Source organism: Myotis nattereri (assembly GCF_964212035.1).
Source record: "Myotis nattereri genome assembly, chromosome: 5".
Classification (NCBI taxonomy): Eukaryota; Metazoa; Chordata; class Mammalia; order Chiroptera; family Vespertilionidae; genus Myotis; species Myotis nattereri.
In genome coordinates this window covers 80,279,277-80,351,004 of record NC_138080.1, presented here as the reverse complement: position 1 = coordinate 80,351,004, position 71,728 = coordinate 80,279,277, and the positions used below count along the sequence as shown (strand labels likewise).

Sequence of the window (71,728 nt, the reverse complement as noted above, 5' to 3'; positions counted from 1 at the left end):
ATAGGATAAGAAAACCCCAAAAAGTGAGGGCTTTGTTTTATTTTGTTTTTAAGTGCAACAAACTAAAAGAGGAGATTTCCAAAATGAGAGAGCTCCTGGCTCGAAAAGATAGTGAAACTGGAGAAAACATAAGGCAGGCAGCATCTTCCCTTCAGCAAGCATCATTGAAGCTCTTCGAAATGGCATACAAAAAGGTACAAGGACTGAAGGGTGTTTTACTCAATGACTTATTTTCCTTCTCATCTGATCTTGATGTAACTGCTCTTGATGACTCACTGATGGCTCCCTACATCGCCATTTTATAGAACTGGGCATGTTGAAAATATCCTTCCTTCTTGACTCTACTTTGTGAGGGAGGTCAAAGGGAAGGAGTCACAGAAACCACCAATAGTGTACTGGGAGGATGGGGGTGAAATAGGTGGGATATGGCTCCAGAAAGCAAGCTGTCAGCCTTAACATTAAATGAGTGACTATCAAATGTTTTCTTAACAGATGGCCTCTGAGCGAGAAGGCTCTGGAAGTTCTAGTGCTGGGGAACAAAAGGAAGATCAAAAAGAAGAGAAACAGTAATAACAGTAAACTTTGGAGCCAAAAGGACAACATATGATGCTTGGGAGTGAAGGGACTTCCTGAGCAGAAATGGGCAGACTTCAGTCTTTTACTGTGTTTTTGCAGTATTCTATATATAATTCCCTTAATATGTAAATTTAGTGACTTAGCTAATGATCATTTAATGAGTGGTAATTCCAACAGTAACAAAGCTCACAATGTTCTGTCTGTCCCTAGCCTATCATTTTTTAGCTGCACGAAAAGGGAAGGTGATGATTTATTGATTGTAAAGACTTATTAACATTGTTTTGTGCTGAAATACCTGTATTTCCAAGGGGTGAAACCATCCCACACACAACAACGAAGGTAGTCAGACCTGGAATAAAACCAACGGGATATAAGACAAGTACTGCCATACTAGCCTGTGTGTATACATGGGATCCTTCAACTGAGGCCTTGCAAGACAAGCCTGTTGTCCCACATTCAGAGGTAGAGCAGGGGAAGCTAAGCTATTTATGTTAGGTACAGCTTTTAAACAAGGTAATAAGGCTCCCTAATTTTCCTATGGCACACTTTTATAGCTACCTTCTGGCCTTTGGCACATGTACCCTGGAATATTCTTTTTGATCCATTCTGGATTTTTTAAAAAAATAAATATGAAAAGCATCTTGATCTCTTGTTTGTGAGGGGTGAGGCTAAGTACAACTCTGGGTTTGAGGGTTTTTTCTTGATTTCTTTTTAGCTCCATCTTTCATTTGGAATGTTAAAAGTCTAGATCTCTATCTAGCATGAAAACAGGCTACTATTTTCAGGTTGCTTTCAGTTCTGAGTAGCTGTATATAAATCTAGTAGTAAACCCTAAGTTACAAATTTAATGGCTCAATAATGTTAGTTACTGGTAATTACCATATTTGCTTTCACCCTCAGCACATGGCTAGTCTTATCTTAAATTATGATGTAGTTCTAATTACCACGTGCTGACTACTTCAGAAGCAGAAAGGTGACTGCATCTTTCTTATATTTAAGTGTTAAGAATTTTTCCCCAAAAGTCTCCCAAGAGAAGATTTATTGTATGTCATGCCTGCAGGATTCTTAAGAACATAGGGCTTAGATCCCATCAGAGGTCATGCTTTTTATTTTGTGGTGATATTTAGAAATGTAACTCATAAATATTTAAAACTCAATACAATGAGGCTCTGGCGGGGTAGGCTCAGTTGGTTAAAGTGTCTTTCCAGTAGGCCAAGGTTGTGGGTTCAAATTACAGTTGGGGTCTATATAAGAAGTATCCAATGAATGCATGAATAAGTGGAACAAATTGATGTTTCTCTCTTCCTTTCTCAAATCATTTTTTAAAAATTAATACAGTACTGTAACGTGAAGGACATTGTTTACATGATAATTACATTCCTGGAAAATTGGTCATTGACAGCCATGTAAATACTTTGAGATTCTTGTAAAAAATAAATTCTAGGTTCAAGTTCTCAGCCAGATGGACACTTGGTGGGAAACTAGTGGCCCTGTGCAATAATTAATGAAGGATTGTTTTGTGGCTTGTTATTGTTAGACTAGGGCAGTGATGGCAAACCTATGACACGCATGTCAGAGGTGACACGCAAACTCATTTTTTGGTTGATTTTTCTTTGTTAAATGGCATTTAAATATATAAAATAAATATCAAAAATATAAGTCTTTGTTTTACTATGGTTGCAAATATCAAAAAAATTTTCTATATGTGACACGGCACCAGAGTTAAGTTAGGGTTTTTCAAAATGCTGACACGCCAAGCTCAAAAGGTTCGCCATCACTGGACTAGGGGCCCAGTGCACGAATCCGTGCACCTTAAAAGGAACTTTGGGCCACAAGGCTGCAGTGGGCACAGGGGTAGGTCTCTGCCCATCCTCCATACCCCCACCCAGCCCATCCCACTGTGGCTCCCACCATGTTCAGCATGTGCCCCCGGTGGTCAGTGTACATCATAGTGACCAGTTGTTTAGCCGTTCGGTCTATTTGCATATTAGGGTTTTATGTATATAGATAGATGTTTAGCACCTGTGGTTGGCCCTTGGCCACTAAACACCTCTAGAACCTCCTAATCATTGTTAACTAAGCCTTTCAAGGATTTCAAAAGCACCCCAATTGAGAACTATCTTATATGATTCAAGATCCATCCTTGGTATCGGAGAGCAGCCAAACATCCCCCTGAAACAATATGGGTTATATTAGGAAGGAGGGAGAAGAGCTGCCTGGATAGATACCCACAACTGTCTCAAGCTTCCCCATGTGTAGTGAACATACAGCAATATTCCCGATACAGACCAATAAAACTGATACTAGTGCAAACAGTCTTGAAAGGCCAAAAGATTTTTATTCTTCAAATAGTCTCCCTTTTGTGACAAGTGCTTGATAGGTCCCAAAAGGAACTTCTGATTTTCCTAAGTGGTCTTTCCAGTAAATGTGCTGCTTTATGGTTGCCCAAACCTGGAATGAACAAATCTTAGCAAACTTCAAAGCGCATCCAGAATCACCATCTCCACTCTACCACTTAGTATTAGTTACTACTTGGATTATTACAAGTAGTCTTCCCCCGTTAAAATTACACACCTTGCCCTAACCAGTTTGGCTCAGTGGATAGAGCCTCGGCCTGCGGACTGAAAGGTCCCAGGTTCGATTCCGGCTAAGGGCTTGTACCTTGGTTGCGGGCACATCCCCAGTAGGTGTGCAAGAGGCAGCTTATCGATGTTCCTAACTTTCTATCCCCTCTCCCCTCCTCTCAGTAAAAAAACAATAAAATATATAAAAATAAAATAATCTAAAATTTAAAAAAAGTTGGATATTTGGGAAACAATCCAAATTTCTATTTAAAAAAATTACACACCTTGCTATTTCCCCACAGCAGTGATGAGGCCCTTCATTACTTTTGCCCTACCTTCCTATTTTGTGGTTTTTGTCCTCCCTTGCAGGAATTCTAGCTTTCCACTTGACTCACTTTATTCCTAAGGTTTTGAAATTTCATAAAATAGCAGCTCCCAGCCCAGCTGGCTTGGCACAGTGGTTGAGCGTCAACTTATTAACTAGGAGGTCACAGTTCAATTCCCAGTCGGGACACATGCCCAGGTTGTGGGCTTGACCATAGGGCATGCAGGAGGCAGCTAATCAATGATTCCCGTCAATATTTCTGTCTCTGTCTCTCCCTTACTCTGAAATCAATAAAAATATATTTAAAAAAAAATAGTTCCCTCTCAAGTCCTTATCATTTCCCATCTTCTATCCCAGTGGTCAGCAAACTCATTAATCAAGAGAGCCAAATATCAACTGTACAATGATTGAGAGCCAAATTTTTTAAACTTAAACTATATAGGTGGGTACATTATTAACTTAATTGGGGTACTCCTAAAGCTTAGGAAGAGCCATATTCAAGGGGTCAAAGCCGCATGTGGCTCGCGAGCCGCAGTTTGGCGACCACGGCTCTATCCTATTCTTAGCAGTTATTACCACCCAATGTTTTCCCTCCCCCCCCACTATGATATCTGAGTATCTGTGTTATTCCTCCGACCTCCCATATCCATGTGTTGAAATCTTAACCTCAAGGCAATGGTGTTAGGAGATGGAGCCTTTGGGGCCTTTGGGGAGTGATAGGCCTTGAGGGTGGAATGGGAGTAGTGCCTTTATATAAAAAGGGCTCCAGAGATCCCTTGTCCCCTTCCACTTGTGAGGATACAATCAGAATGTGACCTAGAAGAGGATCCTTACCTGACCATGCTGGCACCCTGATGTCAGACTCCCAGCCTCCAAAACTGCCAGAAACATGTTTGCTTTACAAGCTACCCAAGTCTATTTTGTTAAATCCCAGGACTGACAGTTACCACACAAGCTCCACAGGTCAGAAACTTTTGCTCACTGCTATTTTCCAACACCTAGAACAATGCTGACACAAAAGCAGTCAAATCTTTTGTCAAATTAGTGGATCTCTCCCATTGTCCAAAACGGGGTGGATTAAGGTCCCTTTGTTTTTTAAGTTTATGTCTTATCTGTCAAGAATACTAGAGGCAATTTATACCAAATCCAGAATCAAACTTAATTGGCAAAAGATAAAAAATTTTAATCAGAAAAAGCCAAGGAGAAGTTGATAGGCCTGAAGTTTTCCTAGGCCAGCAAGGGAGTGGGGGGTAAGGTAAAAGGAGTGAGCAGAATAAATTTGCAACCTTTCATACTTCCTAGATGAAGAGTCCAGTTTTGTTGCACTTATTCTATGTGATCTTGAAGGAACTTACGTTACTACTAGAGGCCCAATGCACGAAATTCATGCAAGAGCAGGCCTTCCTTCCCCTGGCTGCCAGAACCAGCTTCCCTCTGGCACCCAGGACCTGAGCTTCCCTCGAAGCCCCAGCTTCATCGGAAGGACATCCCACCTAATTAGCATATTATGCTTTTATTATAGATTTGCCCAGGTAAAATGAACTTTTTCCTCAACTTTTCTTTTTAACTTATTTAAATTTTTTTTATTTATTGAGTTTTTAGAGAAACTGATTTATTTCACTTATTTATGCATTCCTTGATTCTTGTATGTGCCCTGACCAGGGACCGAACCCACAACCTTGGAGTATCAAGACGATGCTCTAATCAACTGAACTATCTGGCCAGGGCTCACATGATCTTGTGCGTGCTTTTTCTGTTTGTTTTCTGAACATGACACTTCGACCAAAATATTTCAGCACACATAAAAACAGAAGCTTCTCCCCACACCTATTAACATCAGGAAACTTGACACTGATATAATACTATTACCTAATATGTAACCCATATTTTTATTTCCCTAATTGTCTCAATACTATCCTCTAACATTTTTCATATAAGGTTAAATCAAAGAGCACACATGGGATTTAGTTATGTTTTCTTTTATCTAAGAATAGCTCCTTTGCCTTTTTATTTTACATTGACATTTTTGAAGGTTACAGGCCATTTGTTTTGCAGATGGCCCTTTGTTTGGATTCACATGATAATTGCCTTGCATTCAGAGTCAGGTATACATTAGTAGGAATACCACATAGGTGTTGTGCCTTTTTTTTATTAAGAGAGAGAGGGACAGAGAAATATTAATATGAAAGAAGAAACAGCAATTGGTTGCCTCCATACTTGCCCTGACGGGACTGAACCCGCAATCTAGGTATGTGCCCTGATTGGAAATCAAACCTGCAACCTTTTGGTGCAAGGGATGATCAACTGAGCCACCCAGCCAAGGCTAGGCATGTGTCTTTATCAATGCATGAGTTACCAGGGAAAATAAGATGTCAGTTCTATGCTTTGCTCCACACTTCTTCATTACAAAGAATCCTTTAAGTAATATGTGAGAGTGGCTTAATTTTAACACTTATACTAGTGATTCTATCTATAGCAACAAGGAGCAGTAAAGACAAAAGCAAGTTCTTATAGATGGCACATGACAAGATTGGCAATTAAGAGACAACTCAAATTTTGGAAATAAACTGCTGCAAGTAAAGACCCTTCAGTATTTCAGATACCACTGCAACTGCATTCTCCAGTCCTAAGGCTGCTTTGTAAGGGCAATGTACTTCCTTTCTTGCCCTCTAATACCAGAACAACGAAATAAGTGAAAGCTGCCCTAGCTGGTTTGGTTCAGTGGATAGAGCGTTGGCCTGTGGACTGAAGGGTCCTGGGTTCGATTCCTGGTCAAGGGCACATGCCCAAGTTGTGGGCTCAATCCCCAGTAGGGGGCATGCAGGAGGCAGCTGATCAATGATTCTCCTCGTTGATGTTTCTATCTTTCCCTCTCCCTTCCTCTCTGAAATCAATTTATATTAAAATAAGTGAAAGCCCTAGAGAGAGGTGTTACAGGGTGACCTACATTACTCAACCTGTGAACCTGTGAACAGCATGAAAGAGATAATTGAGCAATTATACAGAAAACCACTGAAACAGCCATTTCAATAAGTCAAAAACAACTAAATATCAGCAATTCCACATGGTTAAGCCATATACAGTGCATCATCAAATCCACTTGCAGGAGCAAGTCAGGAAGCAAAGGTATCTACACTAAAAAGAATGCTGCAGCCAAACCAGCCTTTAATAATTACAAGCTTCAACTTTGGTCTGAGTGAGATCAGGAAACAAGGAAATAAAATGTTCCACCTAATCACAGGTTCTTGTAGCACTTAACCCAGAATGTGGAGATTTAAGGCAATGGGGATGAGGGACGGGCAGTCTACATGAGTGACTTCAGGAGGCCCATAAACCACTAACTTATTATAAAATGTAAAATGGTCAATATTATTTTTTCTGGGAAAATGGGCCACTGATTTCTTGAAGGGATCTATGACAAACAAACAAAACAAAAAACAGGTTAAAAACCATAGATTGCCTAAAAGGGAAATCTATCTACCTTACTGGTCTGACTTAAATTCAAGTCATAGCCTCCTGGTCCCCATCCCATTGCCATCTCCTCAATCTTGCTTCTGCATTTCTTAAGAATTCTTGGTCTGCCGAAACCGGTTTGGCTCAGTGGATAGAGCGTCGGCCTGCGGACTGAGGGGTCCCAGGTTCGATTCCGGTCAAGGGCATGTACCTTGGTTGCGGGCACATCCCCAGTGGGAGATGTGCAGGAGGCGGCTGATCGATGTTTCTCTCTCATCGATGTTTCTAACTCTCTATCTCTCTCCCTTCCTCTCTGTAAAAAATCAATAAAAATATTTAAAAAAAAAAAAGAGAATTCTTGGTCTACCCTTTTCCATGAAGCCTTCCTCCCTCAGTCCACACTGGCTGTTTCACTCAAATTCTTACACTTGTATTTTTCAAATTTTTAATGTTCAATTCAGCAACTTCTTGTAGGTCTTATTTTCCCCGCCTTCCCTTGGATTATTTTGAAGCAAATTACAGAAATCATAATTTTACTCTAACATTTCATTAGGTACTTCTAAAAGGATTTTTCTATAAAATATAATAACTGATCACATCTAAAAAAAATATAATAACTCCTTAATAGCAAACACTTGAATGTTCAAATTTTACAAATTGTTTCATAACTTTTTCAACTGTTAAAGACTCAGGAACCAAATAAAGGCCGTACCCTGTACTGGTTGGTATGTCCCCTAAGCTTCTCAAAGTATAGGTTTCCTCGCCTCTTTTCCCCAGCTTTGCAATTTATTTGTTGAAGAAAATGGGCCACTGGGTCCATAAGTTCCTACATTCTATATTGCACAGACTACACTCCTGTAAATGTCATTTAACATGTTCTTCCATCCCTGTTTGATCTGATTCAAGTTCAGATGTTTTGTTCTTTTTGTTGTTAATCCTCACCTGAGGATATTTTTCCCATTGATTATTTTAGAGAGAGAGGAAGGGGTGGGTGGGGAGCGAGAAAGAAAAACATCAATGTGAGAGACACACTGATTAGTTGTCTCCGCACACATCCCAACCAGGGCTAGAGACTGAACCTGCAACCCCAACCCAGGTATGTGCCCTTGACTGGGAATCAAACCTGAGACCCTTCAGTCCTCAGGCTGACGCTCTCCAGGGGTCCTCAAACTTTTTAAACATGGGGTCAGTTCACTGTCCCTCAGACCGCTGGAGGGCCGGACTATAGTTTAAAAAAAAACTATGAACAAATTCCTATGCACACAACGGTGACAAAAACACCCAGCGGGCCGGATAAATGTTTTTGGCGGGCCACATGTGGCCCGTGCGCCATAGTTTGAGGACCCCTGCAACCACTGGACACACCAGACAAGTCTCAAGTTCTGTTTTACAAGAACAGGTGGCCTGTATCAGCAGGTATGTAATTCTGGTTGGCTCTATTATAATGTTAGCAGATCATTACCTAGATCTCCAACTTCATTGAAGATATACTAGCCTAGCCCAGCCCATGTGGATCAGTGGTTGAGCGTCAATCTATGAATCAGGTCACGGTCAAATTCCCTGTCCGTGCACATGCCCGGGTTGCAGGCTTGATCGGTGTGTCGAAAACAGCCAATCAATGATTCTCTCTCATCACTGATGTTTCTATTTCCCTCTCCCTTCCTCTCTGAAATAAATATATATTTTGAAAAGGGCCTGGCCAGCGTGGCTCAGTGGTTGAGCACTGACCTATGAACTAGGTCGCTGGTTCGATTCCTGGTCAGGGCATATGCCCAGGTTGTGGGCTCAATCCCCAGCGTGGGACGTGCAGGAGGCAGCCAATCAGTGATTTTCTCTCATCATGGATGTTTTTCTCTCTCTCTCCCTCTCCTTTCCTTTCTGAAATCAATACAAATATATTTAATAAAAAAATAAAAAGGTATACTGTATAGCCTGGCTGGTGTGGCTGTGGTTGAATGTCAACCCATGCACCAAGAGGTCACTGGTTCGATTACCAGTCAGGGCACATGCCCGGGTTGCCGGCTCAATGCCCAGTAGGGGGCATGCAGGAGGGAGCCTATGGATGTTTCTCTCTCATCGATGTTTCTATATCTTCCTCTCCCTTGCTAAAATCAATAAAAATTGATTTTTTTTAAAGGTACAGTAGTCTACTATCATTTCTTCATTTTTTAGTTGAAATTTATAGTGAAAAACGTCCCCTCATAAGTATATAGTTATCCTAAGGTACAGTTCATATGGGGAAGGCTTCTTTATATACTTGTCTTTAGAATGAGCTACTCTTGGCAATAAATTTTCTAGACTTGACATCTAAAGCAAAGACAACAAAAGCAAAAATAAACAAATGGGATTACCTCAAACTAAAAAGCTGCATAGCAAAGGAAATCAACAAAATAAAAAGGCAACCTATGAAATGGAAGAAAACATTTGCAAATCATATATCTGATGGGGTTAATATCCAAAATATATAAAGAACTCATACAACTCAATAAACAAACAATCTAATAAAAAAAAATGGGCAGAGGATATGAATAGACATTTTTCCAAAGAAGACATACAGATTAGTCAACAGGTACATGAAAAGGTGCTCATAATGGCTATTGTAAGGGAAATGCAAAGCAAAACCACAATGGGAGCCCTGACCGGTTTGGCTCAGTGGATAGAGCGTCGGCCTAGGGACTGAAGGGTACCGGGTTCGATTCCGGTCAAGGGCATGTACCTTGGTTGCGGGCATATCCCCAGTGGGGGGTGTGCAGGAGGCACCTGATCGATGTTTCTCTCTCATCGATGTTTCTAACTCTCTGTCCCTCTCCCTTCCTCTCTGTAAAAAAAAAATCAATAAAATATATTTTTTTTAAAAAAACCACAATGGGATATTACCTCACACTGGCTAGAATGGCCATTATAAAAAGACAAGAAATAACAAGTGCTGCCAAGAATGTGGAGAAAGCCCTAGCTGGTTTGCCTCAGTGGATAGAGCGTTGGCCTGCGGACTGAAGGGTCCCAGGTTCGATTCCGGTCAAGGACACGTGCCTGGGTTGTGAGCTCGATCCCCAGTGGGGGACCTGCTGGAGGCAGCCGATCAATGATTCTTATCATTGATGCTTCTCTCTCTCCCCCCCTCTCCCTTTCTCTCTGAAATCAATAAAGAAATACATTTAAAAAAAAATGAATGTGGAGAAAATGGAACTTTAGCACTATTGGTGGGAATGTTCATTGCAGCATTATTTACAAGAGCCCAGATATGGAAACAATTGAAGTACCCATGGATGAATGCTTGGATAAAGAAAATGTGATACACACACATACTAATGGAATATTATTCAGCCATAAAAAAGAATGAAATCTTGCCATCCATGATAACATGGATGGACTTTTGAGGGCATAATGCTAAGTGAAATAAATCAGACAGAGAAAGATAAATACCTTACTATCTCACTCATGTGCAATTTTAAAAAATAAAAAAATAAAGCTCATTGATTCAGAGACTTGGTTGCCAGAAGTGGGTGTGTGTGGGGGGGGGGGGGGGAGATGGGGAGTGGGGGTGGCAAAATAAGTGAAGGGGGTCAAAAGGTACAAGCTTAGTTATAAACTGAAGTCCTCGGGATGTAATGTACAGCACAATAACCTATCCTATATAATAAAGAGCTAATATGCAAATGGTCATCACGCCCTCATGCCATAACGGCTCAGACACTCAAAACTGGGGTGGGGAGAGAGGGATGGGGATCAGCCAGGCACAAATGAGCTCACAACAGAGGAATGGGGACCAGCCAGGCTGTGACCCAGGAGAGGGACAAGCCGCCCGCCCCTCAGTCCTGGGCGCCAGCGGCTGCGCCTGTGGCCTGGGAGAGGGATAAGCCGCCCGCCCCGCAGTCCCGAGCACCAGTGGCTGGGGCTGCGGCATGGGAGAAGGATAAGCAGCCCGCCCTGCGGTCCCGGGTGCCAGCAGCTGCGCCTGCTCCCGGGAGAGGGACAAGCTGCATGCCCCGCGGTCCCAGGCGCCAGCAGCTGGGGCTGCAGCCCGGGAGAGGAATAAGCTGCCTGCTCTGTGGTCCTGGGGAACCAATGGCTGCGCCTGCACCTGCGGCCTGGAAGAGGGATAAGCCACCTGCCCCGGGGTCCTGGTCATCTGCAGCTGCAGCCAGGCAAAGCCACCCACCCATGGTCCCCTGCAGCTGCGGCCAGCCCGGGCGAAGGCGGCCCGGGTCCTGGGTGCCTGCGGCCAGCCAGAGGGAAGGAAGCTCAGGTCCCGGGTGCCTGCGACCAGCTAGAGGAGGGAATCCTGGGTCCCGGGTGCAGGGCGAGGCAGAGGCGGTTAGGGGCGATCAGGCAGGCAGACAGAGGCGGTTAGGGGTGATCAGGCAGGCAGAGAGAGGTGGTTAGGGGCGATCAGGCAGGCAGAGAGAGGTGGTTAGGGGCGATCACGCAGGCAGGCAGAGGGCTTAGGGGCAATCAGGCAGACAGGCAGGCAAGTGGTTAGGAGCTAGTGGTCCCGGATTGCAAGAGGCAGTCGGACATCCCCCAAGGAGTTTCGGATTGGAGAGGGTGCAGGCTGGGCTGAGGGACCCCCTCCCCATGCACAAATTTCATGCACCGGGCCTCCAGCAGTCAATAATACTGTATTGCATATTTGAAAGTTACTGAGAGTAGACCTGAAAAGTTCTCATCACAAGAAAAAAATTTTAGAGCTATATGATGACTGATGTTAACTAGACTTATTGTGATCATTTCACTATATACAAATATCAAATCATTATGTTGTACATCTGAAATTAATATATATTTTTTTAAAGTTATACCTCAATAAAAAAATGTCTATCAGGGTAATAAAAGTACAGTAAAAAAAATACTTCATGCCGAAACCGGTTTGGCTCAGTGGATAGAGCGTCAGCCTGTGGACTGAAAGGTCCCAGGTTCGATTCCGGTCAAGGGCATGTACCTTGGTTGGGGGCACATCCCCAGTAGGAGATGTGCAGGAGGCAGCTGATCGATGTTTCTCTCTCATCGATGTTTCTAACTCTCTATCTCGCTCCCTTCCTCTCTGTAAAAACTCAATAAAATATATTTAAAAAAAAAAATACTTCATCTATTTGTTAATTTCCTTTCTTACTGATATAACAAGGTGTTTCAGGCTCATCTTAATTTCTACCTCAATCTTGTAAACAGCTACTTCTTTTATATTGTCATCTATTTATTTAACTTTCCTACATCCTTTTTTCCTCTAAAAAAAGACTATAAATTTAAGGACTGTACTACTTCTAAACCTTTTCAGCATTTTTATTCCAGTGCTAGGCAGAAGAATGGTACACAATAAATATTTATGGAATTGAACTAAAAGATTAGCATCTGTCTAGGAATTCTGTGACTATCGCTAGAGTCAAAAAGGTACCACTGAAAACATTAAGCATTCACTTTCTCCCCAGATATTGCAAGGGCCTGGCTCAGTCTCACCCGGCTAATTATTCTAAAAGATGTTTGATCATAGAGAGAGGAAACTGCAGTCATTCCTTAATTGTAGTTCCCATTCCACTGAAGGGTTAGATTTCACCATTGGGTGTCCACAGGGGAGTAAATGCTAACTAACACTTGCCTATTTCAAATCACTTTCACACACATTGCCCTCCAAAGTTAAGCAACTGTGTTTTATACAAAACTTACACAAAAATTTGCTCAAAGACTTTTCATTGATTTCTTAGGGAGAAAGGAAAGAGAGGAGAAACATCCATGTGAGAGCAAAACATAGATCGGCTGCCTCCTTGCATGCCCTCCACCAGTGACTGAGCCCACAACCCAGGCATATGTCCCCTGACCAGGAAGCAAACCAGCAACCTTTCAGTGCACGGGGGTGATGCTCAACCAACTGAGCCACACCAACTGAGCACATGCCTGATCCCCAGTCAGGTGTGTAAGTGAGGCAACCAATCAATGTTTCCCTTTCACTTTGATGTTTCTCCCCCCTCCCCTTCCTCTTTCTAAAATCAATAAAACCACTTTTTTTTTAAAGAATAAAATTTTAAAAAAATAGAATTTTTAAAAAAGAACTACATTCCTCACATTCATATGCTTAAGAACAGCAGGAACTTCAGGGCAGACTGCCCATTCCTTTAGTGATCGTAATTTACTTTGTGAAATTGTAAGCACTTCAGATTTTTCAAATTATTTCTTTTTCTAGGCACAGAAACATTTTTTCTTTCTTAAATATTATATGAAATTCTTTGATTAATGGATCAGGGGCAGGGAAAACCCACACATCACTATTATTCATTTTACTAACATAGTTTGGGTATAAAAACACCCAATATTTTAATTCCAACTCTGAAAAATTCCAAATTTCTAACACACCAGCCATTGAAGCAGGGCAAAAGATCCCAAAGACCTATTTTACTGGCTCCCTCTGCTCTGCTCTCTCAACTTTATTTTCTGCAGGAGAATGATGAGGTAAGTAGCACAGGTCCTAGAGGACAGAACAAACTAGGAGAAACTATAAAGAAAACATTCATTGATGACATATGCTTGCTGTAAATGATACTAGGCACTACACAAGTTATTTATCCAACAATAGTTCCACAAAATAGGCAGCATTCCCATTTTACAGATAAGAAAATTCAGATTCTGAGAGATTTAAGATGTGACTTAGCTGTAGTTCCAGAGGTCTTTCCTAAACAACCCCACCAAATTACAGAAGAGCCAAAGGGTATAGCCTTTGACTCTACCTTGGAGGTGGGATAGTTTGGGAACCATGTCACCTCCCATCTCTAAACCCTTTGTTCAGCTGTGCATTGTTCTTAAGAGGCCAACCTCAGCCTCTTAAATCTAGCTTTCAAGGCCTTATACAATCTGTCCTCCTGCCTCCTTCTCAAGCCACTTTCCCCATTCCTGTCTTTGCTCCAGCACACTGGCTTTTTTGAAGTTCCCACAACCATCCCTTCCCTGTCTTTTTCATCTTGGCTACTCAAACTGGCCTTCACATTAGCAATTAAATATCTCTGTACCTAACAGCACTGTATTCTCAAGCTGCTATTGATTGGTGTTTTCAACATCAAAATAATCCATCCCTGTCCTTTCTTCCCACCCGCACCGAATAGGAATGTCATCTATACCCAAAACAGTATTTAGGTTTATTACCTAACATTAGAGCTAGGGAAGAAATTCTGAGGTCATCAAGTACAAAACCTTCATTTTTCAGAGGTCTGTGCCTTGAGAGGTTATATATTCTATTCTCACCATATGGCATTTAAAAAATTACCCTTATATCATAGGAGTTTCCTCCTGGACACTGAATGGTCATAGTCCCATTTAAAAAGGCTACTCTTCACCAACTTACATCATACACAGAAATCAACTCAAAATGGACATAAGACAGGAAACCATAAAAATCTTAGAAGAACCCAGAGGAAGCAAAATATCAGACATATCTCGTAGCAATATCTTTACCGATACATCTCCTAGGATAGTGGAAACTAAGGAGAAAATAAACAAATGGGACTACTTCAAAATAAAAAGCTTCTGCACAGCAAAAAAAACCAGCAACAAAACAAGAGAGCCCACTGCATGGAAGAACATATTTGCCAATGTTACAATAAGGGTTTAATCTCCAAAAGTTATAGGGAACTTATACAACTTAAAAGGAAGCTAAACAATCCAATAAAAAAATGGGCAAAGGACCTAAATCAGTGATGGCGAACCTTTTGAGCTCGGCGTGTCAGCATTTTGAAAAACCCTAACTTAACTCTGGTGCCGTGTCACATATAGAAATTTTTTGATATTTGAAACCATAGTAAAACAAAGACTTATATTTTTGATATTTATTTTATATATTTAAATGCCATTTAACAAAGAAAAATCAACCAAACAAATGAGTTCGCGTGTCACTTCTGACACGCGTGTCATAGGTTCGCCATCACTGACCTAAATAGACACTTCAAAAGTGGACATACAGAAGGCCAAGAGACATATGAAAAAAATGCTCAAAGTCGCTAACATTCGAGAGATGCAAATCAAAGCGACAGTGAGGGCTCTCGCTGGTTTGGCTCAGTGGACAGGTTTGGCGTGGGGATTGAGGGGTCTCAGGCTTGTGGGCTGGATACCCAGTAGGGGGTGTGCAGGAGGCAGCCGATCAATGATTCTCTCTCATCATTGATGTCTCCCCCAACCCTTCTGAAATCAATAAATATATATATTTTTTAAATATATTTTTATTGATTTTAGAGAGGAAGGGAGAGGGACAGATAGAAACATCAATGATGAGAGAGAATCATTGATCGGCTGCCTCCTGCATGCCCTCTATTGGGGATCGAGCCCGCAACCCAGGCATGTGCCCTTCGCCAGAATCGAACCTGGGACCCTTGAGTCCACAGGCCGACGCTCTATCCACTAAGCCAAACTGGCTAGGGCAATAAAAATATATTTTTAAAAAAAACAAAAACGACAATGAGGTACCATCTCACACCTGTCAGAATGGCTATCATCAACAAATCAACACACAAGTGCTGGCGAGGATGTGGAGAAAAAGGAATCCTCGTATACTATGGGTGGGAATACAGACTGGTGCAGCCACTGTGGAAAACAGTATGGAGTTTTCCTCAAAAAATTAAAAATGGAACTCCCATTTGACCCAGTAATCCCACTTCTAGGACTATCCCAAGAAATCAGAAATACCAATCAGAAAGAATATATGCACCTCTATGTTTATAGCAGCACAATTACAATAGCTAAGATTTGGAAGCAGCCTAAGTGCCCATTAGATGGTGAGTGGATTAAAACTGTGGGACATCTACACAATGGAATACTACGCTGCTGTAAAAAAGCAGAAATTCTTACCATTTGCAACAGCATGGATGGACCTGGAGAGCATTATGCTAAGTGAAATAAACCAGTCTGAGAAAGATAAATATCACATATCTCACCCATTTGTGGAATGTAATGAACAACATAAAATGATGAACAAAAATAGATCCAGGGACACAAAAGCATTGGAACAAGCCATTAAACCTCTGAGGGAAGGCAGGGGAGGATGGGGGGGCGGGGGTGGAGATGTTAAGAGATTAACCAAAGGACAAGTTATGCATGCCTATAAGCATAACCAATGGACACTGACAGTAGGGAGGTGAGGGCATATGCTGGAGGGCAGGAGCAGCCGGGAAGAGATCAATGGGGGAAAAAGGAGACATATGCCATACTTTCAACAAAAAATTTAAGTTAAAAAAAAAGAATTAAAAAAAAACAGGCTTGTCTTTGCTGAAGGAAATAGCATCCCTGTTCTATCCTTCCCAAATCTTTTCCACTAGGGATCCATGCCAGCTTTTGCCTCTAACACACTGATTTCCAACACTAAATGAGGAGATGGTAAATTTGCATCAACTGGGCAAGTAAGCTTGGGGGCTACAGTTAAACTGCCTGAATCTAGACTATTCTAAAAAACAAGTTGTACCTTTCTTTGCCTCAGTTTCCCAATCTGTGAAATGGGGATAATGCTCCCACCTTCAAGGTGTGGACAGAGTTACAGTAACATGCAAAAAAGACTCAAAGCCCACACAAATACAACTGCCTATTGACATCACCACTTGCACGTCTCATCAGCAATCTCAAATAAGCCCAAGATGAAATTTTCAATCATCTTCCAAAACCTGCTCATCTTTCCCAGCTCAGCATATGTAATTATATCAGTATCTTTCTCCACATCCAACCCGTTAGCCAGTCCCATCCATGCGAAGCCCACATATCATTCACTTCTGTTTGCACTGTCATCACCCTACTCTAAGGTACAATCATCTCTCACACGAATTACTACTGCAGCAGCCAAAATGACCTGTAGGCTTCCAACTTTTGCTCTTTCCAATGCAAGCAAATCCACCTCCTTAAAAATACAACCATATCTTCTTGTCACCTCCCCATCTCTAAACCCTTTCTTAGGCTGTGCGTTGTTCTTAAGAGGCCAACCTCTTAAATCTAGCTTTCCAGGCCTTACACGATCGGTCCCCTGCCTCCTTCCCAAGCCACTCTCCCTATTCCTGACTCTGCTCCAGCACACCGGCTTTTCTGAAGTTCCTCAAATGTGTTCGGCTCCCTCCTGACAAACTCCTACTCATCCTTTGGGTCTCAGGGCAAAGTTGGACCCTCTCTCATTACTCTCACGGGGGTCTGAAGTACTTATTTGTACTTCTTTAATTGACTACATAAAGTATAAAAGCACAAACGGTTATAAACCCAACTAAACTGAAAGCTCCACGAAGGTAGGCACTGTTATCTGGTTTCCCTCAGGATCCGCAGGAAAGCCGAGTTTGCACAGTTTGGGGCCAAATATTTGAATAAACCCAACTAAGGTGAAGCGAGACAAAGTAGCTAATTAAAAGTTCTTACTTGAAAACATCAGGTTCTAACTGACATAACTACCCATTTTGCTTCAACACTCTGCCCACCTCCACTCTGAACAGATCAGACCAAACTACTCATGAATTCAGATACTCAAGTCTCAAACCCCAGGCAGCCACCCCCCGGCAAGTGAACACATCCTAGCACTCAGGCGAGAAGGAACGTGCCTCTTTTGCCCCTGCAGGTGGCGGGGTCCCGGTCCGGGGGTATTTCCTAATCCAGACACCCCGGCCGGGTCTGAAACTAGCCCAGCCAGCCGAGAGGCGCGCGGGCAGGAGCACTTCGTCAGCTGTCGAGCCGCGGGGCGCCCCACTGAGGCTTCTCAGGCGCAGTTCAAACCGTGCGTCCCGGCCCGAGCGCCTACCCTCGGAAGTCCATTCGATTCAAGAAGGGGGGGACGGAAATACAACGACCCACGTGCCTCGCCCTTTAAGAAGCACCCCCATTCGAGCCTGGCGGGGCGCCGAGTAAATCCTCGCGAGAGCCACCGGATTCCGCCCGCTTCTTCCTCTCCGCTTACCGGGACGGAAGGAAGACGGTACTTCCCCGCCCCCCGGTCTGACCTCACAAGGCAGCGCGGTCTCAGCTGTGGCCAATCCGCAGGCTTATTGTAGGCCGCGGCGCAGAGAGCCAATGGAAAGTCGCGGCGCGCGCAGAGCGTGCCCTTTTCCGCTCAGGCCCCGCCCTTCCGTCCGCCGACTTCCACTCAGCCCTTGGCGGAGGAAGTGATGTCACAGGCCCCATGTGAGCGGATTGCAACACATGCAGCTGCCTGGAGAGAGGGAGCCGGTGTCCTACGTCAGAGCCGCCGCCGCGGAGTCGCCGCCGGGGAGGACCAGCCGCTGCCGCCCAGGACTGGGCCCTTAGGTGAGCCAGGGGGAGGGAGAGGCCAGCGACCCCCCACGGCGGGTCGCGCGGGGCGGGAAGAGGAGGGCCTCTCGGGGGTGGCAAGGAAGGGGGCCGCTCTGCCCAGTGGCGGCGCTAACTCTGTGGTCTTGATGTCTCCGGGCCCCGCCGGGCCGCTCTAGGGAGGAGGAGGCGAGAAGATGGCGGACGACCCCACTGCTGCGGATAGGAACGTGGAGATCTGGAAGATCAAGAAGCTGATTAAGAGCTTGGAGGCGGCCCGCGGGTGAGCGCTGCGTCCGGCCCCCAAGTGCCCTCTTGGTACCCGGACCCCTCAGGATGGCCGCCCCCGCGCCGCATGGCCGGATGAGGAGAACCAGGCACTACTCCCGCCTTCTGGACTTTTGGGGAGTTGTCCCCGACCCAGGGGCTAGCCTAGCCGCTAGGGTCTGTGCGACTGGCCCGGGAAGGAGTCCTTCCCCCGCTTGGGGGTAAAGAGCCCGGTCCTGGGGCTCGGCCCACTCGACCCCCCTCGTGGCAGACTCCTGCTACTTTTGTACCCCTCCTAGGCCCTTGAACCCAGCTCCTCCCTCTTCAGGCTCCAGGTGCTGCCACCCAACTCGGGTGCTGTTGGGGGAAAGGGCTCGGCCTTCCTTTCCAAACTACCTTCCCTGTGATTTCCTCCCTTCACGTTCCTCAGTCAGGCCTCTTTAAAATGGCCTCTCCTTCTCGAGCTTCTGGGACTCGGTTGGGTGAAGTTTGGATGGGGCAGAAGGGAGAGGTGGTCGGGGACAACCTCTGACATCTCCTGGTTTCTCCCACGATGACTTCCCCCAGATCCTCTAATTATTCCGGAGCTTCCTGGTTTAGCTATTCCAGGACCTGTCTATAAACTGCAAATGCCAACGTGTACGGCGAGGGGGGAGTAGGGGAGGTTTTGGTTGACGATCTCTATCTAAAAATGCAGAATACGGGGCTGTTGATATGAATTGCAGCATCAGGGTCCCTTTTGGCCTCTCTGGAACTTCAGGGGATAGAGGTGCCAGATGCTTGCGTAAATTCAGAATTGAATTAGGTGGGCTTGAGTCTCCTTTTGTAAATTTTGATAAGAAACGATAGGTGAGTCCACTGTGGGAAGGGTAAACTAGTTTAAAACTAGCTCTATTTTAAAAAATGTTTTTAAATTACTCGTTTGGGGAAGCTGTGTCAGGTATTCCTATTTTTTCACCTAGTTACTTGATTTTGTTTCTCACTCGTGGAAACTTTTTATTTATAGGAAGTAGGGGGCCGGGGGAAGAAAGTGTTTGGGACATTACTTATTTGTGTGTTTGAGTATTCTTAGAAGAGTGACGTGCCCCAGGCCATTATGAAAGTTTTCAGCTTAAGAATTGAACATTTTGGTTTCCAGCCCAGGTTTGTCCTTGATTGGTAGATTTGCAATGATAACATTGATTAAGTTCTTAATTGAAGTGTGCTTGGTTCCATGGAAGGCCCAAGGTTAAGACAGGTTTTACCGTTGTCTTTCGTTCTTAATAAATTAGTGACAGCTCTGCTTGGGATGAAGCTTCTGAAAGTTTGGTGACTTGGGCTTTTGCTCACGCTAATATGAGCTGAAGTAGCAGCTTATTTTTTGTTCTTTAAGTTTGTTTTTCTTTGGACTTAATAGAATATTCAGACTTAATTAATAATCTTACAGGAATTTGAACACAGGTAGTTCTGTGCCACATGATAGAATGAATAGTTTTTCCCCATGTGTAAGAATACTGTACAGGAGGGGGTAATATGGGTCATGACGCATTGTGATGCACTACCAGGAATGAGCCAGGTTCTTTTGTTTCATTAGGATATTTTGTTGTGTTAACTTGAATTCCTCAATTGAGTCTATCTTTTATAAATTTCTGTTGTTGCAGTGTTGTTTAAAATTGTCTCTGACCTGTAGATTTGTTCTCTTATTTAATTTGGAAGCAGGCTCACACATTAGAGTTTATATACATTTTATTCTTTGAAGAAGTCTAGATTATGAATTCACAACTATAATTTGCCTGATGTCCAAGTGAAGTAACATAGACGGAATAACTCAGCTTAATAAGTAACAGCATTCCTTTCTACTGCTTCAGGAAGCTTTTTTTTTTTTTTTAATATATTTTATTGATTTTTTACAGAGAGGAAGGGAGAGGGACAGAGAGTCAGAAACATCAATGAGAGAGAAACATCGATCAGCTGCCTCCTGCACACCCCCCACTGGGGATGTGCCTGCAACCAAGGTACATGCCTTTGACCGGAATCGAACCTGGGACCTTTCAGTCCCCAGGCCGATGCTCTATCCACTGAGCCAAACCCGGTTACGGCAGGAAGCTTACTCTTAAATTTGTTCCTAGTCACTTGAAACTTTTAAGCTCCCCTTTAAAACTTTTAAAGGCTTTATTCCTTTGATTAGCAAGGTTTATTAAAGTTTAATTTTTTCTTACTGATTTTAGAGAGAGAAGAACATAGATTTGTTGTCCCACACATTCATGTATTCATTGTTCTATTGTGTGTGCCCTGATCAGGAATCGAATCCCCATCCCTGGCACATTGCGATAACAACACTGTAACCAAGTGAGCTATCTGGCCATTAAAGTTTAAATGAAGTTCTTACACTCAACTTTTCTTCCACGTGATGGAGTTAGTTTGGAGTTTTAAACGGGAATAAGCTGTTTAAAATATCTAGGGAATAGTCTTCCTATAAATAAACGATGTAGTTGATAATCATGTCCTACTTTGCCTACTTAGATTTTATTCAGGATTTGGTTGGGCCCATGAAAATTTAAAATCTTGGCCATCTCTAGCTATCAGTAAAGGAGTCACAAGTTTATTCTGTCTGGCTCAGAGGTTTTCCAGTACATACCAATTTCTTTTGGGGAATAGCAAAATTGTATTTTCATAGCTGAGTTGTGTTACAGTCAGACAGATTATCATAGTGTACAGTGAGAATGCTTTTTCTTCTTTACCCAATACTAAAATATTTAAGGGAAAATGTAATGGACTTTTAAGGACAAACTGAATGGAAAAATGAATCTGTGTGCTGGTGTTTGGGGGGTCAATCTGGGTTTCAGGAGAAAACAGGTTATGTGGTTATTAGCACTAGATAGTGGTGGATTGAGAGAATTGAGTTGAAAGGGGTATTACAGTATAACTTGATTTAAATTGGGTGAGACATAAGTCACACTTAAAGTTAGTGGTAGTTTCTTCTTGATTTATGATTGCTCCTGGTATATTCTCCACAGTTGGTGTAATGAGGACAAATATGTGCATAAGCCAAAACTGGAACTAGGGCCATGAGAATAGAAGGTGGTTGCAGATATTCTGAGTAAGAAACTAAAGCAGGTGAATGGTAGGTGGGAAATTTTGGTTGCTGTTTTTTCCTTGTTTTCTGAACCAGCAAGAAATAGTATTGGAAGCTTTATAGTTTTCAGGTAGTAAAATCATAACCAGAGCTTATTCCATCCAAGGACAATGGTGTAAGTGACACAGGAACAGACAAGGTTAATTTGAACTAAGTTGTGTCTGTATGTGTTAGAAATATTGTTCATTTATCTTCAGCAGGGAACCTTGAATATTTCAGACATAATGAGCCCTCCAACAGATAATCCATGTTTGAAGATCTGTGCAGTTTGTAAACTTCATTTGGGTGTCATCGGTTGTTTTGGGGCATTTTTAAAGCTTACTATTTAGTTAAAAATAACTTGTAGATACCTAGACTTTGAAGGAAGTAGAAATTACCTGGCTGTATATAGCTGTCTTTCCTGCCCCCAAATATGATTCGGGGGCCAGGGAGGCTGGATGCGAGACTATTCTCTATTCTCAATAATGCTGATAAGCAAATATGTGGGGGGTTTCCCCACACCAAGCAGTACTCCGATTCTTAGTGATCACCAGCTGAGTGTCCTACAATTCAGTTCACTTCTGACATTGAAATTAAGATCAGATCCCACAAGGTAAAGGGCTCAGTCCCACAAGACTACCCTACTTGAAAACCTGGTCCTACTTCTGATCCACAGGCTATAAATTGGGGGTTCAATAATTTGCTGCAATGGCCCACAGAACTCAGGGAAACACTTTATTTGTGTTTATTGGTTTATTACAGAGGATAATACAAAGGATACAAATGTACAGCCAGATGAGGAGGTACATAGAGCAAGGTCCAGAAGGGTCTGAGTATGGGCACTTATGCCCCTGGGGACCTAGAGTGCACTACCTGAATTTCAAGTTCAGTACATCTTGTTCAGGAATTTTATAGAACATAATCTGCAGCATGCCACTTTCTTTTCCCCTTCCTTGAGGTCCATGTATGGAACTGAAAGTTCCAATCCTGAATTCATTTGGTCTTTCTGATAACCAACCTCATTCTGAAGCTATCTAGGAGCCCTACCCTAAGTCACTTAATTAGCATAAACCCAGGTGTTCCCGGAAGGGATTCCTTATGAATAACAGAAGCAATCCCATCAAGGAATTCTAAGACCAAATTGATTTCTTTCTTTTTTTAATCCTCATGAGGATATTTTCCTTTTTTTTTTTTTTTTTTTTTTTTTTAGAGAGAGAGAGAGTGGGAGAGGGAAAGACAGAGAAACATTAATGTGAAAGAAACAAATCGATTGTTTTCCTTCTGCATGAGCCCGGATCAGGGCCCAGGCTAGGGAGAAGCCTGCAACCGAGGTACATGCCGTTGACCAGAATCGAACCTGGAACCCTTTGGACCCTAGGCTGAGGCTCTATCCACTGAGCCAAACCGGCTAGAACCAAATTTATTTTCTTATACCACATGATTTTTTTAAATCTCCACAAAATTTCTTACATTGTGTTTAATTAAAGGTAATTTTGAGAGCTCATTGAACAGGTTTTGTAAAAATTTATAGACAATAAAATATATACAAATTGTTAATATAATTTGAATAAGTTAAATGTGTTTGAATACCTTCCTCAAGTGGAAATTGTTGATTAAGAACATTAGCTTAAATAATACTTGGAATGTTCTCAAGGCAATGAATTTGAGAGGTAGTAAAAGGAAGAGAGGCAGATAAGAGTATATTTGATAGAGTGTGGTGGTGTTCCTCCGTCCACTTCAAGTGTCACAGGCTGCCTGCCTCAACTCTGAACTTGTCCTAACAGCCCTTGTATTCTGGCATGGTGTTCTATGCACTGTGAACCTAATGAACAATTACTCTCTTTGAATTTCAACTCTTGACAGACTTCTCATTGTAGTAGCAGATATACTTATCCTTCCAGGAAAGGAAGGCCTACTCTGGACACACTCCTAGGTAAGCAAGAGTACCTAATTAGAATACCATTTAAGGCCTATTGCAATGTGGGTTACAGGTGGCTATCCCCCATTCCCACCTTCTTCCCCCACACACATACCAGTTGGACCCTTTTTAGCAAAGGGCCCATTTTCTTTGAGCTTGGGGTTGAGTATGTGCCCAGTGCAGCCTCTGGTGCTGGGAACGTGTTCAGTTGTGAGAAAATGTAAAATGTCAGTTTTATAGCAGGACTAAATCGTCTTTAATCCTATTGAAGAGTCAGAAGGAGAAATTTGCCTCTTTTTCCCTAGATCTGTTAGAACTGTCCAACTGAGAATTTGGGACAACAGAAATTTCTTCTGAGTCCAACTTACTCTCCAGGTATCTCAGAATAGAACCTTCTGGGATACATTCTGTAGGTGGCTCTTAATTCTTCAGCAGTCTGCTCTCTTAGTGAGGGGGAGAAGGGATAAGGGAGTTTCAAGGCTCTTCTTTGCATCAGGTTAGAAATTATGAGGTTTCTCATTTGGGGACACTGTCCTCAGAGAGTATAATGAAGTTCCCTCTGATAACAACTTGATCTTATTGCCACTGGACACACTTTGAACTTTGCCTACTATCTGTTAGAAAAGGAAATTCCCTTTTTTTTTATTTTTGTCACTTTTCCTGAACAGGTGTATTTTTCTTCCTTGAATCTAAATGCATAGAAACCAAGAAAAAGAATGGTTTTGCTTTTATTCCCAACCCAAATATAATGGAGTTTAATTAAGAGCCATAATTTTATTATTCTCTTATAGATACAAAGATGGAAACATTAAAATAGACATTAAAGCTGTCTGTTTTAATCCAGTCCTTTCTCTTTCATCTACTTAATTTGTATGTAATAAGTGCCTTATAACTCTTTATATGTTTGCTTTGTCCTTTTTTTAACCCTCCAACTTACTTTAGACCTTTATTTTTTTAATTTTTTTTTTTTTATTGATTTGAGAGAGAGAGGGAAACATTGATTGGTTGCCTCCCACATGTGCCCTGACTGGAGTCAAATCAGCAACCTTTCAGTGTAGGGGACATTGCTCAAGCAGCTGAGCCACACCCACCAGGGCTATATCTTCATTTTAACACCAGTTTTCAGATGTGTGGCTTCTCGTCCTATGTATGCTTTGTCTTTTATCTTGTCACCATCCTTCCTACACAGTTCAGAAGAGTTGACATTTTGAAATGCCTGACACTGTTTCTTGTCATGCAGATACTGGTTCTGTAATCTTCTGTTTTCACATTTTCATTTGAATCTCTGAGGTCACTTTGATCCTAGTCAAAACAAAAGTTTGTCTTTTCAGCCCTGCCGGTGTGACTCAGTGGTTGAGCATTGACCTGTGAACCAGGAGGTCACACAGGGCACATGCCGGGGTTGCAGGCTTGATCCCCAGTAGGGGGCATGCAGGAGGCAGCACGTCAGTGATTCTCATCATTGATGTTTCCATCTATCCCTCTCCTTTCCTCTCTGAAATCAGTTAAAAAAAATTTTTAAATTTGTCTTTTTATGCTCTGTCTGTGGCCTTTTAAATTATATTGTTTTCCCCAAACTAACATCTAGGTATATGAAAAATGAAGCCCACAAATGAATTTTTACTAGCAACCAGTCAGCTTACAAACTTCATCAAGCATCTGTTGTGAGATGGGCAATAGACATTTGTAAGAAATGTGTAATACAGTGAGAATGTGGTCTGACACATAACCCTAGTGTGATGATATGAACCATTTCCAGCCCCATATTAGTAGTAAGTACATAATAACACAGTACACATTGAAGGAGGTATAGTATAAGCAGATAATTCAGGTCTCGAATAAATATGTTGGACATTGTCAGATACCAAAAGATAGATAGATAGATAGATATGTGTGTGTATATATATATATATATATATATATATATACATATATATATATATATATATATTAATTTCTGAGAGGAAGGGAGAGGGAGAAATAGAAACATCAGTGATGAGAGAAAATCATTGATCAGCTGCCTCCTGCATACCCCACACTGGGGATTGAGCCTGCAACCCAGGCAAGTGCCCCAGCCGGGAATCAAACCCTGACCTCCTGGTTCATAGGTCAACACTCAACCACTGAGCCATGCTGGCCAGGTGAGATGTAAGAAATTGAAGTACAGTAAGGGACAGTGCTAGATTCTGTTTGTACTTTTCTGACTTTGAAGCCTGTGATCCTAACATTCCATACTGCCTTGCTCTTTGATTAGTATTTCTGAATACAAAGATCTCCCATTCTTTTCTGAAAGAAAGACTCTTGTCCAAGGAGATTGGAGTTTACTAGAAGGAGCAGGTGTGCTGAGACCCAGGAGCAAAGATAAAAGGGAAACAGGCATGCTGTTTGCAAGTCTGTCCTAGAAAAAACTTGGGTACCGAACATACTCGTTTCTAATGAGAATCCATAAAGCAAGTGAGGGGGATAACTTGCTTTAAACCCCTCCCCAAAAGCTAATTTGTGTATTAGAAAGATTAACAGGAAGTTTATGGCTTCGTTTTATTTGAATAGTATTTACATAGTGGTCAAAAAAGATAGGAGCCGAAGCCGGTTTGGCTCAGTGGATGGAGCGTCAGCCTGCGGACTGAGGGGTCCCAGGTTCGATTCCGGTCAAGGGCATGTACCTGGGTTGCGGGCATATCCCCAGTAGGAGATGTGCAGGAGGCAGCTGATCAATGTTTCTCTCTCATCGATGTTTTTAACTCTATCTCTCTCCCTTCCTCTCTGTAAAAAATCAATAAAATATATTTAAAAAAAAAAAAAAAAGATAGGAGCTGGATTTTCATTTATAGAGTCCTGTGTAGAACACTGGTAATGAGTCTCTACTGCTGGTTGTGATTGGTATCTCCTGACTTTGCACTGATGTGAGAACACTAGAGAAATTTTCCAGCTTCTGTTGCTTCCCTGGTGGAATATTCCACTAGGTTAATTTTGTGAAGTTGTTATAATTCTTTTAAGATGAAGTAAATGTCTGTACTTGTAGAAAAAGTAATGCCCATCAGATGTATACATTTTGGTTTTAGATAACTGAGTAATCCTGCTGAGGATGATACTAAAATAAGCTTTATAAACTTTTTACTGAAAAATTTTGGGACAACTGATTTATTCTGTCCTCTAGCATAGAGGTTGTTTTATGTTAGGAATTAAACATTTATTCGTTCATCAAATGTTTGAGTGCTCACTGCGTGCTAAAATGATTTCTGCCCTCAAGAGGCTTATATGGACCTAGTGTAAGCAATGTGTTGTTTTATTGATCCTTGGAGAAAAAACAGGTCACACCTTTGAAGTGACTGATTCTGGGTTTATCAAAATACGGAACCCATTCCATAACTGTAAGCTAAAGCCACTTAAGCTTTTGTATAATATAACTAAAGTTTTAGAGGAGAATGAATTTCACTCCCTTATGACATATTTAAAAATAGTTTCTGGTGTTTTGGCCATATTGTTTTCTTTTTTATTGCTTTCAGAGAGGAAGGGAGAAGGAGAGAGAGAGAAAAACATCAATGATGAGAGAGAATCATTGATTGGCTGCCTCCCACTGGAGATCAAGTTCGAAACCAGGGCAAGTGCCCTTGACCAGAATCAAACCCGAGACCCTTCAGGCCGCAGGCTGATGCTCTATCCACTGAGCCAAACCAGCTAGGGCTGGCCATATTATTTTGAACTATATTTTTGGCTTGGTACTCTTGTTCTATTGGAAGATTTGGCAAGTCCTCTGATCCAGTAAAGGTGATCACCTGCCACAAGGTCAACATTTCTCTCTCTCTCTCTCTCTCTCTCTCTCTCTCTCTCTCTCCCTCCCTCCCTCCCTCCCTCCCTCCCTCCCTCCCTCCCTCCGTCCCTCCCTCCCTCCCTCTCTCCTTAGATTGACTTCAGCACCACCTAACTGCCTTTTTTCTGTGCTTTGATGATAATTCTTTCTGACCGATACCATTAAAGGTCAGGGGGCTAGGGCACAAGGAGCTAGAGTTCCATCTAGTTACCATTTAGTGAACACTATCTACTATTCATGCTAGGCATTTGATATATATTATCTTTTTTTTTTAATATATTTTATTGATTTTTTACAGAGAGGATGGGAGAGAGAGAGAGAGTTAGAAACATCGATGAGAGAGAAACATCGATCAGCTGCCTCCTGCACATCTCCCACTGGGGATGTGCCCGCAACCCAGGCACATGCCCTTGACCGGAATCGAACCCGGGACCCTTCAGTCTGCAGGCCGACGCTCTATCCACTGAGCCAAACCAGTTTCGGCTGATATATATTATCTTAACAGAATCCTCATGACCTTGTAAACTAAGTAGAAACTGAGGCCCAAAGAGATTTGTGTAATTTGCTGTAGGTCACACAGATAGGACATAACATGAACCCAAATCTGTCTGATTCTAAAACCTTTGCTAACTCATAACCACCTTTCTGTTCCCATATTCAACCCATATAAAAAAGATTGCTTTAGTCTCATTTTTGTTTTTTGTTTTTAATACTCAACCAAGGGTATGTTTTTATTGATTTTATAGAGGAAGGGAAACACTGATGTGAGAGGAAAACATTGATCAGTTGCCTCCCATACGGGCCGACCAGGAATCAAACCCTGATCAAACCTTTTTGGTGTATGGGACGATGCCCAACCAACTGAGCTGGCCAGGGCAACTGAGGTTTAAGTTAAGCTTTGTGGGCCTGAAAAGGGTATAGGATGGCAAGCTTAGCCATCCATATCCTCAGACTAGTCATCAGACATTGAGATGAAAAGCTTCTTGGAGAGCATATACTTTATTTTTTAAAAAAATATATTTATTGATTTTTTGCAGAGAGGAAAGGAAAGGGATAGAGAGTTAGAAACATTGATGAGAGAAAAACATCGTTCAGCTGCCTCCTGCACACTCCCTACTGGGTATGTGCCTGCAACCAAGGTACATGCCCTTGACTGGAAACGAACCTGGGACCCTTGAGTCTGCAGGCCGATGCTCTATCCACTGAGCCAAACCGGTTAGGGTGGAGAGCATATACTTTAAATCCCAACCAGAGACTATAGTAGGCCAGGGGTGGGCAACCTTTTTGTGAGTGCATGCCAAAACCAAAATCTCTGACTCAAAATTCTTCTGCGTGCCAACCCTAATTTTTTGAGAACATGGTACGCCTGCTTGATATCTCTTAAGGTGTATGTATGTGAAGAACCTTGAAGAAATAATAAAATTCATTCGAGCGACAAAAACACAGTATATGATGATGAAAAATACATTTATTTTTTAATGTATACATGTACACTGATAGGCAGACAGAAAACTTTGTGACTCCGTTTGATATTATCAGTGGGACTTTTGCTGCTGCATCACTATGACAGATTTTACATCAGGTTTATATTTCGTGACCTTCAGAGATATGCACGAGCTACTTTCATCCGTCAGGCTACTCCTATTACGAGACTTAACAAAATACATCACTGAGAACAAAGATTCACAGGCGTATGTGGATGAAACCAAAACACTGGTTGGATCTAGGAAGGCAGGGAGAGTTAAGGCAGAGGCATAGAAATTGCTCTTCCCCTCTCTCGTCAATCCATGTCTATGGTCTTTAAGATAACTTGTTATGTAAAATTATTTATTTATCTAAGATGCACCTACACTGAATTTATCTGAAAAATAAAAAAGTCGATATTAAGAAAAAAATTGTAAATGGAAGATTATAAGAGAGGGTTTCGCGTGCCAGCAAAAGTTACTGGCATGCCATATTTGGCACGCGTGCCAGGGGTTGCCCACCCCTGTAGTAGGCAGTCTGGCCCAAACCTAAAAGTAATTCTATTATGTGGGGATGATGAGATGGATGGCAGGGCATTTCATGGGGAATGAATGTTCTACCTGGAAAAATAAGGACATCTCTGAGCCTTGACAATTCACTGGTTGTTAGTGCTGTGGTAAATGACAGCAGCTCACCTCCAATCAAGTGGGCTCTGTGAATTTCTTCTTAGGAGGGAAGGAGAAGTCATAGAATCTCTCTAGCTTCAGCAGGCCAAGACTTCTTGCTTAAAGGTGTAGGAAGCAAGTCCAACACATTGATTCTCAATCCTAGTTATGCATTAGAATTTTTCTGATTCTACTTGAATCAATCTATTTGAAAATTGAGATTCCCTCTTACCCACAGTTACCAACCTCATGTTCCCTATTTAAGAGCTATTGAATTAGACCTGGCTCAGGGTCTGAGCATCGACCTATGAACCAGGAGGTCACAGTTCAATTCCTGGTCAGGGCACATGTCTGGGTTTCGGGCTCAATCCCCAGTAAGGGGGTGTGTAGGAGGCAGCTGATCAATGATTCTCTCTCATTATTGATGTTTGTATCTTTCTCTCCCTTCCTCTCTGAAATCTTTTTTCTTTTTTTTTTCTCTTTTTTTTTTCTTTTTTTTTTTTTACAAAAGAGCTATTGAGTTAGAATACAGGAAAAGGGGATCTTTTGATTTTTTTGTTTTGTGGTTATTTGTGGGGTTTTTTTGGTATTTACTTTTAGAAAGCTTTTCAAGGATTCAGAGTTCTCATGCAAATTAGTCAGTGGACAAGCTGGTGGGAAGCACATTTTTTTACACCTATTCTAAAGTGTCCTTCAGCATTGTTGATGATGAGCTTTCATAAGATATTTACAGGTCACCTCTGGCCAGGTGATTAGAGTGTTGTCCCAACATCCCAAGATTGTGGGTTCGCTCCTCAGTGAGCACATACAAGAAGCATCCAATGAATACATAAATAAATGGAACAACAAATCGGTGTTTCTTCTTCTCTTTCTCTTTCTAAAATTAATAATTATTTTTTAAAAGATACTTACAGGTCAGTGCCTATTACATTTCCTTGTTATGACTCACCAGAAGCCACCTTGTATTCAAAGGCTAGAACTCCCTAAAGTTACACAAACACACAAAAAGACACCACAGCGCCCTAGCCCTAGGCTTTGCTCTAATTACCTTGAGTTTTCTTCCTTAGAGACCTTTCAGTAATGGCAGTTCAGTGACAAATATTTCCATGTTCATAGTGCTCAGGGGCCATGAAACATTGGATTGGATGAGTAACTGGTAGGACTACCCTAACCTCCCTCCCATCCTAGAGAGAGAGACTTTTCCTTCAACAGTCTATTTGAGAGTGAGGGAAAGAAAAACTATAGCTATATGGTTTTTAGTTTTTGGTTTTAATTCCCTTCCTGAGTGTTGTCTAGTTTTATTTACTCTCCATATTTAGTCTATTTACAACTCTTTCCTCCTGTCTCTCAGCTGTTTTATTTCTCAGAAGTTAGTTCTCTGGGTAGAAGCATTGATGAACCCTTCTTTGATAGGGAAAGGGTTGAGAGCAGAGGTCCCTGGAAGCCTTACATTAGCACATTGTTATATGTTGTGTCTTCCTTTGCCAAATTTTTACAACCTGCATGTTGATCATTGCTGTCCCTGACGATTCACTAGCTCTGGAATGAGTGTCTTTGATTTTGGAAAAGGGATATAGTGACAAAGCAGAAGAGTGGATGAAAACTATTAAAACTTAAAAAGGGTGTAGTTTGCATACGTAGCCAGCAGTTCCTTGGCTTTATGTCTTATGCTTTCCTGGGGTTGTTCACTGTACTTTAAAATGAAATTTGTATTCGGCACCCTTGGTTTTATTTTGGTGTTTACACAAACTGGTTTAACAACTTTGATTTGATTGGCTTGCCTGTAGAGTAAGTGAGTATTTATTGTGTTTGGAAACTTTCCTGGAAAAACTTTAATCTGCTTGTATTAAACCCAAGATACAAAACATCAGAAATTATAAAGTAGCCTTTAAACTTCTAAAGTGGAAGCTATTTAGTAATACTTACTTCCTCTTTACCAGTCAGGTGTCTTATAATAAAGATGAATTCAGTAAAGGTTACCCCCAGACGGTGTTTCCCTCGGATGAGCTAGGGAAAGTCACAAAGGAAAACTAGTGAAAGGTAATTTTTTGAACATTAGTCAAAATTCAGGAGTAAGAGGCCAAGACTAACTTGGAGTAGTGTTTCATATTAAGCAACTTGGTAGAGATTTATCAAACAAGTTTTTGGCAAGCTACACTTCTGAACCTTTATTTTTTTTTTCAGAGAGAGAGAAACTTCAATCTGAGAGAGATACTTCCATCAGTTGCCTCCCATATGCACCCTCAACCTGCAACCTTTCAGTACACAGGACAACACTCGACCACCTGAACCACTCCAGCCAGACAGCTGAACCACTATTTAGTTGGAATCCTATAACAAGATTATGTTCTTTGGTATCTTCACTACTTTGTCCCCTGTAGAAGTTACTTGGATGTGAGTGGAAGGTTGCCCAACTCTGGTGACTCTTCAGTAAAGTTACTTAAGAAATGCCTATATCACCCTAGCTGGTTTGGCTTAGTGGATAGAGCATTGGCCTGTGGACTGAAGGGTCCCAGGTTCGATTCTGGTCAAGGGAACATGCCTGGGTTGCTGACTTGGTCCCCAGTGGGGGGCGTGCAAGAGGCAGCTAATCAATGATTCTCATCATTGATGTTTCTATCTCTCTCTCCCTCTCCCTTCCTCTCTGAAATAAATAAAAATATTGTTTTTTAAAAGAAATGCCTATGTCTTATTAACCTATCTATGGTAGAAAGTAAATCATTGCTTATCTTTTTTTTAAATATACTTTTTAAAATGTTTTATTGCTTTTATAGAGAGAGAAAAGGAGAGGGATAGAAAGATAGAAACTTCAATGAGAGAGAAACATTGATCAGCTGCCTCCTGCATGCCCCCAACTGGGGATTGAGCCCACAACCTGTGCATGTGCCCTGACCGTGAATCGAACCAAGGACCTCTTGGTTTGTGGGTTGACGCCCAACCACTGAGCAACACCACCTGGACAATAGCTGCTTTTTTTAAGATCTTGCTTTGTCCTCCACATGGTTATTTGCTTTAAGGATTTCCTTCAGGCATTTTGGGTTCTCTCCATTATTTTGTCCCAACATCTTCTCTATCCTCAAATTTTCCATCTTTTTTGTTTGTTTTTTTAGTTTAGGCGTTTATTTGAGCCATACTGACAACATATGCCAGGGAGCAAGATCTCAAATTCTCAGAAATGTTCCATCCTGGGGTGTTTTGGTGCCTGTTTGTTTCCTAAGTTATGAACCATTGCTTCTGCTATCCTTGGAGCCCCTTCTCATTCCATTCCTTACTGATTACCTTTTTTGCTAGTTTCATCTCCTAGGAAACTACTCTGTAAATCAGAGCACATCAGCATTTAGAAATTGAGCCCTTTTGAGAAATAACTCCCTTGGTCCCTAAAGATTTCCAGTAGCCTCTAGGGTGAAGAAAAATGCTCTTGAGAATTGTTCATCTGAAAGGAAGTACAAGCCAGGAAAGTCAGTATTCAAACTTATCTGTCTTTCATTTTCCCTATCTTATATATTTTCATATTGTACATTTGCATAAGTTGACAATCCCTGTGTAGAGACAGGTAGGTGGCACCCACAGTCTAGACCAGTGGTCAGCAAACTCAGTCAACAGAGCCAAATATCAACAGTACAATGATTGAAATTTCTTTTGAGAGCCAATTTTTTAAACTTAAACTATATAGGTAGGTACACTGTTATTAACTTAATTAGGGTACTCCTAAGTCTTAGGAAGAGCCACACTCAAGGGGCCAAAGAGCCACATGTGGCTCGCGAGTCGCAGTTTGCCAACCATGGAGACTGTGTTTGAAGTTAAATGTTTCTAGCCAATCCCAGAACGAATTCCTTTTCTCTCTCTCTCTCTCGGCCTATGGAGTTTAACATAACTCCAGAAAGAATTATCAGAAAAGTTTTTTGGCAGTCCCTCTTTAGAAACCTAGAAAGATAAATTATTGGAAGAAAAGCAGTTTGTTGCATATGAGTGCTTAAAAATAGGGTCCAAAGAACACTCACTGACTGTAAAGAGCTTCTTTTTTTCTTTTTTGTAATAAAAGATACATTCGTTTCATTTGGAATTCTTTTTCCATCTAGTTCAAAAACTGGAATGAGGCCACAGGTAGAATTTTATTTATGTCTGATCTTTTGATTTTTAGCACTTTGTCCTAGTTTTTAAAGTTCCTTTAATGTGGTTATGCTGTGAAAATTAAAAAGTTTAGAGAGCAATACGCCTGACTTAATAGGAGTGTGTGTGTGTGTCTATCTATCTGTCTACATATGCACACATGTGTATGCACACACAAGCAAGGGATCGTTCTGGATCACTCTGGTTTGTCACCACTACATTGAAATTTTAGCTTGATTTGAATATTGGAAAGAACATCTATGTAGATAAATAACTATGGGTCAGGTTTGGTATTTTGGAGATTTATGTCATATGAGGTGTATCTTGGAAAGAGCTTTGTTTTATGATCACTTTACTTGTGTTTGATGACAACTGAAGCTACATATCATACATTTGTTGGTTTGACTAGAATTGCTTGCTCCCCTACCCAAGGGGTGGCAGCAGAGCAAACACCATATTGTCATTAATCAACTTGGGGAAAGGATCACAAAGGTTATGAACCAGCCCTCTAGATTTTGAGTAGAAACACCAACATTTGGAGCTATAACATGAGCTGACAATCTGGAACTAACTTTTTGTTTTGCTTTGTTTTTTGCTGTTGTTAATCCTCACCTGATATTTTTTTTCCATTGCTTTTCAGAGAGAGTAGGAGAGAGGGAGAGACAGACATCTATGTCTTACACATCGACTGGTTGCCTCCGGCACATGCCCTGGCTAGGGGGCAGGGATCGAACTCATGACCCTTTGCTTCAAGGGCCCATGCTCTAACCAGTGAGGGACACAGGCCAGGACAGAACTAACTGTTTTGATAGTGGAAGGACCAGATAGCAAGCCAGTTTGTTAACTTGTAAAGAATGCATCTGACCAGAGGACCTGTGTGATTTACCACTAGGAGAAAACTTTCAGAAGGCAGGATCTTATGTAAATGAGGTCCTATGACAAAGCTAATATAGGGGTTTCTTCTAATGTTGTTATTGTTCCCCTGACTGTGCTTCTTCGGTTCTTTTTATTAGTCACTTGGCACATAAGCCATTTGACTTGATGTTGTATCCATCTTTCTAGTTTCTTTTTCTTGGCAATTTCTACCGGACACTGGATGTATGTAATTAGTGGAAAGCTCGGCTGTTTGTTTGTTTGTTTGTTTGTTTGTTTTAAGCTGAGACATTTTATTTATTAATTTATTTTAAATCCTTGCCCGAGGACATGCTTAGAGAGAGGAAGGGGTGGGGGGAGAGGTAAGAGAGAAACATCTATCAGTTGCCTTCCATTCTAACCAGCAACCTTTTGGTGCACAGAACAATGTTCAACCAACTGAGCCACTCCAGCTGGGCCTTAGTGGTACATTTGTTTTTAATGTGTTTTTGTTGATTTTAAAGAGGAAGAGTCGGGGGGGGGCATTAATTGACTGCCTCCTGCACCACCACCACCCCTCCGCCCCCCACCCATTTAGGGATGGAGCCGCAACTGGGAATTGAAGCAGCAATCTCTGTGCACTGGACAAATGCTCAACCAACTGAGCCATACCAGCCAGGGCCCTTAGGTGTTTGTTTGTTTGGTTTGGTTTTTTATTGATTTCAGAGAGGAAGGGAGAGGGATAGAGAGATGTAAACATCAATGATGTGAGAGAATCATTGATCAGCTTCCCCCTGCAAACCCACAACCCAGGCATATGCCCTTGGCTGGAATCGAACCCAGGACTTTGCAGTTTGCAGACCGATGCTGTATCCACTGGGCCAAACCAGCTAGGACCCTTGGGCGTTTTTGACAGCCTTCCCAGTTTATCTAAAAACACCCTTGCTCTGGCTAGGTAGCTCAGTTGGTGAGAGTGTCGTCCCCATACATCAAGATTTCTGTTTTGATCCCTGGTCAGGGCACATAAAAGAACCAACCCATGGGTACATAAGTAAATGGAACAACAAATCAGTGTTTCTCTCTCTTCTCTTTTTTTTCTCTCTCTCAAATCAATAAGAAAAAAAATTGTTGTCATTGGGGTTTTTCGTTGTTAATTCTCACCCGAGGATATTTTTCCATTGATTTTTAGAGAGAGAAACATCGATGTGAGAGAAACACATCTATTGGTTGCCTCCTGCAGAAGCCCTGACCAGGGCCCAGGCCAGGGAGGAGCCTGTAACCAAGGTAAGTGTCCTTGACCAGAATCAAACCCGGGACTCTTTGGTCCGCAGGCCGACACTCTATCCACTGAGCCAAACTGGCTAGGGCAAAAAAAAAAAAAAAAAAAGAGGCTAACCTGTTTCCACATGATACTAATACTTACAATGATTAAACTTATCATAGTCATTTTTAAAAAATATTTTTTAAGCTAGTGGCCCGGTGCACAGATTCATGCACACTGAAAGGAAATTAATTAGAAGAACTATTTTAATAGCGCTATTCGCCCTTTCTCTATAATAGAAGTGTCAGAGATTAAAGAAAATTGGTATCCCTGACGGGTTTGGCTCAGTGGATGGAGCACCGGCCTGCGGACTGAAGGGTCCCAGGTTCGATTCTGATCAAGGGCATGTACCTTAGTTGCAAGCACATCCCCAGTGGGGGGCGTGCAGGAAGCAGCTGATTGATGTTTCTCTCTCATCAATATTTCTAACTCTCTATCCCTCTCTCTTCCTCTCTATAAAAGATCAATAAAATATATTTAAAAAAGAAAATTAGTAAAATGTATATGAAAATCATATATAACAAAAGCCTAATATGCTAAGTGTCTGGCCGTTCATACAACCAGTCACTATGACACGCACTGCCCACCAAGGGGCAGGTGCTCTGACCAGCACGTTACTCCCGTGGTATGTGTCCTGGCCTACCACTTTTTATTTTTTTATTTTAAACATTTTTATTGATTTCAGAGAGGAAGGTGGGGAGGGGGGGGGGTGGAGACAGAAACATCAGCAATGAGAGAGAATCACTGATCAGCAACCTCTTGCATGCCCCCCATCGGGGATTGAGCCCACAACCCGGGCATGTGCCCCTGACCGGAATTGAACCCAGGACCCTTCAGTCCTCAAGCCAACACTCCATCCATTGAGCCAAACCAGCTAGGGCTGGCCTACCCCTTTTTAAAGTGTGCAATTCACTGGGTTGTTTCTTCAAAGTTGTGTGACAATCACCTCTGTGTAATTTTCATCAGCCCAAAAAGAAACCTCCCATGCCCGTTAGTCATTCCCTATTCCACCTTGGCAATCACTCCTTTCTCTGTGTCTAGGTTGCCTGTTCTAGACCTTCATGTCCTTTGCCCACTTTTAATTTTGATGAAGTCCACCTGATCTAAATAATCTTATAAGTAGAAATTTTCCATGCTATTTGGGTGTTAATGAGAGCTCATTATATTTGCATTTCTGAAACCAAGAAGAAAGTCAGAGATGAGAAAAGCACCTTAAGGAATGCAACTTACAGGAACCTTTTTTGAAAAGGAACCAGGTGAATGAACTCCCCAGGTGATTTTTGTACAGTCAAAATTAAGAGCTATATTTTAAGGGAAGTCTGTGTTGTAGCTCTGGGTATCCTTTGATTACACTGTTGTAGTCCCTGCCTTCTTGGTCACTTTGAGAGTGATCTATTTCTACTATTTTAGGGGAATCTCACATGAATTTAAACTCTTATGTGGTACTTGAACCTCTGCTGTTATTCTTTCTTTCACAGCAATGGCACAAGCATGATATCATTGATCATTCCTCCCAAAGACCAGATTTCACGAGTAGCAAAAATGTTAGCAGATGAGTTTGGAACTGCGTCTAACATTAAGTCACGAGTAAACCGCCTTTCAGTCCTGGGAGCCATTACATCTGTACAACAAAGACTCAAACTTTATAACAAAGGTAATCTGAAGGGGGGTTTGCGGGGGCAATGAGGGATAAGGACAGATATGTAATACCTTAATAAAGAAAGAAAAAAAAGAATATGAAAAGATGCTCGACATCACCAGTTTTCAGAGAAATACAAATCAAAACCACAATGAGTTACCACTTCACACCCATTAAAAGGTCTATTATAAAAAATAAAAATCACAGAAAATAGCAAGCCTTGGTGAGATGTGGAAAAATTGGAATGCTTGTGCATTGCTGATAGGAATGTGAAATAATACAGTTGCTTTGGAAAACTGTGGAGGTTCCTCAAACATTAAAAATAAACTGCTGTTTGTAAAAGAAAAAAAAAAGGTAATCTGGAGCTTGATCATTTTTCTCCTCTGCTTTGTTTGTATTGGTTATATTTTCCACTTGGATCCTGCCTTTAGGCTTTTGGTCACTAGTGTTTCCTTTCAGAAGTGTCCCTTTGACCTTGGAATTTAACCCCCTTTTTTAAGTTATTTTTTGAAAGTTAAGCAGTATTAGTATTAAACATCTCAGGTAAATTTCAAATTCCAGGATAGAATTCTGCCTGAGAGATTTGTAGACATTTCTGTTTTATTTAGGATTTAAAGGGCAGGGGTTGTAGACTGTGGAATAATTTTCTATGAGGAGGAATTAGCTGTGGGTTCATGTAGAGAAATTGTTTGTGGGTTGTTGTTTTTTTTGCAGTACCTCCAAATGGCCTGGTTGTTTACTGTGGTACAATTGTAACAGAAGAAGGAAAGGAAAAGAAAGTCAACATTGACTTTGAACCTTTCAAACCAATTAATACATCATTGTATCTGTGTGACAACAAATTCCATACAGAGGTAAGAAGTTCAAGTACAGACTGTTTTCATCACCCCCAAAAGAAACCCCATACCTATTAATCACTCCCATTCTCTGTGATTTCAGAGAGGAAGGGCGGGGGTGGGGGGTAGACAGAAACATCAGCAATGAGAGAATTCTCATTCCCACAAACACACCAAGATCCCTCCTCTCTCTGCTACCACTAATCTATTTCTATCTCTGTAGATTTGCTTATATTGGCATTTCATATGAATGGAATCATACAACTAGACTCTAGAGCAGTGGTTCTCAACCTTGGCTGCACATTAGAATCACCTGGGAATCTTTTTAAAATCCTGATTTCTGGGCCTCATCCTCTGGAAATTCTGTTTCTTTGTTAAGGGGTGGGGCCACAACATTAGTAACAAAGAAACAGAATTTCCACTGCTCTAGAGGCCTTTTGTGAATGGCTTCTTTCACTTAGCGTAATGTTTTCAAGGTTCGTCTGTGTTGTAGTATTTTTTTTAATATGTTTTTGTTGATTTCAGAGAGGAAGGGAGAGAGAGAAACATCAATGATGAGAGAGAATCATTGATCGGTGGCTGCCTCTTGCACAACCCCAAGGATTGAGCCTGCAACCCGGACATGTGCCCTTGACTGGAATCAAACCTGCAGCCCTTCGGTCCACAGCCCGGACACTCCATCCATTGAGCCAAACCCGCTAGGGCTGTTGTGGTATTGAATCTGTACTTCATCCTTTTTATTGCCAGATATTTGCTACATTTTATTTGTCCATCAGTTTATGGGCATTTGCATTCCCACTATTTAGGTATTATGAATAATGCTGCTTTGAACATACATGTACAAGTTTTGTGTGTGTTTTAATGTTTTTATTGTTTTTGTTTTGTGGGGGGGGTTTTTTTTTTTTTTTGAGAGAAATATTAGTTGCCTCCCAAATACTTCCCAACAGGGGACCAAACTTGCAACTTGGGCATGTGCCCTAACCAGGAATCGAAACAGTGACCTTTTGGTGCGTGGGATGATGCTCAACCAACTGAGCACACCGGCCAGGGATACATGAACACGTTTTTGTATGAGCATGTTTTCATTGAGGGTAGTATATACCTAAGAGTGGAATTTCTGGATCCTATGTATAACTTTTTGAGGAATTGCAAGACTGATTTTTGAATCATTGTATCATTTTAAGGGTGGGTATTTTCAAAAAAATAGAAGAGTTTATCTTTATTATGACACACTGAAAGACATGATCATTGATCATGTTTGAGGAAAGTGCTAAGTTGATTTGGATAACTACAGGTGAAGAAATAATTGGCTACCTGACCTCTTTTTCTCCCTTTGTACCTATAATGCTTGCCTGTATTCCTTGAACTCTTTGTGTTCATGCTCACAAATTATAAAATCTTTACTAACAAGACTTTAAGAGCTTTCTTTTTTTTCCCCCTATAAAACTTTTGAGTGACAGAGCTGCCATAAGATGAATGTTAGGGCAGAAAGGAAACCTCATTAGAGTGACCTAAATCAGTCAACAATAGAACAATCAAGAATTCACAGCTGGCTCCTAGTTCAGTCTTTTGCCTTTCATCAACCTAGGGCCGAGGTCGGCAAACTGCAGCTTGCGAGCCACATGCAGCTCTTTGGCCCCTTGAGTGTGGCTCTTCCTAAGCCTTAGGAGTATCCTAATTAAGTTAATAACAATGTACCTACCTATATAGTTTAAATTTAAAAATTTGGCTCTCAAAAGAAATTTCAGTCGTTGTACTATTGATATTTGGCTCTGTTTACTACTGAGTTTGCCGACCACTGACCTAGGGGAAAATCTCTACAATGGAATTAGAACTGACATTTGTCAATTCAGTTTACAGTGGATGGTTTTTGCTCATTTGACAGGAAGCGCACTTCAAGTTGGGTCTTGGTTGGTGCATAGATGTTGAGACTGTTCTTCTCTTGGGTATCACATTCTTCTGGCAAAATCTTCATTGGGAGGCTCTGGGCCACCCTATCCCACTTACTAGATCTGATTTGATGAAAGCAAATTTTGTATCTTACTAAATTAAATAGTACCTGTTACTCATATTTTCTAGCTTTAGCTTACTTACTAAGTTAGTTTCCTCTTCCAAGGTACCGTTTATTCTTACTAGCTTTATTTTTTTCTTTAGTTGATATGTCAATAACAAGATGTGAATGTGGCACATTGCATAGCACAACTTATGTCCTATTTAATCAGGATAATTATACCTTTTTATGAGGAATAAATGTGTTCCATGATGAGCAAACTTGTTAAAAACTTGGCATTAATCAGGCCACCTAACAGCATTTCAGTAAAGCAAAAATTTTAACATGTGCAATATTTATGTCAATGCTAATTATCAAGCATAATTTGGTTAAAGATTGATTTTTAGTGATTAATCTGCTTTCTAGTCAATTTTTGAAGAGGCTGTTTTCTTCCTTAGTTAAAATGGAATGGGTAATTTCTTAGCTCTAAAGAGGCTGCCATCTAGCAAGTTATCTAACAAGCCTATAGTATTCAAAGTCCATCATGAAAATGTTTATCTATATGATTCCCAGGACTATTTAAATATTTGCTTTTTCAGGAGGCAGAAATATGGGGGATATACTGCTAACGTAGAAGGAGGGTTTTCCCCCACAAAAACTCATAATCATTAGCTATACCACCTCTAAAATAAAATTGAGTTTTGGCTCGACTGGTGTGGCTCAGTGGTTGAGCATTGACTCAGGACCCAGGTCACAGTTTGATTTCAGTCAGGACACATGCCCAGGTTGCAGACTCAGTTCCCAGTGGGGGGCTTGCAGGAGGTAAGCTGATCAATGATGTTTCTCATTAATGTTTCTATCTACTCTTCTCCCTTCCTAGAGATAATTAAACATTTTTTAATTGAGTTTTGTATCTTGGTATTATTAATGATGCTTAAGACATAGGAGTTAAACGTTTGCAAAGTAGATCTTTATATAGACCATTTCTTGGTTTTGTACTCATGTATTCCCACTCTAGAGTTGATTTACAAGGTATTTGCTATGATGAATACTGCCTAATAATGCTGGGGTTACTAATGGTAACAGAAATTCAACTTTTTTAGGTTAAACTTTTAATTTGAATATTGTGTTCATAGACTACCATCAGTCTAAATCAAATCAAGGATTAGGGAGAATTTAAGCCCTATAACTGGGTTTTATAATCATGTACCCAGGTCAGTTTTGTTGAAAGGCTTCACATCAATATCATTGGCTTTTTCCTGCATCAGAAATTCAAAATTGTCTCTGTGAGTTTCATATTTATAGCTGAAGTCTATAAATTACTCCATAAAATGGTCTTCCTGTGGTATTCATACCATACTGAGTGCAGTGTCCTTTCAGAGTTATCATGACCTTATCAAAAGTTTGAGATTTATTGTATGGTACTTGTGTTTGTTTTTCAGGCACTTACAGCACTACTTTCAGATGACAGCAAATTTGGCTTCATTGTAATAGATGGTAGTGGTGCACTTTTTGGCACACTCCAAGGGAACACAAGAGAAGTCCTGCACAAATTCACTGTGGATCTCCCAAAGAAACATGGTAATATAGGAAGAGAACATGAGCCCATTGCTTTATATCTAGCAGTAAGGGAACAGATAGTATAATGGGGGTGTGGGTGGTAAGTCCAGATGATGGGAGAAGCATCATGAAATGACTCAGTGGTGCTTATGGCTCTTCTTTTGACAGGAGAATTAGTACTCACTCTCTGAAAACAAGTAAAGGTTTATGCCAAATATTTAGTTAAGGAGATGGTGATTTTTCTCTGTCCTTTTTGGGGGATGATAGCATGATTATTTATTTAGTTTTTAATTAGCAAGACATCTTGTACTTCTTAATAATTTACTTTTTCCTCGCCACTTTTGTGTCAAAGGTAGAGGAGGTCAGTCAGCCTTGCGTTTTGCCCGTTTAAGAATGGAGAAGCGACATAACTATGTTCGGAAAGTAGCTGAGACTGCTGTGCAGCTGTTTATTTCTGGGGACAAAGTGAATGTGGCTGGTCTCGTTTTAGCTGGATCTGCTGACTTTAAAACTGAACTAAGTCAGTCTGATATGTTTGATCAGGTAAGTGAGAAGTAAATGCTCTATTATGTAATTTTCTGGTGGGAGTAGTGGGACCTCTGAGCCACTGGGACATGCACATCTTTTTTATTTTTACGGCTTTTGAGTTGGCGAGATTTTGGGTGTTTATTAGGAAACATTCCCCCATGCATTTCTGGGCCCTTTCACTTTTGAAATCAGCCATTTTGAGATAGGATATTTCTGGTCTTATAGACGCGTCTGAGTGGGTTGTCATACTTGGCTTTAAAATGAAACTTGATTTCAAAAAACTAGGAACTGGCTTTTTCTTTTTCTTATTTATTCTTGTAGGTAAGTAAAGCAGTGATATGACAGGGCTTATTAAGCCTAAAGCATTTAATCCAGAAAGATCTTTTGGTTTATGACATGGGCTTGGCCATAAGACACATTCCCAAGGTGGTCTCATTGTGGGTGAGGGAGGTCACATTATGGTAGGCTCACCAACCAAGTTGTCTGTACTGTACTACCTTATATAGCAAGAAGTAATGATTCTCTCTTTTCTTCCCAAGAAATTTAGTTTTGTTTATATTTAATGAATTATATAGGTCCAATAGAATATGTGATATGATTGGTTGGGGAAGTATATCCTGGCAGTGGTGCTCACTGAGACCTGCTAATGAATAACTTGGGCCCTTTCCCCATGTTCTCCCTCTTTAGACTTCATGATCAGTTGCCAAGTTTTGCATGCCATTAAGAGGTAGTGGGTCTTAGTGACGGTGTTTTGAAGTACTAATTATGCTTCTCTTTTTTTTTTTTTTTCCTTCTTTGTCAGAGGTTGCAATCAAAAGTTTTAAAATTAGTTGATATATCCTATGGTGGGGAAAATGGATTCAACCAAGCTATTGAGTTATCTACTGAAGTCCTCTCCAACGTGAAATTCATTCAAGAAAAGAAATTAATAGGTATCAGTGGAATGCAAATTATTTACTTATTCTGTGAAATGTTTTTATAAGTTTATAGGTGATTGTACATATGAAACATGATGCTGAAAGGGTAAGAGGGAGATTTAGCATTTTTATTAAGATGTTTCACAGTGGAATCCTTTTAATCTTTCTTTAGTCATTAGGTCTAATAAATGTGTTTGTATTTGCACTATATTTACCCTTTGGCAATAGCAACCAAAATTCAGTCTTTTTATATAATCTATATATATATAAAACTCTAAGCGACCAGGTGACCGTTTGACTGGTCGTTACGACATACACTAACCACCAGGGGGCAGACGCTCAACACAGTGCACTCCCACAGTGGGAGCTCCACTCAGCTGATATGGCTCACCTGATGCAACTCACGGCTGGCTGAGCGCAGCTACAGCTGCGCAAGCCTCTCCAGCCTCTGGCAGGAGCTGAGTGCCGCCTAGCCCCAGGCTCTGGCTCCTCCCTGGCCGCCTGCCACTTCTTGCACTACTACATCCTTCAGGGATTGGCGGACTACAGACTACTGGTTTCAGCCCAATCCCCTCCCCTGAGGGGTCCTGGATTGCAAGAGGGCACAGGCCAGGCTGAAGGACCCCACCGGTGCACAAATCCGTGCACCAGACCTCTAGTACAGCAGTTCTCAACCTGTGGGTCACAACCCCTTTGGGGGTCAAACAACCCTTTCACAGGGGTCGCCTAAGACCATCGGAAAACACATATATAATTACATATTGCTTTTGTGATTAATCAATTATGCTTTAATTATGTTCAATTTGTAACAATGAAAATACATCCTGCATATCAGATATTTACATTACGATTCATAACAGCAAAATTACAGTTATGAAGTAGCAACGAAAATAATTTTATGGTTGGGGGTCACCACAACACGAGGAACTGTATTAAAGGGTCACGGCATTAGGAAGGTTGAGAACCACTGCTCTAGTATATAGTGTGTGTGTGTGTGTGTGTGTGTGTGTGTGTGTGTGTGTGTTTCCCTGAGAGGGAGGGTGAGGGAGGGAAAAATAGAAACATCAGAGATGAGAGAGAATCAGTGATCAGCTACCTCCTGCATGCCCCCTACTGAGGGTCAAGCCTGCAACCCCCGGCCATGTGCCCTATCCTCCTAGTTCATAGGTCAATGATCAACCACACCAGCCAGGCCCAAACTTCAGTCTTATTTCCCATATTAATTATCCCTTGTAATAGAGTGATGAATAGATAGCCTGAATTAAAGATTAGTGTGGCCATTGTTTGCTCAGCTATTGCCTCTTCAGGGTCAATTTTTGGAGCCTCAACTAGTGGTATTTTCCTCACTGGTTTTGAGCACTTATTTTTTTTTTTAATATATTTTATTGAGTTTTTACAGAGAGAATGGGAGAGAGATAGAGGGAGTTAGAAACATCGATGAGAGAGAAACATCGATCAGCTGCCTCCTGCACACCCCCTACTGGGGATATGCCCGCAACCAAGGTACATGCCCTTGACCAGAATCGAACCTGGGACCCTTCAGTCTGTAGGCTGACGCTCTATCTGCCAAGCCAAACCGGCTAGGGCTCATTTTTTTTTCTTTTAATTTTTTTTTAATTGATTTCAGAGAGGAAGGGAGAGGGGGAGAGAGAAAGATGGAAACATCAATGATAAGAGAGAATCATTGATTGGCCCCCTACTGGGGATTGAGCCTGCAGCCCAGGAATATGCCCTAGACCAGAATCGAACCTGCGATCCTTCAGTCTGTAGGCCTACGCTTGATCCACTGAGCCACGCTGCCTAGGGCTCTTTTTTTTTTTTTTTAATATATTTTTATTGATTTCAGTGAGGAAGGGAGAAGGAGAGAGAGATTGAAACATCAATGATGAGAGGGAATCATTGATAGGCCGCTTCCTTCACGCCCCCTACTGAGGATCGAGCCCACAACCTGGGCATGTGCCCCTGACCAGAATCAAACCCAGGACCTTTCAATCCCCAGGCCAACGCTCTATCCATTGAGCCAAACTGGCTAGGGCAAGCACTTACTCATTTTTAAGTTGGTTTTTAATATCTCTCTCTCTCTCTCTTGATTTTGAGTGTAAAAGGGTCTATATCTACAAAAGAAACTTTAATATATGTCCTTACTGACTTGTTCCTACTTACAGGACGATACTTTGATGAAATCAGCCAGGACACGGGCAAGTACTGTTTTGGAGTTGAAGATACACTAAAAGCTTTAGAAATGGGAGCTGTAGAAATTCTAATAGTCTACGAAAATCTGGATATAATGAGATACGTCCTTCATTGCCAAGGCACAGAAGGTATGAGAATTAGAAAATCAGATTGCTGTTTGTTACCTGTGTATGAAGGAATCCGGGGGTGGGGGTGAGGGGTAGATTTAGGAGAGATGACAGATTGCAGGACCAATCAGAAGGCAGATCTATACCTTGTTCCCATCTCTTTCATTCTGTAGCATATTCCTGCATAGTTTCTGCTTGAACTGCTAAATGTCTACTTAAGATTGTTAAATTTTTGGAGAACAGGACTGTATCTTGATGTCTTCGGTGGTTCCTCATGATAGGAGCAATGTACCCAGTAGATACTCAATGCTTGCTGACTCATAATCATATGGGGAAAAAATGTTGGTAGGATAAGTTCAGAGCCCTTTTATCCAACCTAACTCATTTCATGGGGCTTATACTTGTTAGCATGTGAGAACCAAGTTAACACATTTTTCCCCCCCATTACTGCAGAGGAGAAAATTCTCTATCTAACTCCAGAACAAGAGAAGGATAAATCCCATTTCACAGACAAAGAGGTATGTGATTGTTTTCTTGGTAATACATGCAAGGAAAGACGAATCCATATGTTAGAGCACTGGCAGTGTACAGTATCCATCTGGGAAACCAAACCTCCTGTTTGTCAGTTGGGGGTGACAGGAGGTGGTCAGCTGCTATCCACCACATACCAACCTGAATCCAAAGAAGGAGGCCAAGTCATGGTTACTATAGTTATTTTTAAAGTAGTTAAATATTCTCATCCTCGAAATAGTGAAAAGGAAGATTTTTTTTTAATAAGTCTTTGTTGTTCAGATTGTTACAGTTGTTCCTTTTTTCTCCCCATAGGTCCCCTCCACCCGATTCCCACCCCACCCCACCCCATGCCCTTAACCACCCCATTGTCCTCATCCATAGATGTTTGATTTTTGTCCAGTCTCTTCCCACACCCCCTTCCCCCCAAGAATTGTCAGTCCACTCCCTTTCTATGCCCCTGATTCGATTCTATTCACCAGTTTATTCTGTTCATTATATTTTTTATTCACTTGATTTTTAGATTCACTTGTTGATAGATACGTATTTGTTTGTCACTTTGTTGTGCATAATTTTTATCTTTACCTTTTTCTTCTTCCTCTTCTTAAAGAATACCCTTCAGCATTTCATATAATACTGGTTTGGTGATGAACTCCTTTAGTTTGTTCTTATCTGTGGAGCTCTTTATCCAACCTTCAATTTTAAATGATAGCTTTGCTGGGTAGAGTAATCTTGGTTGTAGGTTCTTGCTATTCATTATTTGATTATTTCTTGCCACTCCCTTCTGGCCTGCATAGTTTCTGTTGAGAAATCAGCTGACAATCGTATGGTACTCCCTTGTAGGTAACTAACTGTTTTTCTCTTGCTGCTTTTAAGATTCTCTCTTTGTCCTTTGTCCTTTGCCCTTGGCATTTTAATTATGATGTGTCTTGGTGTGGTCCTCTTTGGATTCCTCTTGTTTGGGGTTCTCTGTGCTTCCTGGACTTGTAAGTCTATTGCTTTCACAGGTAGGGGAAGTTTTCTGTCATTATTTCTTCAAATAGATTTTCAATATCTTGCTCTCTCTCTTCTTCTGGCACCCTCATAATTCAGATATTGGTACGCTTGAGGTTGTCCCAGAGTTTCCTTACACTATCTTCATATTTTCGGATTCTTTTTGCTTTTTGCTTTTCCAGTTGGGTGTTTTTTGCTTCTTCATATTTCAAATCTTTGACTTAATTTTTGGGATCCTCTAGTCTGCTGTTGGATCTCTGTATATTATTCTTTATTTCAGTCAGTGTATGCTTAATTTCTAATTGGTCCTTTTTCATATCTTTGAGGGTCTCACTAAATTTCTTGGAGGTTTCTACAAGATTCTTGAGTAATCTTATAACTGTGGTTTTGAACTCTATATCCAGTAGTTTGCTTTCCTCCATTTCTTTCGTTTGTGATATGTTTTTTTGTCTCCACATTTTGGCTGCTTCCCTGTGTTGATAGAGTGGTTTTGTGTGCTAGGTGTCCTATAGGGCCCAGTGGCTCAGGCTCCCCAGTCACCTGAGGTGGGCTGTGTGCACAGTCTTCTTAGAGTTAAGCTTTAATTATTGTAGGTATCACTGGGAGGAATTGACCTCCAGATCAATTGGCTGTGAGGACCAGTTGTGTCTACAGTGGGAGAACTTCTGTGCTGGAAACACCCTTATGGGGCAGGACTTGCTTCAGTGGGGCTTTGGTGCTCTCTGAGTCTGCCCCCTGAGTGTGTCTTTTACGGATCTGAAGAGTTGTAATCTGGTGTGGTCTCACTTTGACCACTGGGTACACTGACTCTTGGATCTCCAAGAAGGTGTAAAGTCAGCCACTGCCTGAGGCCACCCAGCAGGAGCTACACAGAGATCTGCAGATTCCTCCTCTTTGTTTGGGGTTTGGAGGTGCCCAGATGAGGCGCAGCTATGAAGCAATGCAGGCCGCTGGCGTGCCTTAGGCCTTTTGGAAGCTCTGGGGGCGGGGGGGGGGGGGCGGGGGGCGTTGACCCAGCTGCAGTTTATTAGATTAGGTTGCGGAAGGCCAGGCCATTTATATGCAAAAGCCTCTGCACACAGCTTGGGTGGGATTGTAAATTGGGTGGGGTGTGGTCTCAGGGAATCACAGGGCGGTACAAACAGCAATGGTTGCCAGTCAGCCCTGCCCTGATAGGTCCCTGGGTCTCTGTGTCACGGCCCCATGCAGGAACAATGAACGCTGCAAGCACCTCTGAGAGAAAGCCTCCCTCGTGTTCCAGCCCAATGCCAGACAGTCCAGTTTCTCCCCGTATGAGTCTGGGTCCCCAGAATCTCGCCTGGAACTGGATTTTAGAGTAGTCAGGAATTTGTATCTCCCTCCCGATTGAAAAAGACCACAGTGTACCCAGTTGCCAGCCCATTTCGCACTCCTCTGTACCTCCACTCTTCCACACCTCTGCACCTCCTACCAGTCTAGATGCGCTTTTCTCTTTCCCTCTAGTTGTCAAACTTCCACTCAGCCAGCCTTCGCATGGTTCTGGATGATACCCATTTTGTCTTTTAGTTGTAGTTTTGATGTGGTTGTGGGAGGCAGCAAGTATAGGCGTTTACCTATGCCGCCATCTTGGTTCGAAGATATCTTTTTTTTTTTTAATATATTTTTATTGGTTCCAGATAGGAAGGGAAAGGAAGAGAGAGATAGACACATCAGTGATGAGAGAGAATCATCAATCAGCTTCCTCCTGCATGCTCCACACTGGGGATCGAGCTCGCAGCCCAGGCACGTGCCCTGACCGGGAATCGAACTGTGACCTCCTAGTTCATAAGTTGACGCTCAACCACTGAGCCACGCCAGTCAGGCGATATCTTTTTTTAAAAATACATATTTTTATTTCAGAAAGGAAGGGAGAGAGAGATAGAAACATCAATGATGGGCCCACAACCCAGGCATGTCCCCTAACTGGGAATCGAACCCATGACCTCCTGATTCATAGGTGTCCACCTATGGTTTGCTAATAACTCAAACACAGCCACACTGGCCAGGCAGAGGTGGAGTTAATTTAATAGTGCCTCTCCTGCCTCATGAAATCTGTGCTGCTTTTTTACTTACTGTATTAGCTGTTTTGCTGAAATGGCTTCTGCAGGTTTGGTGTAAAAGCATCAGTAGAGCTTAAGGTGCCACCTGCCCAGCACAGCAGGTGGTAGGTTCCTCCATTTCTGAGATGTAAGACTTTATTTTGATCAGGCTGCTCCCAAAAACAATTCTGTGTGTCTCTTCTGGGCCATTTGAATGCCTAGAGACCCTTTACAACAGCCTAACTTCTAGAGACAACAGTAGGATCCATAAGTTGAAGAGGTGCTAAGTGTGTTTTGACATTTCATTGTTGATGCTAGAGCCTGGGGAAGAACATTATTTGAAATAATCAGAATTTCTGTGTTGTTACAATATGTCACCAGAAATCAGAATTCACTTAAGAGAGTTTTACAAACATATACATAATGAGAGGAAGGATGATGGGGGGGCAGGGGAACAAGAGTTGCTAAGTCTTGCAATATTCTAATCCCATTGTTTCTGTATCTCATGGCCGCCCCTGAAGACAGGACAAGAACATGAACTAATTGAGAGCATGCCCTTGCTGGAATGGTTTGCTAATAACTACAAAAAATTTGGAGCTACATTGGAAATTGTCACAGATAAGTCACAAGAAGGATCCCAATTTGTGAAAGGATTTGGTGGAATTGGAGGTGAGTAGCCAATTAGAAACCTAAACTTAAAGCCAGGCCCAAGGCCTTTCCAAAATAGTTACTTCAGGTGAGGTGTGCTCATCTCACCATCCACTGGAGGAGGAGGGAGAGGCGGCACGTGGATGCCTGTTCCGTGGTTGGGAGCATTTTTTTAATCATTACCTGTTACTAGTAGCTTTCTTTAATTCTGCACGGGAATTGGGCCTTCCTCGTTCTATTGAAGACTGCTGATTACTCTTTGGTTTGTGTCCCCAGGTATCTTGCGGTACCGAGTAGATTTCCAGGGAATGGAATACCAAGGAGGAGACGACGAATTTTTTGACCTTGATGACTACTAGGTAGTCGACATGGGTCCGGCAAAATGTGCCTCACCCTCCAGCATCCAACCCAAGGAGCATACCCGTGGTGGAATCCAAACAGATCCCTGCCTTACAATTGGAACATTTCCAGAACTTAATCCATGAGCATTGGATACTGAAAAGAAAACGGAAACAAAACCAGATCCAACCCTACACTTTGGTTTGTCATGGTGTCAGCGCAGCAGCAGCCTACAACTAAGTTCCTAAATGCCACTTTGGACTAATTTAAACAAGAATCCCAGTTTTTACTTTTACTTGATGGTGAAATTGGTTGCTCTTGTATTTTATGAAAAAAAAAAAAATGATTTTTTTAACCTTCATACATAGAAGCAAAAATACTTTAACTGCTGGAAACCTTCAAAAGTTAATAGACATGAGATCATACTGATTTGTTTCTTATTTTGATTGGAAAAAATTAAATTGCTGCATTTCGCAGTGACCCATTTACATGGCATTCTCAGCTTAGACTGCATAAGAAGAAATATATGTGGTGAAATGTTGGAATCATTTTCTCTCGGTCTCTTGTTTAATGTTGAAAGGGTGAGCTAATAGGCAATTTCACTCCCTCACACTACCCGTCCCCCCTCCAGACTGTTAGTTTCGAGGATGCAAAGTGCATTGTCAAGTCAAGCTGACACATGAAGCATCGGGCCAGTGCACTGTTTCCTTCCATGTGTTTTGCAGGCAAATTTGTGACGGGGTTTTGGGAGCCCTTAGCATCCGTTGCTTTGACAAGGGCTCCCATAATCTTAGCCTAAAACCAGTTTGGGATGCACATGTTGGGGCTTCTATGCTATTGCTGGGAGTGGGATAAATAAAACATGCAATTTAAGTGGAAGCAAAGAAATTTAAAGATTATTTTATTTTGTTTGGGTCTGTCCTTGGTAAAGGGGAGGTGGTCGTGTTTTCCTTACGTTGGATGGCATGAGATTATGTGAATATTTTGATTTTTTAAAGATGAACTGCAAGGTTCTTCATAGGAACAACAGATAAGACATGTGTGACTGCATGTAATTTTAACCCCTGACCTCCTGGTGGGGTGGGAGCATCTGTTTCGAATATGGGACTTGCAAGTACCTCTCATAGGAGAAAACATGAGAGGCGGGGTGGGAAGGGCGGGAAGGGATGGGACACAGCTTCTGGCACCAGGACATAACCATGTTGGGTCCACAAATGGGCTTGAAAACCTAAAGCTCATGCTTCACAGCTGGGCTGTGAGTTGGGACTTGACCCCAGCTGACATGCAAGGTCATCATGTGCCCGAGGTGGTGACAGTGAACAAAGTGTATAGGATGTGCCCAGTGGTAGCAATGGACAAAAGTATACCAAATGGACTTTGAAGGGCCAAAGGTTTTAAAAGTCAATTGGTATCACCTCACACTGATAGGGTAGTGGGGTGCATTTGGTTTTCAAATTGGGTACTTTCAACACTTTAGTGCCTGACTGCTGTTCTTCATTAACTTGACTCAGTCACTCGTAGCTTTATTGGTCTGAACCAGCTCCTTGTTCCTAGGTTGCAGACCTGCCTATCGTTCCAATAATCCTGTTTCACTTGAATGAAGGGAGTATGTCTTAAATGTAAAGTTTCTGGTTCTCACACTGTACTCTGAGGTCCAAATGACTGTCTGTCGATGTGTAACCTGATGTCTCAACCCCCAATGAGAAGAGTCAGTTCTTTGGTATTCACCAATGCGGGAGGCTTCACTGGAACAGGCTTTTGCTTTGGGCTCTGCTATTTGTTTGCAGAACACCCAAGAGCGAGCAAACATGCCCTCTTCGCAGCAGTACCTTAGGGTTTTGCCATTGTAAATGGGTCTGATGTGATATGACAAGACCAGAGAAATTGGATGTAAATTTACATTTTTGACTATGCTTATTGTTTCACATGATACATTTAGGGTATGCAGCTCCTTTTGTAGTTTTTATTTTTACTATTTAAGTTTGGAAATGATGCCAAATTTTTGTATTTCTTTAATCAATGTGTTCTCTTCGGTGATATATATTGCATTATATATTGATGTGTGTATCAATATATACTGATATGTATTACACTTAACATACAAACACATCAATATGAGGGGGTAAAAACCGTAGCCTTTGCATTCTCTATAGTCTCTACAGAGAGATCCTAAGCAGCAAAACCTTGGTGTCGTGATGTACAGAAATGGAGAAGAGTATTAAACCATATTTAAGAATATATTTTGTGTGCTTGAGATTCTTTAGGATTGTTCCTAGAAAGATCTGAATGTGGAGATTGAGTGAGCTCTCCAAGGTATGTGTCAATTTAGTCATGGCTGATAACTTTCAGCCTAAGATTTTAGTTGTCTTCACTGCATTTGCCTATGGGAAGATATATGCAAAGGATGTCTGAGGTCATGATCTCAGTTACCAGAGGAAGGAGGTTCAAGTTGCTGGGGCCAAACTGATTTGTATCTTCGATTCCACATGTACACCAAAGGAAAACCTGTCCCCCTTCTTAAGGCATTTTAACTGTTGTCCCATGTAACTCAACATTCCATGGAACTAGATGATTTACCCCATTTTATAGGTCAAAAGAGGTTAAGTAATAGCTCTTTAGTAGCAAAGTCATTTTATCCCAGGCCTAATTTCAAAATTGATTTTCTTTATATATCTGGTTTCCTTTGAGTCAATAGAATGGTCCAAATGGAAGAACAGAAAGTAACCTTCCACTCGATCTTGCATAGGTAACACTGTTGTAAAGTAAAAAGTTTTATGAGGCTGGCCCAGGTCAGCAGCAAGAAAGGGTTTGTTTAGTTTTCCCCAAAGTTAGGTGCTGGAGCTCCTCTGTGGTACTTGAGGAAGCCTAGAGCCAGAGTGGTGCATGATTTGCTTTCTCCAGAAAACAATGTTTTAATGAAAGTGACCCATAATAGCACTTTTTCTGTCACTTGTGTTTGTTTTTTCAGCATACTTTGGCCCTTTTTCTAATCTGATCTAGGCGATAACTTTGATGAAACCCAGTCATCCTCTGGGAAGGGCAGATGTGCCTACGCATGCCTTTCCTCATGCATCCCTGGGTGCTGTTTGAAGTCAGAAGTTGGAAGGCAGCACAGTGGTGCCGGATATGTGGGCTGTTGTGCTCGCCTGTCTGGGCCTGCAGCACTTGCCATCTTTTGTTCTCTGGCTCCAGTTCTCATGCCATGGTGCTCCCAGACAGGCACAGTGGATTCAGGGCTAAGTGCCAAGGTGGAATTTTAAACCTTGTGCCAGCTTCTCCTTTGTTGCCAATTTTTGAGTGAGCGCCTGTCGGGACTCCCACCTGCCGAGTCCCACCCTGAAGGGATTGTTCCTCCAGGGACAGGGATTGACCAGCCAGAGAGTTTGGAAGCATTGGGTGCCAGAGTTGATGAGGACATGGGTGAACAACAGGAAATAGAGATAATGTGAAATCAGTTTACCTCCAGGGTTCTCTAATAGTCACCTCTAAACCCTTTCTGGGAAGTCTGTTATGGGGATAGTCTGAAATTGCTTGGCAGGCTCAGACTGAGGCTCAATTGAGAGTCCAGGGCCAAGTCGGCTCTTTGGACAAACAGCGCTGGTTCTGTCTCTGCCATTAGCTGTGCTTGTGGTTTCAGGTAAGTCCCTTTCTATCCCTGTTTTCTTACTGTAAGGAAGCTTGTGAATTTAAAGAGCCTTTTCAGATGTAAAGCTATCAAGATAGTATTACAGTGAGCAAGATACCTGATATCTAGCTCTGCCAGTGAGATTTGGCAAATTACTCTCTGAGAAGCAGTTTTCCTAACTGTAACAATTAGATTATGGTAAGGATTAAATGTAATAAGGCATGTGAAATGCATAATACAATGCTGTGCACTTAGCAAGGGCTCAAAGATGGGAGCAGCCAACAACCTTGGTCCTCCAGAAGGGGCCAGGGTGAGTTTGTGCTGGCAAACCACAAGGTGGTGCTAGAGTTAAGGATACTGGCTGTGGAAGACATCGGTTGGTTCTGGAGGGGAGTTGTGACAAGCATTAAGATATTCCTGGTACAGCTTGTTTACCCTTAAAATTTAGAGCAGTGGAGGGGCCAAACTACCAAAAGAAGTGAACAGTCCTAACTGGTTTGGCTCAGTGGATAGAGCGTCGGCCTGTGGACTGAAGGGTCCCAGGTTCGATTCCGGTCAAGGGCATGTACCTTGGTTGCGGGCACATCCCCAGTGGGAGGTGTGCAGGAGGCAGCTGACCGATGTTTCTCTCTCATCGATGTTTCCAACTCTCTATTCCTCTCCCTTCCTCTCTAAAAAATCAATAAAATATATATTTTTTAAAAAAGAACAGAGAGAAGTGTCCAGGAAGTCCTTGAAGTCATTCCGAGCTTCAAGCTACCCATCTATAAAATAACTACAATCACTAATATTTGTTAAATCATTACCATGTGCCAGACAGGGTGCTGTGTCATGTGCATGGTCTCATTTAATTCTTGGAAAAACAATGAGGTAGATACATAAGCTACTAAGTGGCAAAATCTGGGGCTCAAAGACAAGTCTATTTAGTTCCGAGGCCAATACAAATGCATGTCATTCCTTGCTCAAGAAGAATACAATACTTGCTGGTACTGCCGAGAAGATGTGAGGTGGTGGACTCACCTCACCAACCCTTGTGTTTTCAGAGACAACCAATGGCTCAGATTGCATTTGGAAGGCACCCATCCAAATAGTTCTGACCTTGCCCAACACACACGCTTTGATGGTCAGCTCACCTTACCCACAGCCACAGTTGAAGATGGATAAAAGGAGCTCCCTGGGACTCTGTAGAAGACCCCTATAATTTACCCAACATCTTCAAAGAAAAATACATGTGTAGTGAAATTTCTCAAAGACTAAAGTGTCTGTCCCTGCTTTTAAATATGTCTCCAATAGGACAATTAATGAAACTGGAATGTGGACTGTAGGTAAAAGTATTAATGTTAAATCTATTCAATAACTATACTGTGGTTATGTAAGAGAATACCCTTTTCCTTAGGAAATATACATTGAAGTATCAAAGGGGTTGAATAAGACATTAAGGAAATTTTTGAATTTTCAGAAATGCAGAAGAAAAAGATAAGAGCATCATTTAATTGTCTTTAATAATTTTGAGTTATCATGACCATCCATTATAGAATGAATGTGATAATGAGTGTTTAGGTTCTAACTGCTTCACAAGGTATTTAAAACACAACTTTGGTTTGCTTATTCAAGTTTGGTTTTTACTCAGAATTTGGGTTTGATTCAGAGGTCAGCATTTAGAATAGTTCTGCTAAAGGTATTTTCAGTTCAGGAGAAATCCCTACTCTGAATCAGCCAGTAAGAGGGGATGGGGTGTGGTCTGAGCCTGGGATTTGGGCCCAAGCTGGAAGAAAGAGGAGCAGAGGCAGGGTCAGGAGAGGAGCTGCTGTCACATGTCTCAGAGATGAAATCGGCTTTGGGTCTGGCCTGGTGCTAGTTGAGTTGAGGCAGAATCAAGAGCAAGGGCTTTGGAGTGGGTGGGGAACCTTAGGGATGATGGGAACAAGGCAGAGCTGTACCTGGGAGCCTAGAGCCCATTCTCAAAAAAGACAAGTGTGTCATTAGACTAGTCCTTTATCTCCAGCCACATCCTTATGTAGCTCTGTTGCTTCATACTTTCATTTCTTAAGGAATCATAATTTTAGCACCTGAAAGGCACCTTATATTCCAATTCCCTCATTCAAGAGATAGAAGGTTGCACATGGATGATGTCCTTATTCTTCATCTAAGCCTTTTTCTCCTCCTTGTTAGGGATGAGAAAAGGGAGGATCAGAGAGAGTAAGTGAGCAGCCTGAGGCCAAAGACAAAGTTGGGAGGGGAAAGGTGGCCAACATCCAGGTGGGGTTATGAAAGCTGTTTCAAAGTCATTTTCCTGTGAGTCAGGGTTGGCTTGAGTGTGTAGATTAACTTGCTTGTCCAGCCCCCAAGGTTCCAAATTAGTCCCATCTAGGTTTCTCTGTCAGACTTCTGGCTTTTCCACTCTGCTGAGGGCCCTGCCTGGGCTCAGCCCCTCTGTTCTCCACCCCTACCCAAAGGAAACCTAAAGGGCAAACCCATTTCCAGGGAAGCCTGGAGACCAGGATAGAAGAGTGGAGATTTCATCGAGGTTCTCTAAGCAGATACATCAAGGATCTTCTGAGGTAAAGGCAAGGATTCAGGGATATTCTGCTACATGGGGAAAGGGAAGTGGGAACTGGACTTGAAAATGAGGAGAAATCAGGGCTTGATGCAAGCGCCTGTCCCATGTTACATGGCTGTCCAGACCTGAGTACATTCCCAGCACAGGCTCCCCAGTGGGGTGAGATGGACCAACCTCCTGACGCAGCCCCACTGGAGGGCCTGCAGAAGGGGACTCTGTACTAGGGCAGGATGTCCCCAGGGAAGAGGAGTTGAAGCTCCTCTAAAGATGCATTCCTGTGCTTAGGGCTAGAGGCCCTCCCCTACCTGTCAAAATGATTCTAAAGGGAGACTGTCCAGAAGGGGTTCTGCCCCTCCCTGGGGAGCTGAGCAAATGCCCTCAGGAACCCAGTGTCCTCTAGCTTTCCGTTCCGTAGACACAGCCCACTGCCACCTCTATTCCTTGCAATGGACTTGAGTTAACCCTGTTCTCATTTTTTAATTCAGCAGGCATATCCAGACATTTCCTGTACACTGGGCCCCGTGCAAGATGCTGGGATACAGCGGTGACCAACACAGGCATTAGCCCTACTGGTCAATGGTCCAGCAAGAGAGATATCAAGGAATGACAATAGAAGATGAGTATTGTTTTTTAAGGAAAAAAATATTTTTATTTTGAAACACTCTAGCAGATAGCAAAGAATGCCGTGTAGAGGTAGAGCTGGGTGACACAGGAAAACCATTTAGAAAATTTATAAAAATGTAATTACAAGAGGAATAGTGGCAGTTAGGATGGAAGGGAAAAAAATGATTTAAGGGATATTTAAGGGGAGAACTATCAGGGCCATTGACCATCTGGATATAGAAAATAAAGGAAAGGAAAGTGTTAGTGGTGTTTGATTGCTTAGCGAAGTGGGTCCAATTAACCAGAAAAGGTGTACCAGTCAGAGAAGGCTGGGTCATGATGTGCTAGCAAGCCTCAAATCACAGAGGCTTAAAACAGCAAATGTCTGTTTCTTATTCAGGGAGTTTGGCTGGGAAGAATAAGGAATATTAAAGGACAAGGGGAGGACAAGGTGGCTCCCCCTTCTTCTTGGGGTGCCTTGCCTGGTGAGCAGGGACCAACCAGCCTGGACAGGTGAGAGGTCGGCTTGGAGAGGCAAATGAGTTGTTTCTGACTTGCCCTAAAGGCCAGGAAGCCACTCAGATTTCAGAACGTTGATTTTTTTTCACCCTGCTATCATTTTTGTTGATTATTAACAGCTTTATTGAGGTATAATTTATAACCTATAAAATGCACTCCCTGTAAGTTTATTGTTTTTTGAAATAAAATTGTACATTGTGCAAACATGAAATAATCCAGTGTCTATTACCCCAAAAGGTCTTTTGTATCCCTTTAAAGTCAATCCCTGCTCCCACCCCAGCCCTACACAGCCACTGATCTGCTTTCTGTTTCCATAAGTTTTGCCTCTCCCAGAAACTTCATATTACTGGAACAATACAATATGTAGTCTTTTATTCACCAAGCTTCCTTAACTTTGCTCCTTTCATTTAGGTAAATTTTTGAGATACATCCATATTGTTCCATATTTGTTCCTTTTTATTGCTTTTTTTTAAATTTAAAGTCATTTGGGGTGACATTGGTTAATAAAATTATATAGGTTTCAAGTGTACAATTCTATAACACATCACCTCTATGTTCCTTTTTATTGTTGAGCAGTGCGATACAATAAGAAACACAGCCCGCTGGCATGGCTCAGTGCTTGAGGGTCAGCCTATCAATCAGGAAGTTGTGGTTCAATTCCCAGTCAGGGCACATGCCTGGGTTTCGAGTTCCATTCCCATATAGGTGGGGCATGCAGGAGGCAGTCAATCAATGATTCTTTTTTTTTTTTTTTTTTTTTTACAGTGTAAAATTTTTATATTTAGAATTAGGCAGCTGGACTCAGTTTAGATGATTCCAATTTTGTTGGCAACATCCAAAGCATCATAGTCAGGAGCCAGTCGAACATATGCCTTCTTCTCGCCATCAGGCCTGATCAGGGTGTTGACCTTGGCCACATCAATGTCATAGAGCTTCTTCACAGCCTGTTTGATCTGGTGCTTGTTGGCCTTGAAATCCACAATGAACACTAGTGTATTATTGTCTTCTATCTTCTTCATGGCCGACTCGGTAGTCAGGGGGAATTTGATGATGGCATAGTGGTCAAGCTTGTTTCTCCTGGGTGCGCTCTTCCGAGGGTATTTAGGCTGCCTCCGGAGCCTCAGTGTCTTTGGCCGTCGGAAAGTGGGTGACGTGCGGATCTTTTTTTTGTGGCTGTGGACGCCTTTCAACACTGCTTTCTTTGCCTTCAAAGCCTTTGCTTTGGCTTCGGCTTTGGGAGGGGCAGGGGCTTCCTTCTTAGCTTTCGGCGCCATCTTCGTAAAAAGGCAATCAATGATTCTTTCTCATCGTTGATGTTCCTCTCTGAAATCGATAAATATATATATATATATATATATATATATATATATATATATATATATATATATTTAAAGAAATACAGTTAACCCTTGAACAACTTGAGTCTAAACTGTATACTCAGTTTAAGCCCATGTTATTGTTGGGTCAACCTTACATATTTGATCTTTGTACCCAGTTTCTGACACACAGTTCCTAAAACCCTTGGAATCTCCTGGGTGATAAATGTCTTTTGTATGCTAGTGAGATGACTGGTGGCTGGAGGCCCTAGAAAGCTTCAGGATGGGGGTTGGTTACCAGAAGGTATGATTTACAGCAAGCATGTCAAACTCACGGCCCACAAAAAATATTTTTGCGACCCAGCCAATATAACGGTAAGAAACGTTTTAATAAAAATTTCAGGGCAGGAGTGAGGGGGAGAGATCAACCAAAGGACTTGTATGCATGCATATAAGCATAAGCGATGAATGTGGACAACAGGGGGTGAGGGTGAGGGCAGAATTGGGGGGATGAGAGGACATTGGGGGGGATAAGGACACATATGTAATATCTTAATCAATAAAGGGAAAATATATTTAAAAAATTTGTCGTAACTTAATTTTTACAATATCCTGTTATGCATAATATATATCTATATCTATCTATCTATCTATCTATGTCTAATATGCAAATTGTCCCCATGGGAGTTCGGCAGGGAGACTGGGAGCTCAATTGCTTGCTATGACATGCACTAACCACAGGGGGCAGCGCAGAACAAAGGGAGGCTCTCGCCTGCAGCCAGCAGCTGGGAAAGGGAGGCCCTGGCTGGCAGCTGGAAGGACCCGATCAGCCCTGATCACTGGCCAGGCCTAGGGCCCCTACCTGTGCACGCATTTTGTGCACTGGGCCTCTGGTTATTAATAACAAACTACAGCATTCACTAATGACTGATTACTATAATCATGTTGCATTCATTTCCCTTATGCGCCTTACGTGCAAGCGCACTATTTCTCTCCACTAATACTAGCAGTGAATATTTTAGCAGCCAATTGCCACTTCATTAGTCTTGGACTGACTTGTTTGGTGTGTACAACAGGAAATATTTTGCTTTCAGAGAACAAGAAAAATAGGTTTATTTGATTACGCTTATTAATTTGTGCAGTTATTCAGTGTCTGGTAAGTTAATGTTCAAGAAAAAATATTAATTTTTATTAAAATGTTCTATTATTTTATGCTAATGACTAGAGGCCCAGTGCACGAAATTCGTACACTGGGGGGGGGGGATCCCCTCAGCCCGGCCTGCACCCTCTCACAGTCTGGGAGCCCTCAGGGGATGTGTGACTGCTGCGGAGGCGGGAGAGACTTCTGCCACTGCTGCTGCACTCGCCAGCTGTAAACCGGGCTTCTGGCTGAGCGGCGCTCCCTCTGTGGGAGCACACTGACTACCAGGGGGCAGCCCTGCATTGAACATCTGCCCCCTGGTGGTCAGTGCACGTCATAGCAACTGGTCGTTCCACCGTTTGGTCGATTTACATATTAGCCTTTTATTATATAGGATTACTCATTTCAGCCCTTTGTATTCAATATGTCTCTATTGAAATAAACCTACGTTTCTATGAAAATTGAAGAGTGTTTTTTTTTTTGCAGCCCACATAAACGTAAACCTTATGTATTTGGGCCATGTTAGCCTTTGAGTTTGACATGCTTGGTTTACAGGGTTGGAACTTACAGCCCCATCCAGAAGGAGAGAGGGGCTGGAGATTGTTAATCACCAAGGGCCAATTATTTAACCAATGATGCCTAAGTAATGGCACTTCCCTAAAACCCATAAATAATGGGGTTCAGAGAACTTCCGGGTTGGTTAGTGAACAGACTGAGGTACTAGGAGAGTGCCTTGCAATTCCACATGAATTTGAGGATCAACTTTTCCATTTCTGCAAAACGGCTATTAGGATTGCAGAACGGCAGATAGATAAGGATTGCATTGACTCTACAGAATGCTTTGTGTGGTATTGCCATCCTAATCTTGTCTTCCAATCATAAACTTGAATGTCTTTCCCTTTATTTCGTATTTAATTTCAGCTGTGTTTTATAGTATTCTTCGTATGTCTTTTAGTTCCTTGGTTAAATTTATTCCTAGAGATTTTATTCTTTTGGATGCTATAGTAAATGAAATTACTTTCTCAATTTCTTTTTTGGATTGTTCACTGGTGATGTCATTCTGGTTTTGATTTGCATTTTCTTGATGACTAATCATGTTGAGCACCTTTTCATGTGCTTATTAGCCATTCATATAGCTTCTTACTCTCCAATTCTGCATCTCCATGAGTGGAGAGGGGGAGTCCCTTTCTCTCAGATACCTTTCTTATTCTCTTCTTTACTTTTAAAAAGCACTTAACAAAATATAATAAAATTTTAAAAAATAAATTTTTTAAAAAAGAAACAGAAAAAAATAAGTCAAAAGCATTTAGCAGATGGAAAGGTAGCACAGTGCAGGGAGTTAACAACACAGACACTGGAGCCAGATGCCCAGGTCCCACTCTACCAACTTATTAGGTGTGTAATCTTGAGATGTTATTTCTTTCAGTTTCTTTACATTTAAAATAGGGTTCTTTGTTAAATAAACTAAGTTTTTATTTCATTTGTTACATAAAAGTGCCTACTACAGCTAAGCACTGTGCCAGATCCTAGGATACAGTCACAGGGCGCAGAGACGTAGTTGCTGTCCCAGTGGGCTTCCAGGCTAGTGGATCATTCCAATGAATGTGAAATCCCTGCTGCAGTTAACACTGAAGGAAAGCCACAGTGAGAGTCTGCCACAGAGGAATCTGACCTGGCCAGTGACCTCACAGAAAGCTTTTCTAAAGACACTGGTGCTGGAATGGGCAAAGAGAAGGATGAGCATCAGCAGTACAAGAACAACATGTGGGGCTGGGGGGAGTACAGTTGAGGAGGTAAGTGGAAAGCAGTGTGGATGAAGCTCGGAGAACTAAGGGGGAGTGTGGTGATGAGGCATGTATCAAATACTCTACAAACAGTATTAGCTATCATAGGCTCATATTCATTCACTCAACAATTGTTTATCATGCCAGACAATGGGGATATAGCCGGCAACCAGGCAGACACCATGTTAACAAGTGGTGAACCCCGTCAAGTAAAGATTCTGTGCTTTGTTGGGAAAGACACAGGGCACTGGGCAGAGGATTTGGAGGACAAAAGTCACACCCAACCCAGTCTTGGCAGGGAGGAATTGGTTTTCCTTTTGGCAAGATCACATGTTAACAGCATGAAGATGGGGTTGGTGCCAATAGCAAAAGGAGGGTTAGTTCCTGTCCTTAAAGGGAATATAATTTTAATGAGAAGGCATGCATAGGAAAACAATGAGAAGAAAAATACATAGACATACCAGACAACTGTCATATTGGCATTTTTTGCAAAAAGTCTCAGCTTCCAAACATTCCCACGGAGGAGAGGCAGTATCTGTCTCTCTTGAGGCAGGGAGCCTCCCAGGACCCCTACTGCTTCCTAAGTGTTTCTAAGGCTCAAAGCCCTCTCACCCAGAAGAGAACACAAGGCCTACCCAGCAGAGATCTGCAGATTCTGTAGCTGGAGCAGAGACTGCTGGAGCTACCCCGCTCCTCTCAGGACTTCCCCCTCTGCTAGGCTCAGCTATAAATAGCGTGTTGGTTTCCAGCTGGGGATCTCCCAGCCCTGCAACACAGGCACCGCCTTCTCACCCTGTGCTGCCCTCAGCCTGGAGCAGAGGGGGTGGTAGCTGGCAGCGGGGGGGGGGGGGGGGGGGGGGGGGGGGGGGGGGGGGAAGAGAGGGAGGGCTGGAGCGTGGGAGCTAGTTCCAGAGAGAAGCTGGCTATGTACTACATTACCCACAATGCTAGATGGTAGCTGGGAAGAGGCTGTTGGGGGCCTGCAGCCTTAGGTGGGAAAACAAGGCCAGAGGCATCCTTAGCCCTGGGTATGCAGCCCAGGCCTGGAGACCCAGCTCTTTTTTTTTTTTTTTTTTCAAAATCTAACCCCTGATTCTTCAGTTCTGGACTTTACAGATCATCTCCTCTCCATGCAGCCAACTCACAGGCCCTCAGCTGACCTGAGGCTCAAGAGACCAACAAGTTCCTCATCTTTTGGCCATACCCCACTGTGTGTGTGTGTGTGTGTGTGTGTGTGTGTGTGTGTGTGTACAAGCCCAGCCAAATACTGGGAGCCTGTGAGTGATTTTATTCTGGATCAAGCCCAACAGCTGCTTGGCACTAGAAACTCCTCCCTGGCATATTCCCTGACTCTGTCCCAAACTCTGAGCTTTCCTTTCCCTGCCTCACCCAAGGCACAACAATCAAGGGCTCACAAGATAGTCCAACAGAACGGCTGTATTCTGGTGACATGTTGCACTTCTGGAAGAGCTGGGGGCTGGGGGCTCAGGAACTCTGCTTAGATCTGGTCCCTCTCTCTGACCTCTGCTCATCTCCTGGCAGACAGATCAGGGTAGTCATGTGTGGCTGGGCCAGGTTGAAGTCTCTGGAAGCGCTCTAGGGAGGGCCTGTAGAGGCTTGCTGGTTCATGCAGTGGATAAACCAGAGTTGTCAGGTGGAAGTAAGGGAGGCTATTCTGGGTGGTGGGGGCACCTGGGTTGCACTGCATCCAGACCTCAGCCCCACTGCCAGCTCCGGCTCCCCACACCCAACCTTCCCTACAGAGTCAAACTCTTCACGCAGAGGCTCATGACCCGCCAGACCACAGGGAGCCTCGCAGAAGATACTAGGGGCCCCTGTGCAGGGTGAAGGCCCTGTGGCTGGCCTGACCACAGGGTCCTTTCCCTTTTCCCCTTGCTCAGATACAGTAACAGCTCTCACTGAGCTAGCCACCAGGAACCCAGAGAGAGTAAGATCAGGTCGCAGTCTCAATAAACAGTATATATATATGATGCTGTGTAAGTGCATAACAGGCCTGTGGAGTGGGGGTGGGAGGATTTCCAGATGGCCGGGCGTCTGAACCAAGTAGAGGATGAAGCTGGCCTCCCAGAATGTGGGAAGGGCATTCCAGACCGAGCGACGGCTTCGGCAACGGAAGGAGGGAAGAGGGAGAAACACCGAAGACCAACTGGCCAAAGGCAAGGGCAGGAGCAGCAAGGCGCGGGGCGGGGGCCCCGGGCTGGAGCCGCGGAAGGATCTCCAGCAGCGCGTGCTGCGTCCCGGGCTGGGGAGAGAGGGGGGCAGGGCGTGGGCGGCCGGCGGGGGGGGGGGGGGACCTCAGAGCCTCTGGGGTGGAAGGAGGCACCGTGCCCACCGGGGACTCCCAGGCCCGCCGGCCCCGCGTTCACCCCGGCCAGGCCCTGGCCGCGCTCCCGGCCCGCCGGCCGCCCCCTCCTTGGCAGCGGCTCCCGGGCCGCTGGCTCCAGGGCGCGGGCGGACGCGGAGGGCCGGGCTCCCGCCCACAGCCGCCCGCGGGCCGCCTGCCAGCCGCGCCGGAAAGGAAGCGCCATGTATGGGCCTCGCGCCGGGAGGAAGTGCCTCGTAGGGTCCCGGGAGGAAGCGCCAAACATGGCGAGGGGCGGGCGGGGGCGGGCCGGGGGCGGGGAGCCCGCCCGGGATGGAGGCGGCTTCCGCCGCGGCGGGCGGAGCCGCCACGCGCCCCCCCCGCCCCCCCCCGCCCCCCCCCCGCCCCCCGCTGCGGGTCGGGTCCAGGCCGGCCGGCGACCTCCGCCTCCCCTGCTCCCCAGCCCCCACCGGCGCGCTCGGTCCTCTCTGCGCCGGAGCCACGGGCACTGGGGCTCCCGCGCGCCTCGCGCCGGGGTCCGGGGTCCGGGGTCCGGGGTCCGGGGTCCGGGGTCCAGCCTGGCGTGGACGCCCGACCGAGACGAGCGGGATTCCCAGCTCCGCGCGCACCTGCTCCGTGGCCCCGGGTGAAGCGCTTCGGTCTCTGAGCCTCGGATTCCTCGTCCGAGGCTGATGGGGATGAGATGAGAGGATGCCCTTTCGGCTTCTCCTGCAGCGGGCAGGGCCCGCGGGGACATCTCCGCCGTCCTCACCATCACAAGCGGGAGGGGGCCGTGTTCCCCGTCACCTGCTGTGTGTGCCCTTCCAGCCTCTTCCCAGCGGAAGGCAGGGCCGGGGAGCGTGAACGCAGGGCTTCTGGGGGAGCTGACGGATGCAGAAGAGAGATTTCCAGAAGAAAATAGGGCAACCGTCACATCTAGAGTTTTCCCTCCAGACTGCGGCGTTTAGACAGGGAGCTCCAGTCCCAGCTTCTCCCCTTACCAGTGGTTGATGCTGAGAAGGGCACTTCCTCCTCCGAACCTCACTTTCCTGATCAGTAGAATGGGGGTCACCGTTCCTGATTTGCAGGGTTGTTGTGATAACCAAATCAAACGTGTGAAAGTGCCGGACCTGGAGAAGGTGCTTAAGGAACGTCAGCGCCTCAGTTCTCTGTGCACTTTCCCAGGTGGGTGTGGGAAGAAGGAGACATGAAAGCGTGAGGACTCCATTGACCTTTCTCCCTGGACACCTGTCCCTCGGGGAAGCCTGTCCCTTCTGTGGCATCTGTGGGACCTACTTGCCAAGATCTGGTGCCTGAACCAGAGGCGGGTGTTGGCCCTGGTGCTCCCCTTTCTCCATCCCAATGACCTGCCCTCCCTCCCTGCTTCTCTTCTCTACCTGCCTCAGAGCTTAGGTGACCTGGAATGTCTGCTAAGGGCACAAAGAACCTGGAGGAAGTTGAAGTTCCCATCACAGTCAGAACCTGGTATCTAGGACACCATACCCTCCCACGCCTGCTGCAGTGCCACACCCACACATTTCAACAGGAGATGGGTATCAATCTCAGAAAAGCATTTCCCAATCCTCCCGTGTTGGCCCTGCCCTGCCCTCATCAGTTCTGCCCGCCCTGGAGTCCCACTTAAATCCAACCCGAATCTTCCTGCCTCTCTGTCCTGCTGAACTGCAGTTAGCAGCTCCTGAGAGGTTCCAGGCAAATTTGTGGACACACACAATAGATGTCTATCACCCACGGCCTTGTTTTCTTTCGTCCTTGTTGGACAAGGAGGCTGTGGTTGGCATGGTAACCTTCCTTGTATAAGTTGCAGCCCTCAAGGATGTTTTCAATTCCAGCAGAGACATAGCTCCTTCCCTCCACTGTAGATCACGAGGAGACAAGTAGCTGTGTCATGCTGGCCTCCCCCAGAATGGGGATACAGTGCTGGTGGCACAAAAGATGGTCTGGTTCATGGAGGGCAGGAGAGGGCTTAACGGAGATGCTGACTGGATCTCTGAGGAACAGGCTCCTTCTGCCCTGTGGGCTGATCCTTAGCCACCTAGAGAAACCAGGATATTTAGGGAATCTCTCAGGGTCTCATGGTGAATGGTAAACACACATCTTCACTAAAACCAGGCACCCAACAAACCACATAATGCTGGTGCTTGCTTCTATAGAAGCTGATAACCCATAAAGCCTCTGTAATCCAGTGATTTCCCTTCTCCATAGCCCCTCTGTGGAATAAATGGGTATTTATTAACCATCTCACTTGTTCCAGTTTCCCATCCATTATTTCTTTTTTTAAAATATATTTTATTGATTTTTTACAGAGAGGAAGGGAGAGGGATAGAGCGTTAGAAACACTGATGAGAGAGAAACATCGATCAGCTGCCTCCTGCACACTCCCTACAACCAAGGTACATGCCCTTGACCAGAATTGAACCTGGGACCTTTGAGTCCGCAGGCCGTTGCTCTATCCACTGAGCCAAACCGGTTAGGGCCCATACATTATTTCAGCTAATTCTTCCCACCATCCTATGAGGGAGGTGGTAGACCACTCATTTTACCAATGGGGAAACTAAAATTTAGGGAAAGATCTTAAGCAACCTGACCCCAAATCACATGGCCATGGAGTGGCGGCTTGAGAGCGAGAGCCCAGGTCTTCGGATTCCCAATCCACAAGCTTTCTAATAAATCCTGTCTTCCTTTGTATTTGCTACCGTGTCCCTGAAAAAGAAATCCTCCCCAGGTCCCAAGGCATCGCCTTCTAGGAGCTCTGGGAACCAAATGGGCATCAGCCTCGGTCTCCGTGGCAGCGCAGTCCTGCGGGGTCCTGTGTGGGCCGGCTTGGCACTGCAGCAGCAGCAGCAGCAGCAGCAGCGGCGTCCTCACACTCAGAAGGCCTCCCCCTGCCAGCTGCCTCTTCTCTGTCATGGAGTTTCCCCAGCAGAGGGCAAGCCGAGGGAAGGTGGTTCCCAGCCGCCAGCTTCATGGAGGCAAAATTGCATTAGAGTCCTTCCGGGCTTCCCTCGGTCCCTCCAGAGTGAGCACATTCAGCTCCCCCGCAAAAGGGAGGGTGGGGGAGAGACGCAGGAAAAAGGGAAACTTCTATCTCTCTCCCTGGCTGGGAAGCACTTGGCTTCGAGCTGCCACTCATCCTGTAGGTGGAGAAGATTAATACTGATCCTTTGGAAATTATACAAGTCACTAAATGAACCCTTGGGCCAGAGCTTTGCCCGGGAGAGATGCCAGTAGGAAAGCCCTGGGTCTGAGTGCTGCGGAAGGAAGGAGAGGCAGGTTTCAGGAGGGAGAGGGACCTCAGGATCACCTCCTTGCCTCATGAGCTCTTTTCTGGGCATCATTTTTTTTCTTTTTAATTGATTTTTAGGGAGTGGGGGGGGAGAAATAGCAATGTAGAGAGATACATCAATAGGTTGCCTCCCGTATACACCCCTACCTGGGATTGAACCCGAAACCTAGGCATGTGCCCTGACTGGGAATCAAACCTGAGACCTTCCGGTGTGGAGGGACAATACTCTAACGAACTGAGCCACATCACACCCGCCAGGGCTCTGGGGATCATTCGTCTTTCTGCGAGTCTTCTGTCTAAAAAGATGAGAAAAGTCATGTCCTGGCAACGGAACAGGGTGAGGAAGCAGCAAGAGCAGGGAACTATCCGGTTGCGACCTCCAGCAGAACAGGGGAGGTGTGAATAGTATTAATGGTTAATATTGACAGGTGTCAATCACACTTCATTAATTATCTAACTGAATCCCGTCAGACCCTACTGTTATGCCTGCGTTCGAGATAAGGAAACAGGCTGGGCACACTATAGACGGTATCTCACTTAATCCTCACTACACACCCGTGCGTTGAAACCATGATGCCCATTTTCTCCAAGTGAAAACAGGCTCAGAGAAGCAGGGAACTTGCCTGTGATCAGTAAGTACTGTACGTGGCAGCGTGCGGGGTTCGAATCTGTATGTGGGACTACAGAGCTTCACCACTTTGCCAGGCTGCCCCCAAGTCTCCACCCCTTCCGGGGCTCCTACTCACATAGGCTGGGGCCACAAAACCTGCCCACACCTACACGCCCCTGGTGCTCACCACACAAGTGGCAGCCTGGCTGGGAGGGTTCACTTGTTAACTCAGACTTGCCACCAGAGTATCTCTGGGGACCCTGTATCTTGGGAAGGTGGCTGTCTCCAATGCAAACGCCGACAGGAGGAAACCTGGAGCGAGCTTCCCTCCCCTCCCCAGGCCTTGAAATACAAAAATGTATACATCAATCAGCCCTCAGGAGATCTCTTTCAGACCCAGGGAGGCGCTGCTTGGAGAAGAGGATGGAGGGCCCAGCGATTTCAACCAGGGAGAAAGAACCGCCAGCGCCAGCCTCCCCAGCCAGGCAGGCTCCTCCGCGCTGTGACAGGAGCAGACGCCACTGCTCCCACCCACCAGGCTGGGCTGTGGGGGTGGGACGCACCCAGAGTCCTGGGTCAGAGGACAGGTTCCGCTCACTTTCCCTGGGACAAGTCAAGGATGTAGCAGCCAGCCTGTCTGGAGAGGAAGGGGAACTGGAAAGTGAAAGAGAATAGTGCTCATTTCCTTCCCTGCCATCTCTCTTATTTTTCAAGCCTTTTATTTATTTATTTTGTATTCCACCATATGTGGCGCATGTTCATTACAGGAAGTACAAGTGATGGAAAGAAGATTTGTTAGTGTGAGTGCTCCTCCCGCTTCTCTCTCCTCTTACCCTCCCCCTAAAGGTTTCCAGCTCAGAATACAATCCTACTTTCCAGTTTAGAGTTTGGTCTTTGCCAGCCTAGTTTCTGGATCTTTCGTAATGTAGAATCAGAAGAGGGGCGAGGGGGTACTGGAGAGAGAAAGGGAGAGAGAGAGAGAGAGAGAGAGAGAGAGAGAGAGAGAGAGAGAGAGAGAGACAGGGGCTGGGAAAGGAAGGACTTGGGCTGAGAGGGTAAATTGATCTATATAATAAAGAACTAGGAAGGGGAAGGGAGAAGGGAAAGAGACCCATTAGAAAGGAAAGGTAGGAGAATTTTATGAAGTACTAGCATTGCTGTGGGGCATTAAATGGATTCCCCAAGTAGAGGTTGAAATAACTTTTTTATTTTTTGGGCTCCAGGATCATAATTCTTTATTTGCAACTTCATGTAGCACTTTAACCATATTGAGACCCAGAATTTATTAGGGTTCCATACAGGAAAGTACAAAATATCATTATTTGAGAAACAAAAGAAAGCAGTCTCGTATTTATCCTTTCTTTTTTTACAACTATGATTTAGTGTCTATTCTTTATAGACAAATTCTAGCTAATAAATGCAAATAGAATGGTAGAATTATAAAATCACCATTTTGTAACCTCTAATGAGATAATGGATTTAGATAAGGATCAGCAATCATTGGGGATTTCTAAAACCACTGGGTGAAAGATAGAGGGGAACTTTAAAATACCAATAATACTTGAACCCACCAATCAACTTTAACATCACAAAAAGAGAGACCACTTAAGAGAATTGAAAATATATCTTGCCCTAACCGGTTTGGCTCAATGGATACAGCGTCAGCCTGTGGACTCAAGGGTCCCAGGTTCGATTCCGGTCAAGGGCATGTACCTTGGTTGCGGGCACATCCCCAGTAGCGGGTGTGCAGGAGGCAGCTGCACCAATGTTTCTAACTCTCTATCCCTCTCCCCTCCTCTCTGTAAAATATCAATAAAATATATATAAAAATTAAAAAAAGAAAACATATCTTCACATAGAAACCTGTCGATAATGTTCATAGCAGCAGTATTATTCATAATAACCAAAAATGAAAACAATCCAAATGTCCATCAACTGATGAATGGGTAAGCAAAATGTGATATATCCATACAGTGGAACATTATTCAGCAAAAAAAAGAGAGAAAGAAATGATGCATGCTATAATATAGATGAACCTTAAAAACATTATGCTTACCGTAAGTGAATAGTCAGATACAAAAAGCTACATATTCTGTTATTCCACTTATATAAAATGCCCATAATAGGCAAATCCATATCTATAGAGACAGACAGTAGATGACTGATTGCCAGGTGCTGGGAGTAGGGATTGCATGGAGGGTGACTGTTAACAGGTAGGGGGGTTCCTTTGGGGATGATGGAAATGTTCTGAAATCAGTGGCTATAATTGTATAACATTGTACATATAGTCAAAACTATTGAATTATACACTTTAAAATGGAGAATTTTATGTTATATAAATTATACTGCAATTTTAAAAAATCATGTAGGAAATTAGAGATACAACTAAAAATTATGTGCCTCTCGATATGTTATAATAGCAAAAACATCGCATCACTTCAAAAGTAAACCTGAATCTGATCAAGCCCCTAGATGTAACACACATTTTAAAGGAAATTCATGGGGTAGAAGAACATATTATAGGGGAAAAGTGCAATCTGTCAAATTCCGGGAATTCTTCAGAACAAATCACCTGGTTTCTTCAATTAATAAGTAGCAAGAGGAACCGTTATGAGTGAAAGAAACTTAAAACCTATCAACCAAATGCAAAGTGTGGTCTCTTTTGGGTCTTGATTCAATAAAAAGAGCTTAAAAATAATTACAAAGATATATACCGAAGTATTTACAAATGAAATTATATAACATTTGGAATTGCTTCAAAGCAATCCAGTGTGCAGTGGCAAGGAGGAACGGGTGTGGTATAGGCCAGCGGTTGCCAACCGGTGGTTCGTGGACCACGGGTGGTCCGTGAGGTCGGAAAGGTTGGTGACCGCCGGTATAGACAAAGCAAGGCTGCTGTGAATTGACAGCTGTCAAACTGCTTGATAGATACAGAGAAGATTATTACACTATTCCCTCCTACTTTTGTGACTGAAAATTTATACAACAAAAAAAATTATTATTCATGAAATCAGATCATAGTTAGACGTTATATCTTATTTGATAGAAAATGGGCTAAGATTGAATAATTGAGTTCAAGGCAATTCATACTTTATTGAAAGTTGAAGTTAAAGAGCATGTATACAACCTGAAGTGACCAGCCCAAATTATTTTATCATTACTGCTATTATTGCAATAACTACATTGGAAGTGAATCAGGGGCACCAGGACCCGCCCATAGAGGCAGGAAGCAGTGTGATAATTTAGAAGTGTGAATGGAACAGAGAACAACTTTCCAACACCTGGAAACACGCTCAAATTAAGTTGTCAGTCTTCTTTGTAACATCTCTTTAGTCCTTGTTGCTTCTAAGAAAAGTAGAACCAGCCAAGGCTGGGTAGTAATGATGGTTAGAGCATCGTCCCTATACACCAATGTTGTGGGTTTCATCCCTGGTCAGGGCATACACAGGAATCAACTAATGAATGCATAAATAAGCGGAACAACAAATCTGTGTCCCTCTGTCTGTCTCTTCCTTCCTCTCTCTCTAAAATCAATTAAAAAAAGAAAAGTAGAACCTTCCAAATCTGGCCCCAACCTGCCTTTCCAGCAGCATTTCCTGCTCCTCCTCTCCTTACTTCCCGGCCACCCCACCCCACCCCACCCCACCTTTCATCCCTGAACATTGTTGCCTTTGCACTTGCTGTTTCCTCTGCCTGCAAATCCTCCCGTGAACTCCCAATCTTCCTTCTACAACCTGTTTCTCTCTTTCCTCCTCTTTGACAGAATTAGTCATTCTCTGTTCCATATACACCTCTAAATCATCACACTGTAAGGTAATTATTTCTAAATCTACCACCACCACCACCTCCCAATTCTCCGCTGCCCCAGACTCTATCTAGTTTATCTTTACATGCTCAGGGCCTGGTATAAAGTCAGTATTTGACACATGACTGAGCGACGGAAGGAGCAGCGTAGACTTTGGATGGTCCAGTGCTGGGTATGGTCC

General features: G+C 43.1%; 3 protein-coding genes across 3 annotated transcripts in view; 2 read left to right on the top strand and 1 right to left on the bottom strand.

Annotated features, from left to right (window-relative positions):
- The window catches only part of HSPA9 (heat shock protein family A (Hsp70) member 9), a 15,722-nt gene extending 14,507 nt beyond the window's left edge, over positions 1-1,215 (top strand). Inside the window, exons 16-17 of the mRNA XM_081091758.1 lie at positions 54-194; positions 493-1,215. Of these exons, the coding sequence (XP_080947884.1) occupies positions 54-194; positions 493-570 (219 nt within the window). The 3' untranslated portion in view covers positions 571-1,215. The remainder of the gene's footprint in view (positions 1-53; positions 195-492) is intronic.
- Positions 1,216-18,016: 16,801 nt separating this feature from the next.
- On the top strand, positions 18,017-52,195 carry ETF1 (eukaryotic translation termination factor 1). The gene is made up of 11 exons (XM_081090772.1): positions 18,017-18,156; positions 18,318-18,421; positions 37,119-37,294; positions 37,994-38,133; positions 41,548-41,686; positions 42,018-42,208; positions 42,996-43,125; positions 45,276-45,431; positions 45,864-45,928; positions 49,492-49,639; positions 49,895-52,195. The coding sequence occupies exons 2-11, from the start codon at positions 18,336-18,338 to the stop codon at positions 49,975-49,977; spliced, it is 1,314 nt and encodes a 437-aa protein (XP_080946898.1). The 5' UTR covers positions 18,017-18,156; positions 18,318-18,335; the 3' UTR covers positions 49,978-52,195.
- Positions 52,196-56,780: 4,585 nt separating this feature from the next.
- On the bottom strand, positions 56,781-64,675 carry LOC308519134 (large ribosomal subunit protein uL23-like). Its single transcript, XM_081091100.1, has 2 exons — positions 64,458-64,675; positions 56,781-58,587 (listed from the first exon to the last, which is right to left on the bottom strand). The coding sequence occupies exon 2, from the start codon at positions 58,536-58,538 to the stop codon at positions 58,071-58,073; it is 468 nt and encodes a 155-aa protein (XP_080947226.1). The 5' UTR covers positions 58,539-58,587; positions 64,458-64,675; the 3' UTR covers positions 56,781-58,070.
- Positions 64,676-71,728: the final 7,053 nt, after the last annotated feature.

Coding starts and splice junctions, on each gene's coding strand:
- ETF1 (XM_081090772.1), top strand. CDS start 18,336: ATGGCGGACGACCCCACTGCTGCGGATAGGAACGTGGAGATCTGGAAG. Junction 38,134..41,547: donor ACAACAAATTCCATACAGAG/GTAAGAAGTTCA, acceptor TTTGTTTTTCAG/GCACTTACAGCACTACTTTC. Junction 45,929..49,491: donor CCCATTTCACAGACAAAGAG/GTATGTGATTGT, acceptor CCGCCCCTGAAG/ACAGGACAAGAACATGAACT.
- LOC308519134 (XM_081091100.1), bottom strand. CDS start 58,538: ATGGCGCCGAAAGCTAAGAAGGAAGCCCCTGCCCCTCCCAAAGCCGAA.